The sequence below is a fragment of the Nicotiana sylvestris genome, chromosome 4 (assembly GCF_000393655.2).
Source record: "Nicotiana sylvestris chromosome 4, ASM39365v2, whole genome shotgun sequence".
NCBI classification, from domain to species: domain Eukaryota; kingdom Viridiplantae; phylum Streptophyta; class Magnoliopsida; order Solanales; family Solanaceae; genus Nicotiana; species Nicotiana sylvestris.
The window spans coordinates 138,842,970-138,915,058 of NC_091060.1; positions in this window are offsets into that span (position 1 = coordinate 138,842,970).

The window sequence follows — 72,089 nt, forward strand, 5'->3', positions numbered from 1 at the left end:
AGATGGAGGAAAAAGGAGAGGAGAGTCTCATAAGCACACTTACAAGGTCAGTATCATAAAAACTACATAATGGAAGGTAGTAACAGTTACGAGATTGGAAGGAATTTAATCACAAGTCATGGCGTGGGAAAGAGGCCTAAAGGGGGAAATGCCCTGGCCTTTGGACTTATTCACAGAACAGTTGCCTAGATGGTAGAAGGACTACTAAAGTATTCGCAAGAGCTATGTGATATGAGGACAATAAGCACATCAATCAACATTCGAGGATGAATATTCCCAAGGGGGGAATGATGATACACCCCATATTTTCGTACATGAAAATATACCATAAATAAATTAATGAGATCCCGGAAGTGAGATACCACGTCCCGCAGTACTACATTACGATAATATTGTACCCTGTAGTGTTGTACGTTGAATTTGTCATAAGGTAACTGACATCAGTCCATGGAAAAAGATTATTTGGAGATTTTAGGGATTATGCTATTTCAAATAAGTAATAAGTAAATTCGTAAAGGTGAAAGGGGAAGCAAGTCAAAGAAAATGAATTTTCGTCCAAGTTTGGCATGTTGGGATAAAATACGGCTCGAGCTAAAATACTCGGTATTTATGGACTAGTACTATACAAGGTACCACATGACCATAATAGTAAGGTGTATAAGGTATGTGAAAAGTGAGTAATATTTTAAGTAAGTGAGAATAATTCTTAATTTTGCAGGTAATTAATTAATTACCGGGTAACAGGACATTACCTAATTAATTAGGGATATATTTGGATAAGATTAATTTCCCCGCTCCCCCCACACAAAAATGTGGCAGCTTTTGCCACAACATATTGTGACTCACGCAATATTAATACATATGACAATCATATGGACTTTAAGAAATGAAGGGTTGGTGACAATATGATAAAGAATGAAACATCTTGGAAAATCTACTACTTATGCGAAGCAAAAACCAAAAAAAAAAAACAAGGTCCCATCATAACTCTTCTATGATTTAAGCTTTTCACAATCTTTCCCTATTCAATCTAGATAGCTAATAAGACTTGTAAAATATTTACCATATCTGGGGTCTTTTTGGCTTGCAGTTCATTGTTTAACGTTAGTATGATCCTTTTTTTGGAAACAAAAAGGGCTTTTGGCTTGCCCACTTGTTTTCTTGAAGGATACAGTGGTGCTAATGAAAACGGTTTACTTTCTATTCCATGTCGCAATTAACGTGTGTTAGAGGATTGTCAAGAAAATCGGCTCAGGTATGTTAAGGCTAAGCTCTTCCTTCATTTTGTATGATCTCGTCATTACAAAAGTTTGATAAAGCATAAAGAAAAAATTCATATCCCGGAATTTGCGTATATTTTGCTAGCTCGCAAGTTACATATATTTTTCTAGTTTTGTAAATTACCATATTCTCCTTATGGGGAATTCATATTCAGTTGAGTATTTCCTTCTCCCAGTCAAGAGAGCAGAGAGATTACATATATACAATATTAAAAGTATTTTCATTACCATAGAGCTATAATCGATGGGCAGGCCCCTATTGGGCAACCTTTGATCAGATGGTAAGATATATACCGAGCCTATTGTAGACGAGCGCCTATGAGCAAGCCCAGCTGGTCGAGATACAGAGCCTAGTATGGCTGAGCGCCTATGAGCAAGCCTACTACGGTAGAGCAGTTATATATATATATATATATATATACCGAGACTTATAGGGCCGAACAACTATTTTACTTACTATATTGAGAGAGTTGAGTCAGTATCAACAAGTAAGTATATCTTCAGATTATCTTTTACTTTCAGTTACTTGCAGTTATTACATTATCAGTTCAGTTTCAGCTTTCAGTATATTGACTTACATACTCGGTACATTATTTCGTAATGACGTCCCTTTTTTGGGGCCGCTGCATTTCATGTGTGCAGGTTCAGACAGAAAGACGGATAGGCCTCCTCGTTAAGTGTTGCTCGAGTTCAGCTTGATTGGTGAGCTCCATGCCTTTCGGAGTTGCCAGGTCTAGTACCTTATGTACATCTTGTATATATATATATATATATATATATGTATGTATGTATGTATGTATACATGTTATGAGTAGGTCGGAAAGCTGTTCCGATCATAGTATATCCATCAGTAGAGGCTTGTAGACATAACCTATCAGTTAGTGTAATATGTTGGGCTTATAGGCCTTGTATGTATATTTGGTAGGTTTGTCAGCTGCAATAATTATGACGGCTTTGTCGGCCCAGCTTTATATTGATATTTAGTTAGCATTCGCAGTTGTCTTGCAATGTGGCCCATGGCCAAAGTATGACATCACATGTTCAAAGTTCCTTAGTCGCAAGTTGGTACACAAGGATAGGTGAGGCACCGGGTGCCAGTCTCGCTCCCAGGTTCGGGGCGTGACATTGCGAGCCGCGATTCGAACCCTTTGGACTGATTTTTGCATTAAAAAGTTAAGGAATTATGTTTTTCAGAAAAGCGCATTTCTGCAGTCCATTATGCGGTCGCATAATAGCTATGCGGACCGCATAGTCGCCGCAGAGTGAGGCAGTTTGATGATTAATTTTGAGGTCAACTATGCGGCCAATTATGTGATCGCATAATCAATATGCGGGCCGCATAGTCATCGCATAATCTCCTTGGAATTTTGCGAGGGGCAGTTCTGCGGTGCATTATGCGACCGCAGAACAGGTATGCAGACCGCATTCTTGTCGCATACCCGGGCACGTTTTTCAGGTTTTGGGGGCCATTTTTGCGGTCCCTTTTTGCGGGCCGCATGTCCATTATGCGATCGCATATGCGATCACAGATTATGTCGGGGCTCCTATTTTTTAACTTATTAAACCCGGTCCCATCCAATTAAAAACACCCCATTAGACCCCTTTTATGCTATTCTACTGCAAATAGAGTGAGAGAGAGGGAGTTCTAGAGGAAGAAACTAACTATCACCAAGTCACTACAATCCTTGCCCAAATCTTTGAAGACTTTCAAGAAAAATTTGCTAGACCTTCATCCTAAGAGGTAAGAACTTGTGCCCTAATCTATCATTTCAAAATTTGTATTAAAATAAGTGATTAACAAATGGGTTCATGTGTATCAGGATTGATTATCTTGCATGCATAAATGATACTCCCTCCGTTTCAGTTTATGTGGACCTATTTTCTTTTTAGTCCGTGACAAAAAGAATGACCTCTTTTCCTATTTAGAAACAATTTACCTTTATGCAATAATTTATAGCCACACAAAATATATGTGCTTCATTTTACACCACAAGTTCAAAAGTCTTCTCTCTTTTCTTAAACTCTGTGCCCAGTCAAATGGGTTCACATAAATTGAAACGGGGGGAGTATTAGGGTATGGGTGAGATTGTGAGTAAAAGGATAGCAATTGGGTGTAAGATGATAAAACTCTCTCACAAAAGGGCCCTAAAATCACAATGCACACTTAGTGCTTGATAATATACTCAAATGAGCTAGAATCTTAATCATGTCTCTAATTCTTGGTTCATCTTGTAATTCTCATAAAATAGATCAAAGTCGCTAAGAGTTCCGGAATTTTGTAAGAATTTAAAGAACACTCTATCAAGGTATGTATCCGGAACCCAATTGTGGTTTTTTGGACTCAAATTACCTTAATAAGTGTAAAAAAATACCTTTCTATATATAATGTGAAAATATAAAATGCTATACCTTAACGGTAACTTTTGTCGTTAAGGTATAGCGTTTTGTATTTGCACGCTATATACACTGTCGATTTGACTGACAACTATAGCGTTTTGTTTTTTTACTCTATATGTATAGCATACAAAAACAAAACACTATACCCGGGATTAAATATTGCCCTTCGTCTTCTTCCCCGACCAGAACTCTATCCCCCATTTTTTTTAACTCCACTGCTTCTGGTCCCCCCTTTCTCATGTTTAAAAAAAATAAAAAATTTTGGGCCCCTCTCGTCACACAAAAGGTTAAGAACGTAGGTCCCACATCGTAGTAGAGCATTGTATTATTGTGGTTTAACTCATTCGTCTTCAAATTTTCACACAAAACACTACATTGAGGTATTTCGATTTATTTTATGTCGAAACTTGTATAATAATGCATATTAGTTGATTGAATGTGTTTCCATCTCGTTTTGTATTTTATTTGTGAAACTAGTATGTTATATTTATCCGGACTTAGATATTAGTGTTCTAGAAAAATGTAAAATTGAGATTTAATTTTTTATGTTAATACTCGGATTTAGATATTAGCGTAATTTAATTGTTTATATTTAGTTTATTTATTAGCGTAGTAAAATGTAGAACCTTTTAGCGTAGTAAACTGTATAGTATTTTAGCGTAGAATCCCTGTAGTTTAAGTATTTCTTATACTGGTAGATGAAAATATATACTTTGTACAATTAAATAATCAAAATACCAAATTTGACACACATAATTATTTATGATAGTTTGGTGCTACTGGGCCTCAAATATCGAGTTTGGAACCCAATAGGTATATGTGAGAACGTGATTTTTGCCTCATGAAAACTACTCCAAAATAAATCAAAAATAAAATAAATTTCTTTTAGTGTGCAATTTTTGAATTTGCGTGGTGTTAAATATTTGTGTTATGTCCGTAAATGTTTACTTTGTCATAATAAAATGAAATAAAAATAAAAATATATGTTTCATGCATATCTAGGATTTAATTATGCATTTAATAATTGATTCAAAATAAAATCACAAAAATATGCATTGGTTCTATTTCAAATGTTTCACTGTGTGATTAATGTTTTATCTATGTGTTAATGGTTATTAAAAGGTAATTAGTATTTTTGTAATGATAATTTTTGTTTTTATAATTTTAATTAAGATTTTTAAAAAAAATTAGGAATTCAAATTAGAAAATGAAAAATAAGTTATAATCGGACCTGGACCTAAATCCAGGCCCAAATAAAATGAATCCCACAGCCCAATCCAACATCCCCATGTCCGGTCCAATTCGAACAAACCTAAACGACGCCGTATGGATACTTCAAATCTGGGCCATTGATTCGTTTCAATCAAACTGTCCAGTTCAGCCATTGCTTAAAAGAAACGACGGCGTTTTAAAAGAAACGACAGCCATTGATAACCATTGAGTTTGAATCTCCCTGGAGTTTCTCGAATCTTCATTTGAAGATTCGAGGCAAACTCAGATCCAAATCAACCAAGCCACGGTTAACACCATAGCACCCCCTAGCCTGCCTCGTTATGGATCCGGTGTTTGTTTGGCTCGAATCACCTCAGAGCTTCTCGAATCTTCATTTGAAGATTCGAGCCAAACATGAACTCACCCAGATCTGTTCTAAACTAACACCAAATCACCCCTAGGCTTCCCTCAACCTTGTGTCGTCTTTGGTTCCCTTCGAATCTACCCGGAAATATTCGGATTTAAAATCCAAGATCTGAAACCCTAAATTTTCCAATCTTGGAATCTTTTTCAATTCAAACGAAGGATTGAGGTTTAATCGACCTTAGTCAAAGTATTTTCAGTGGAAAATACTTCGACTAAGGTCTGTTTGATTTCAAAAAGTCCGAATCCAAGTTGAGTTTGAGTCCGGTTGAATTTAAAGATTTAGAGATATTTTTTATTTCTTTTTGTTTCCTACATGAATAATTGTTTGTTGCAATAACCTGTTAATTTTTCATATTTTTGTTTGATTAATTCTGTCATTTTGTCTCATACCCGTATGTTTGATCAAATAAATGAATTGTTTCTGTTGGTTATGTTTGTTCACAATGTGTGTAATCGACTCGATTAAATTCGTCGATTAGTTACATTATGAATTCCCGTTTGTGATAATACTGATTGAAGTAATCTGTTTCTATAGACTGTTTGTTGACAATTGTTGTAGATAATCAGCTTAAGTTAATACTCGTCAGTTAAATCACCCTTGTTTGTAAATCAATAAGTCTGTCAGAATAATTGTTGTATGTATATTGTTTCCTGAACATTAAGTTTCAGGGCATTGTCAGTATATTGAAAATGCTCCTGTTTGTTTGATCTTAGTTCAAAAGCTGAAGTTCAGTTTGAATTATTATACTGAGTTCAGTGTAATGTTATTGTGATGCTAGGTTTAAACTCAATTTCACAAGTATTGATTAGATACGATTGTATTAGAAAGAGTATATTCTCAGTTAAGATTCAGTCCAGAACTTAAGAGAATTAGTTGTAGCCGTCTTAAATCAGATTAATAATCAGGTTTGAACAGATTTTAAAATCTGTATTGTTAGATTCTGAATTTAAGTTTAAAGGCAGTAATAACAGTAATTACAGTAGGATTTCTGGGGCATTTCTGGGACAGAATAGTAAGGGTAATGTGATAGTATAGTGGGCGGAAAGTGGAATGTTAATGGCTATAGTTTAATGTGATAATGAGAAACAAAGGGTAATGGGGCTGCTTAAAATCAGGATAAGATCACTTAAAGTATTTAAAAGCAGATTTTAATGGGACTTTCTGATTTTTTAAAGGAAGAAAGGGGTCCGGACAGTAGGCTAAAAAGAGGGGCAGACCTGTATAAGAGAGGGGGGATTGGGACTGATTTTGAGGAGATTTTGAGAGAGATTTTAAGGGAGATACACAGAGGGAAAAGATAAATTTGAGAGAGGAAAATCACAAGCAGAAACAGAAATCTGAAAGGGAAGATAGAAAGAAAGAAAACAGAAACAGTAAAACAGAATTCTACATCGGAAACTAGTATTGAAGCTGATTCTGTGTTTTGAAATTGAAAGCTTTTTCAGTCTGCCTTGTTCTAAGTCTCAAATCAGAAATATTATTCTTTCACTGAATCTGTCCGGATTTATTTGATCCCATTGTTCAGTTAAAATCTGAAGTTTCTTAAAAAATACTGTTACTGTGCATCTGGGTTCCTCGGGTCTTATTATTGCTCAAATCTGTGGAAATACTGCTATTCTGCTGATTTTGTTACTGCTACAACTGCTGAAATTTACTCCTTCTACTTTCATTTCCAGGTATATATCTTTAAAATTCTATGTTGGGAAGAGATTCAACGTGACAAATCAATGAAGTTTGAATTGCAATTCTATTTTTATTTGTCTAAGTTCATTATTTTAAATTTCAGTTTGTTTCATGTTGGTTAATATAGTAATATGCTTGACATGATAATTAGCAGTTGATCATTCTCTTCTGAAACTCATATAAGTGTTGTAATAGTATTATCTATTCCAGAATTTCTCATTAGTATAGTTTTATTTGAATTGTCAAAATATGGAATATGGCATAAAAATGGGCCATTGATTACATCCCGTAATATCTTTGCTAAATGTAAAGTAGAATGGAAGTATCAAGAAGTTACATTATTAGTATATCTTGTAAAAATATGATTTTGTTTAGATTGATATAAGTTATATGTTCATATATGGCATGATGACAGGTATATATATAATCATATGAGTAAGATGAGTTGGTATAGCTCGTTACGATGTTAGAATATTATGAATGTTTAGGCGCACAACTATGTTGCATATAATACAATTTTATTGAATCAATTCGAATAATAACCCCTTTCTCATCAATTTGATTATTTATCGTTATAAACAAATTAACTAAGCAATTATAATTTTGGATTAAAAACAAGCATATGAGAATGAGATGGGATGTATAAGCACAAATTGCAACAGTTTATATCAAGGGTATGTAGAAATAGAGTTTGCATTAAATAAAATAATGAAAATTCTTCAAAAACATCTCTTCCTTTCATAAATCAAATTTTTTTTAGTTTCACATGCAATTCACTTTTCGGGTATACATATATTGGATTTGCGAGATAAATGGTAGTATTAATCATACTTTGTTTATTTTTACTCCTAAAATTTGAATGGCTTGGAGGAATATAGTTAATACGCGAAAAATATAATCAACGGTCAACATTTAATAATTATGAATTCTTTTCAAAGAATTTAAAGGCATCCCTTAAATGTGAATTTCTCAGGATTTTCATATAAAATGTGTAGATATAATAAACAATTCGTGGAAAACCCATAATACCATTAAGAATATTTGGCGTAATTAGGGATGCGTTCGCGTAACCTGATTATATTTCTAAAAGCAATTCGAATTATGCGTTCGCGCAACTTCGAATGAACATTTTAATAAAAAGGATTTCTCCGAGGATGTTAAAATAATTTCATGTAACCCGAGATGTGCAGTTCATTGTATAAATTCAAAGGTGACGATGTTCTTAATTTTATTTTAAATTTTGAACATATGAGTTTTAACAAAAATATAATATGGTCAATTTTATTGTGTACACGTATGCGTGGCACGATCCCCTGTAATTATAAAAGGTATATAATACGAATATATGTACGCGTAATTCGTTTATATAATTGTAAACAATAAGTAAAAGCGGTAGTAAAATCATGCAATAAAAATGTATTTAGTAAAATCAAGATAATTAAGCCAAGAATAAAAACAGTTGAGCGACCGTGCTAGAACCACGGAATTCGGAAATGCCTAACACCTTCTTCCGGATTAACAGAATTCCTTACTCAGGATTTCTGGTTCGCAGAATAACAAACAGAGTCATATTCTCCTCGATTCAGGGATTAAAACCGGTGACTTGGGACGCCTTAAAATTCCCAGGTGGCGACTCTGAAACAAACAAACAAATCCCGTTTCGACTGTCCTTTAATTGGAGAAAACTCCCTACGCGCCCTGCGGGTGCGGAAAAAGGAGGTGCGACAGCTCTGGCGACTCTGCTGGGGAGATAAACCCAGAACCACTGGTTCAGGGTTTAAGAATTCAAGCTTAAAATAACTGTTATAATTGGCTTTATTTATTATCTGATTTTTACATGATATATGCTCAATATGCTAAATGAAATTTTTACTGCTTTAATATTATTTGAATTATGCATATACAATTGCTACGAAACCTCCTTCTTTCTAAGTCTTCTAAATTTATGGTGCACACGTGCGCGTGACCCACCTTTCTGTTAAAGTCATACCAAATAAGACGAAGTTGGGACAAGTAACTAGGCCGGGTAGACTTTCGTGCTCCCGGTACGTTGCCCCCGCTTCGGCTCAAACTGTCCGTTTGGGTAAGCCAGGTTTAGAACAATCAACCTCAGGTTTTTCACCTAGAATAACTCAGCCATGTACCGGATCCCTAGTAGGAACGTCTATTTGCATCATGTACATTTGGCCTTGGAGACTCAACACAGGGGTTGGGTCTGTCTAGGACAGGTGAACCCGAAATAAAAAGACCATCCTGATGCATCCTACTTGCTACCTGTGCATTCATTTGCCTCGAACATGCTTGTTGACCAGCTTAATTGAAATCATTGTGAGAACCGAGGAATAAAATGGGTTGTTTTAAAAATTCCCCAAAAATAGTTTTAAATCTTGAAATAAAGGTATTTAATAAATAAAAAGAAAATGATTTTTTTAGTGTATATTTTCAAAATGAGTCTTGACTTTATTAAAATTAAATTTCAGATACAAAATTAGCACCACACAAGACCACCCATCCACGAATACAGAAGAGTTTCTATTTCAGCTTCAAATGTGGTGGTATGAATTAGGCGAAGATGGTCAAAAATGGGTCGTCAAGCATTTGGGAAATCTCACGGATATCATGAAAGTTAAACTCCGTGATGATCTGATTGCGGCGTTAGTAACTTTTTGGGACCCTGTTCACAATGTCTTTCGTTTCTCTGACTTCGAGCTTACTCCTACATTAGAGGAGATAGCTGGATATGCTGGTTTTGACGGAAGTCTAAGAAATCAAAGCCTGATATTCACAAAGGCTCCCTCGGTACATCGATTCTTCGGTCTTCTGAACATCAGCAGTCAAATCAGGAAAAGCAATGTCATCAATGGATGTTGTTCTTTCAACTTCTTGTATTCAAGGTTCGGAAAGCCAGATGGATTTGAAATTCATGAGAAAGGCCTTACTAACAAGCAAAACAAAGACACCTGGCAGATTCACCGTCGCTTCGCCTTCATGGTGGCTTTTCTAGGAATCATGGTCTTCCCAAACAAAGAGCTAACAATTGATATTCGCACGGCAAAAGTTGTACAGGTCCTCACCACCAAGAAAAATCACACCCTTGTCCCCATCATTCTCTCAGACATTTATCGGGCGTTGACTTTATGTAAATCAGGAGCGAAAGTCTTCGAAGGATGCAAAATTTTGTTGCAAATGTGGGTGATTGAACATCTCCAACAACAGCCCAAGATCATACAGTATGGCCAAGCAATGATAATTTCATCGAGAGTTATGAGGAGAGAATGAAAGATTATAAGTCCCCAGAAGGGATAGAAGCCTGGGTATCTCATCTAAGGGCTTTAACGTCAAATCAAATTGAGTGGACTTTGGGATGGCTCCCGATGAGGGAAGTGATACACATGTCAACCTCAAATAGGTATTTGCTATTATTGGGATTGAGAAGCATCCAGCCATATGCGCCACTAAGAGTTCTAACACAACTAGGGAGATACCAAGTAGTTCCTGATGATGAAGATTTGAGTATGCAAGTAATCGAATTACACCCTGAAGCCACTATTCCCGAGGCTTTAATTCAGCAAATGTGGAATGGATGTCGATACTTGAAAAGTGATACTCAAGTCCCAGACACTACAAGGGGTGAAATAAATCCCGGGTATGCAAGGTGGTTCGAGAAACGGTCTCGCGTGGATGATGTACCAGAAACCGAGCTAAGTAGACCAACAAAAAGACCCCATGTTCAAAACTTTGATGATAAAATCCAAGAGCGGTTAATCTGGGGAGAAAAGGAAAAAGGGTACAAAGCAACTATCCATGCCCTAAAGGAAAATCTGAGGAGCCTCAGTCTGGAGAAAGATTTGCAAGCACAAGAAGCCGAAGGCGAGAAGAAGAGTCTAGCTTGTGAGAATGAAAATCTTCACGCTCGATTCCAAAAAATGAATAGAGTTTCTGAAACACCAAAGAGGAGCTGGAAGGATCAATGCAAGATTATGATTCCATTCTTGCGGAAAACGAAAGGGCGTTGAGCAAAGCTAAAGAAAAAATCCAACAATTAAACGAAGAGGCCAGATCTAATAAGGAACGCCAAGTAAGGCAATCCGAAGAAGATAGGGCACAATTCAAGAAGGAAAAAGACCATTGGATACGATCAGAAGACCAGCTTCGTGCACAACTAGAAGAGGCAAGAAGATGCAACAGAGAACATCAACAAGCAGACATCAACAAGGAAAGAGCGCAGGCAAGATTAGAGCAAGCCAGACTCCAAGCTCTATTAGAGTCAGCTCTAGATCGTGAAAACCGTGTCAGAGATATAGCCACCACTCGCCAGCAGCAATTGCAGAACCAAGACCAACGTCTCCAGGATTTCAGGGCACAAATTCACGACCTGGCGGTCTACACCTCTCAAAGTTATGTAAACTGCCAAGGAATGGATTATGAAAGGTTTACAGAGCATGCACCCATTTTTGCCCGCCATCTAGAAACGGAGTTGGAAAGGATGTATCGTACGCTGGGAGGTCATCCAGGTCAAGCACCACATTGAGCAGATAATCCAATAATTGACAACAAAAGTGGAAAGTGGGGCATGTTGTGAGATGTTAAGAATTGTATCTTTATTTTTATTTAAGTGTGTGTGTTTCAAACCATTTTCTTAAAGTTTTCAAATGTAATTCCATCTTTGTATAATGAATAAAAGTGTTTGCTTTATGTCCAAACTACGCAAGGTCTGATTCATGCGGGGGCATGATACGTAGGCAATCTTTATAAGACTCGACCACCACAATAAAAGATATATATAATAAATAAAATTAAAAGTGAATAACAATAAAAATTTCAAGAAAGCTGGGACGACACAAGCAGCCGAGCAAATGCATAATAGAAAGGGATTACTTGTCTAGGAGCATTGCATCTCAACGTGTAATTATATATGTGTTAAACTCTCAAAACTAACAAGTTTGTTCATTTCCAGAATTCAAGCAGTTAGTTTCTCTAAAGAGTATACTGGCATATTATCATTATCACACGAGATCAAAAGGACCAATACCCGAAAGTATGTCTATCCCAGATGTTGACACAGGTATTGAGCTAGAGGAGATGGATGTCGGGAAAATGAAAGAAGAGATGTTTAAACTCAAGCAGCAAATGGCTGAGATGTACCAAGCCTGGTCTACAGGACAGTTACCCCCATCTTACCCAACTAACCCTGCTCCATCAATGACCCAAACTCAGGATAATATTACCACTGAATTGTCCCCAAATTTCCCCATTTACCAGCACTACCGAGGCACCACCTCTCAGACACCATAGTCTCCACCTCCGAAACCAGTACCATACTTTCCTCCACCTGTGACTCCTGTTTTCGTAGCACCTCCCCCGACTACATTCTACAAATCTCCTAGTGAGCCTACATTCCAGGCCCAGGACAACCAATATTACCCCCGGAGCCCACCCTCAAAGCCTCCGAAATCCATTTAACTGCTCCTCGTTTTGACCTCCCAACCGAAATTGACAAGCCAGCCAAAAATGCTGAACAAGAAGAGATGTTCAGGAAGGTCAAAAGTCTAGAACAATCGTTCAGAGACATGCGAGGATTAGGCGGGCAAGTCAGTGTAGCATACAAGGATTTGTGCTTATTCCCAAATGTACAATTACCAGTTGGTTTCAAGATGCCTAAATTTGACCTATACAATGGGCACGACGACCCAGTAGCCCACTTAAGGGGTTTCTGCAGCAAGATGCGAGGAGCTGGGGGAAAGGACGAATTATTGATGGCTTACTTCAGTCAAAGTTTAAGCGGATCAGCTTTGGAGTGGTATACACGCCAGGACCATGGGAGATGGTACACCTGGGATGACCTGGCACAGGCATTCACATACCATTTCCAATACAATTTGGAAATCATCCCAAATCCATTATCTTTGACAAAGTTTGAGAAGAAACACAATGAAAGTTTCAGAGAGTATGGCTTTCGGTGGAGAGAACAGGCAGCAAGAGTGGATCCTCCTATGAAGGAGAGTGAAATGGTAGACTACTTCCTCCAAGCCTTGGAACCAACTTACTATGCCCATTTAGTTTCAGCGGTAGGGAAATCATTCAACGAGGTAGTGAAGATGGGAGGTATGGTGGAAGAAGGCCTCAAAACAAATAAAATTATGAGCTATTCAGCAATTAAGGCAACTACTCAAGCTATTCAAGGCGGAGTAGGAGGAATCGGAAGAAAGAAGAGGGAGGAAGCAGCGGTAGTTGATTCAGGAATTTGGTCGGGACCTAGAGGTTCACCGCCTTACTATAATCAACAACGACCTCGCCAATCAACTTACCACCACAATTCATCCCAACACTACTATCACCCTTTGGAGTCTCATTTTTCCATTAACCATGCACAAGCATACAATCAACCACCTGTTCACGCTAATTGGCGTGCTCCTGCCATACCAGGTACTTACCCACGAGCCTATCCCGGACCAGTTTTCAGGCCGAGGCCAGCATTCAGGGGAGAAAGGGAACAGAAAAAGAAAACTTACACTCCATTGGGAGAGTCTTACACTAGTTTGTTCCACAGGCTGAGACAGTTGGACATGCTAAGACCAATACAATCCAAGCTGCCCAATCCTCCTCCAAAGAATCTGGACTACACCATTAGCTGTGAGTATTGTTCCGGTACACCAGGCCATGATACGGAAAAATGCTGGCATTTGAAAAATGCAATACAAGAGCTGATTGATACTAATAAAATCGAGGTGCAAAACCCCGAAACTCCCAATATCAACAGAAATCCAATGCCAGCCCATCAGGAGGCCAATATGATAGAAATCATACAAGCTGATGGGGAGACAAAGAAGCCGTCACAAACTGTCATGATGATCAGGTCTCATGAAGCCAAGCCAGATAAGCAGTTAACAGAGGAGAAGCCAGTACCTAAGCAGAACAGAAATGGTGATGAACCATCTGTGATAATCGAAAAAGGGTCTTCGAGCAAGGTTGGCACAAAGCAAGAAAGGTTGAAAGTAATAGTACCAGGAGTTGCCAGTAAACCCATTGTAGTCGTGGAAGGAGCCCGTACAGATCGGGTTATTATCACACCTGTAACCCAACTACCAGTGATCAACAACAAGGCCATTCCATGGAACTATGAACGAGTGACTGTAATGTACAGGGGAAAAGAAGTCAAGGAAGAAGTGTGTGAGGTGCAAGGCTTGACTCGTTCGGGAAGATGTTTTACTCCCGAAGAGTTAAGAAAAACTAAAATTAATCCAACACCAATAAAGAGAGCTGTGACGGAAGAGGAAGCGGAAGAGTTTTTAAGAAAAATGAAACTCCATGACTATTCTGTTGTGGATCAACTAAAGAAGATGCCCGCTCAAATTTCATTATTGTCATTACTGATCCATTCAGAGGAGCACCGTCTGGCTTTGATGAAAATCCTGAATGAGGCTCATGTTCCTGAAAAAATCTCTGTGAATCATTTGGGAAGAATAGCCAACAGAATCTTTGAGGCAAACAGAATTACATTTTCTGATGATGAATTGCCTGTGGAAGGTACCGAGCACAATAGAGCTCTTTACCTCACCGTGAAATGTGAAAACTCCATAGTAACCCGGGTATTGGTTGATAACGGATCAAGTGCAAACATCTGCCCTCTCTCTACTCTAAGCAAATTGAAAATCAAAGAGGAGAGGATCCAGAAGAATAGTATTTGCGTATGGGGGTTTGACGGTGGAAGCAGAGATTCATTTGGCGATATAGTGTTGGAACTAACAATAGGACCAGTTGAATTCACAATGGAGTTTCAAGTACTGGACATAACTATTTCTTATAACTTGTTGTTGGGTCGACCATGGATCCATGCTGCTAAAGCAGTCCCGTCAACACTACACCAAGCGGTCAAGTTTGAATGGGATCATCAAGAAATAGTTGTGCATGGGGAAGAAAGTTTAAATGCTCACAACAGTACCATTGTACTGGTCGAGGGAATAGAAAATGACCAGGGACCATGGGTATACCAAGTGTCTGATACAGTGTCGGTAGAGAAAATTCCAGAAGGGAAGTACCTTCCGAATCCAAAGATAACCTCTGCTTCAGTCATGGTAGCTTATGAAATGTTAAAAAATGGTTTTATACCCGGCAAAGGTCTGGGCTCATCTTTGCAAGGAATTATACAACCAGTATCTCTCCCCGAGAACTGGGGAACATTCGGTTTGGGGTTCATACCCACTGTCAACGACGTGATAAAGGCCAGAAAGTTGAAACAAAAGGCATGGGTTCTTCCAAAACCAATCCCACATCTATCAAAGTCTTTTGTCAAGACCGGTGCTAAAAATCGCCCGACAACAACAATTCCTAAATCCCGGGTCAATCCTGAGGAGGAATTAATTGAAAGATTCGAGAAATTGTTTAATGATGTGAATATGTTGGAAAGCGGAGAAGGGTGTAGCAACGCAGAAGTTCAATTCGTTGGGCCAGAAACAAAGCTTAATAATTGGAAAGCCACTCCTCTCCCCATTCGAAAGGAGTCTTGGTAGTTTATTTTGATTTTCTTTCAGTTTGTTTGGGTTACCTCAGGGTTGTAATCCCAATGCTTATCTTACAGTTTGTTTGAAGTGTGCAAACCTTGTTATCTTTCAGCATCCAATAAAATACAGTTTCCTTTATCATTCCTGATAGTTTTCTTTTTCCCTTTCTTCTTTTTCTATACAGTTCTTTTTACACTGGCTCTAGTGATATGGCATGCATGAGGAATCCTCAGCCCAGTCTTAAAAATCAATCTGGTTCTGAAGTAATAATTCAAGAAATATATTGTGATTATGAATCAGAATATGATGAAGATGAGGTTTTTGAAGAGATTAGTAAAGAGTTAATTCACTTTGAGGAAAAAATCAAACTTAACTTGAGTGATACCGAGGACATCAATATAGGGGACACGAGTAATATCCGGGAAACTAAAATAAGTGTCCATCTCGAACCAAAGATCCGAGAAGAGTTAATTAAAGCACTCATAGAATTCAAAGATGTTTTTGCATGGTCATATGACGACATGCCGGGCCTGAGCACTGATTTAGTGGTTCACAAATTGCCCACCGATCCAACGGTGCCTCCTGTCAAGCAGAGGCTGAGAAAATTCAAGCCTGATATGAGTGTGAGAATTAAGGAAGAAATCACCAAACAGTTGGAAGCAAAGGTCATTCGAGTCACTCGATATCCTGTTTGGTTAGCTAATATCGTTCCTGTGCCAAAGAAAGACGGCAAAATTAGAGTATGCGTCGACTACCGCAATCTCAACAAAGCCAGTCCGAAGGATAATTTCCCATTACCCAATATCCATATTTTGATCGATAATTGTGCCAAGCATGATATAGGATCTTTCGTGGATTGTTATGCTGGGTATCATCAAATTCTAATGGATGAAGAAGATGCAGAAAAGACGGCATTCATCACACCATGGGGAACTTATTGCTACCGGGTAATGCCATTCGGTTTGAAGAACGCCGGAGCAACCTACATGAGAGCAATGACCACAGTGTTTCATGATATGATACACAAGGAGATTGAGGTATACGTGGACGATGTGATCATAAAATCAAAGCATCAGGCCGACCACATTGGGGATTTGAGGAAGTTCTTCTTAAGACTTCGCAGGTACAACCTCAAGCTTAACCCTGCCAAATGCGCATTTGGAGTTCCATCTGGAAAGTTACTGGGATTCATAGTCAGTCGACGAGGCATCGAGCTAGACCCGTCAAAAATCAAAGCCATCCAAGAATTGCCACCTCCAAGGAACAAAACTGAAGTAATGAGTTTGTTGGGAAGGTTAAATTACATCAGCAGGTTTATTGCTCAGCTCACAACAACCTGTGAGCCGATTTTCAAATTGTTGAAAAAGGATGCTGCGGTCAAATGGACCGATGAGTGTCAAGAAGCGTTCGATAAGATAAAAGGGTACTTGTCAAACCCACCCGTGTTGGTCCCGCCAGAGCCAGGAAGACCTCTGATTCTTTACTTGACGGTCTTGGAAAATTCATTTGGTTGTGTATTGGGGCAACATGACCTCACCGACAGAAAAGAACAGGCCATCTACTACCTTAGCAAGAAGTTCACAGCTTATGAGGTTAAGTATACTCATCTGGAAAAGACATGTTGCGCCCTAACATGGGTAGCTCAGAAGTTGAAACACTATTTGTCGTCCTACATTACTTACCTCATTTCGCGTTTGGATCCATTGAAATATATTTTTCAAAAGCCTATGCCAACGGGAAGACTTGCAAAGTGGCAAATATTGCTCACAGAATTTGACATCATCTATGTGACTCGAACTGCAATGAAAGCCCAAGCACTGGCTGATCATTTAGCTGAAAACCCGGTCGACGAGGAGTACGAGCCGTTGAAAACCTATTTTCCCGATGAAGAAATAATGTATATCGATGAGATGGAGCAAATTGAAAAACCTGGCTGGAAACTTTTCTTTGATGGGGCCGCTAACATGAAAGGAGTCGGAATAGGAGCTGTAATCATTTCTGAAACAGGGCATCACTATCCTGTTACGGCTCAACTGCGATTTTATTGCACCAATAATATGGCTGAATATGAAGCTTGTATTATGGGGTTAAGGCTAGCCGCAGACATGGGTATCCAAGAAATCTTAGTCATGGGAGATTCGGATCTTCTGGTACATCAAATTCAAGGAGAATGGGAAACCCGAGACTTAAAGCTCATACCATACCGACAATGTCTACATGATCTTTGTCAGCGGTTTCAATCAGTGGAATTCCGGCATATTCCAAGGATTCATAATGAGGTTGCCGATGCATTGGCTACTTTGGCATCAATGTTGCACCATCCAGACAAAGCTTATGTGGATCCACTACATATTCGAGTCCACGATCAGCACGCTTATTGCAATATGGTTGAAGAAGAATTTGATGGTGAACCATGGTTCCACGACATCAAGGAGTATATCAGGATGGGGATATATCCCGCACAAGCCACAGGAGATCAAAAGAGGACCATTAGGCGATTGGCAAATGGATTCTTCTTAAGCGGAGGAGTTTTGTATAAAAGAACACCAGATCTTGGATTATTAAGATGCATAGATGCCAGACAAGCTACAACTGTCATGTCTGAAGTACATTCAGGAGTTTGCGGACCCCACATGAGTGGATATGTGTTGGCAAAGAAAATCCTCCGAGCTGGTTACTATTGGCTTACCATGGAGCGAGATTGTATCAGTTTTGTGCGCAAGTGTCATCAATGCCAGATACACGGAGATTTGATTCATTCTCCACCATCCGAGTTGCACACAATGTCGGCACCATGGCCCTTCGTTGCCTGGGGCATGGATGTGATTGGACCAATTGAGCCGGCAGCATCCAATGGGCACAGGTTCATTCTGGTAGCCATTGATTATTTTACCAAATGGGTTGAGGCCAAGACATTCAAATCAGTGACCAAGAAAGCTGTGGTCGATTTTGTCCACTCAAATATCATATGTCGATTCGGAATCCCAAAGGTGATCATCACAGATAACGGTGCTAATCTTAACAGCAACTTAATGAAGGAAGTATGTCAACAGTTTAAGATTACACATCGCAACTCTACCCCATATCGGCCCAAGGCGAATGGAGCAGTCGAGGCAGCCAACAAAAACATAAAGAAGATACTTCGGAAAATGGTAGAAGGTTCAAGACAATGGCATGAAAAATTACCATTTGCATTATTGGGATACCGCACTACTGTTCGCACTTCAGTAGGAGCAACTCCTTATTTGTTGGTATATGGCACTGAAGCAGTAATTCCTGCAGAAGTTGAGATTCCTTCCCTTCGGATCATCGCCGAAGCAAAGATTGATGATGATGAGTGGGTCAAAACCCGTTTGGAATAGTTAAACTTGATTGATGAAAAACGGTTGGCCGCAGTATGTCATGGTCAATTATATCAAAGAAGAATAGAAAGAGCATACAACAAAAAGGTGCGTCCACGGAAGTTTGAAGTGGGTCAGCATGTGCTGAAACGTATTCTTCCACATCAGGTTGAGGCAAAAGGCAAATTTGCCCCGAATTGGCAAGGACCATTCATTGTGACCAGAGTATTATCGAATGGTGCACTATGCTTAACAGATATTGAAGGCAAATGCATAGACATGGCGATCAATTCTGACGCGGTAAAAAGATATTATGCATAACTTTTTGAATGTTTGTATTTAGCATTATTTCGAAGATTGGAATGACAAAGGCAATTTATTCTGCTATCCAAACACTATACCCTTTGCTTTCCCTTTTGAGCCATATTTGTTTCTTTCCTACCCTCTCTTGGAATCAATGAAAATCAAATATGAAATAATATTAATAAAATAAAAAAAAAAGAAAATCACTATTATTTAGTGAACTACGTTTGACCTGATTCCTCAAAGAAGGATACGTAGGCGCCTCACGGCTCGGTCATAGGGTGCACAATATGCATAATGTGCACAAAAAGAAACATCAAGAGACCCCAATCAAGAAACTGGGGCAAAGAATTGTATTGGAAATAAGAAAAAGATTCCAAGAGTTGTAATTTTAAACCCATACCAAAACTATTTAGCTTTTGATACCTTTTCCATTTCTAACCACATACCAAAAAGACCTTTCGACCAATCTTAGAAAAATGCTGAGTCAAGCAAATGAAGATGGTTCATAATACTCTGGTACAAACAAGAAAAGAAAGTAAAAATGAGAGAGTCTTATAGGTGAAAACCCACACGGGCACCATAAGGCGACGGAAGTTGAGAGAAAAGTAAAATGAGAGAGTCTTATTGGTGAAAACCTTCGTAGGCACCATAAGGCGAAAAGGAAGTGAGAAATAAACAAATGAGGAAGGTTTATCGGTGAAAACTCTTTGAGATATTGCAAGTCCAACAGGTCTGTAAAATGAAAAATGAAGTTGGATTACGGAAATTTTGGGGAAAACAAAAATGAGACAATTGAAAGGAGATTGATTAAAAGACTGGGTTGATTAATCCAAATTGCATACCATGATCATTGGCGCCAGTGACTCCAATCAGATAAGTCCTTTATTCCTTCGTCAACAATCATCCAAATTTGGATTTTTCTTTTCATTCTATAATTGTCGAAATCAGCGTGTTCGTCACTAATAATCTTACTTTTCTAAAGCTTTGAGATGAGTTTTGTTCCAAACAAATAAGAAAGAATGTCAAGGTATACTACCGAGATTCAAGGTTGCATAAGACAAAAATACGGCCATGATGGGCGGGAGGATAAAAAAATAAGATATGGGAGGAAGAAAAGTGAAATCAAAAGTGGATCAGTAATGTCAGGAGAGACATATGATTACGGTTAAAAGGGTTTGAAGGAAAACATACAGAGGGGAATCCTATAGTCAAGGATCAATTACAAGGACAAAACAATCTTTTTCCACCATTCCAAGGCAATAAAACAAGACGAAGAGAGGCCCCACCATCGGCAAAAATGCCCCAGTTAACCACCCTACTTTAAACTAACGAAGTTTTCTTTGATTTAAAATAGGGGCAAAAACAACATTTGTGTCAGGAAACACCTGATAAAGGAATTAAGAAGAAATCAGGCGTCCACCTGGAGAATGAGGATAAAGAATAGAAGGAATCAGGCGTCCACCTGGAGAATGAGGATGAGAATTAAAGAAATCAGGCGTCCACCTGGAGAATGAGGATGAGGAATTAAGAAGAAATCAGGCGTCCACCTGGAGAATGAGGATGAAGAATAGAAGAAATCAGGCGTCCACCTGGAGAATGAGGATGAGAGTTAAAGAAATCAGGCGTCCACCTGGAGAATGAGGATGAAGAATTGAAGAAATCAGGCGTCCACCTGGAGAATGAGGATAAAGGAATTAAGAAGAAATCAGGCGTCCACCTGGAGAATGAGGATGAAGAATTGAAGGAATCAGGCGTCCACCTGGAGAATGAGGATGAGGAATTAAGAAGAAATCAGGCGTCCACCTGGAGAATGAGGATAAGAATTAAAGAAATCAGGCGTCCACCTGGAGAATGAGGATGAGGAATTAAGAAGAAATCAGGCATCCACCTGGAGAATGAGGATGAAGAATAGAAGAAATCAGGCGTCCACCTGGAGAATGAGGATGAGAATTGAAGAAATCAGGCGTCCACCTGGAGAATGAGGATGAGAGTTAAAGAAATTAGGCGTCCACCTGGAGAATGAGGATGAAGAATTGAAGAAATCAGGCGTCCACCTGGAGAATGAGGATGAGAATTAAAGAAATCAGGCGTCCACCTGGAGAATGAGGATGAGGAATTAAGAAGAAATCAGGCGTCCACCTGGAGAATGAGGATGAAGAATAGAAGAAATCAGGCGTCCACCTGGAGAATGAGGATGAGAATTGAAGAAATCAGGCGTCCACCTGGAGAATGAGGATGAGAGTTAAAGAAATCAGGCGTCCACCTGGAGAATGAGGATGAGAGTTAAAGAAATCAGGCGTCCACCTGGAGAATGAGGATGAAGAATTGAAGAAATCAGGCGTCCACCTGGAGAATGAGGATAAAGGAATTAAGAAGAAATCAGGCGTCCACCTGGAGAATGAGGATGAAGAATTGAAGGAATCAGGCGTCCACCTGGAGAATGAGGATGAGGAATTAAGAAGAAATCAGGCGTCCACCTGAAGAATGAGGATGAGAATTAAAGAAATCAGGCGTCCACCTGGAGAATGAGGATGAGGAATTAAGAAGAAATCAGGCGTCCACCTGGAGAATGAGGATGAAGAATAGAAGAAATCAGGCGTCCACCTGGAGAATGAGGATGAGAATTGAAGAAATCAGGCGTCCACCTGGAGAATGAGGATGAGAGTTAAAGAAATTAGGCGTCCACCTGGAGAATGAGGATGAAGAATTGAAGAAATCAGGCGTCCACCTGGAGAATGAGGATGAGAATTAAAGAAATCAGGCGTCCACCTGGAGAATGAGGATGAGGAATTAAGAAGAAATCAGGCGTCCACCTGGAGAATGAGGATGAAGAATAGAAGAAATCAGGCGTCCACCTGGAGAATGAGGATGAGAATTGAAGAAATCAGGCGTCCACCTGGAGAATGAGGATGAGAGTTAAAGAAATCAGGCGTCCACCTGGAGAATGAGGATGAAGAATTGAAGAAATCAGGCGTCCACCTGGAGAATGAGGTTAAAGGAATTAAGAAGAAATCAGGCGTCCACCTGGAGAATGAGGATGAAGAATTGAAGGAATCAGGCATCCACCTGGAGAATGAGGATGAGGAATTAAGAAGAAATCAGGCATCCACCTGGAGAATGAGGATGAGAATTAAAGAAATCAGGCGTCCACCTGGAGAATGAGGATGAGAATTGAAGAAATCAGGCGTCCACCTGGAGAATGAGGATGAGAGTTAAAGAAATCAGGCGTCCACCTGGAGAATGAGGATGAAGAATTGAAGAAATCAGGCGTCCACCTGGAGAATGAGGATAAAGGAATTAAGAAGAAATCAGGCGTCCACCTGGAGAATGAGGATGAAGAATTGAAGGAATCAGGCGTCCACCTGGAGAATGAGGATGAAGAATTGAAGAAATCAGATGTCCACCTGGAGAATGAGGATGAAGAATTAAAGAAGTCAGGCGTCCACCTGGAGAATGAGGATGAAGAAGTTAAAAAGAAGTCAGGCGTCCACCTGGAGAATGAGGATGAGAATTAAAGAAATCAGGCGTCCACCTGGAGAATGAGGATGAGGAATTAAGAAGAAGTCAGGCGTCCACCTGGAGAATGAGGATGAGAATTAAAGAAGTCAGGCGTCCACCTGGAGAATGAGGACAAAGAGTTAAAGAAGTCAGGCGTCCACCTGGAGAATGAGGATGAGAATTAAAGAAATCAGGCGTCCACCTGGAGAATGAGGATAAAGAAGTTAAGAAGAAGTCAGGCGTCCTGAAGAATGAGGATGAAAAGAATTAAAGAAGAAGTCAGGCGTCCACCTGGAGAATGAGGATGAGAATTGAAGAAGTCAGGCGTCCACCTGGAGAATGAGGATGAAGATTTGAAGAAGTCAGGCACCCACCTGGAGAACAAGGGAATACAATTGAAGTGTTGAAGTCAAAAGCCCGCTCATATGAGAAAGGAGCACACTTAGAGTCAATAAAGCAGAGGAGTCCAACAAAGTCCCCAGCATGAAACGACAAGAGTCCCAAACAGATGAAGAAAATACAGGACACAATGAAAAGGAATACGGAAAAAGCTAAATGCCCAAGAGTCACCAAGATATCAAGACAACAAGAAACGCAAGGGCATGATCTAGATAAGATTTTATAATTCATGTACCATAGTCTAGTTTAGCTTTTTGTATTACCTTTGAAGTAAGGTGTAATAAGGAGGTCAGCAAGCAGTAAAAACAGCACGAAGCAGCAGTAACATCACAGTCCCACGGTAGTCCCAGCTACCCAAAACTTCCCGAACTACATTGACCTGATTCCTTTATAGCCAAGGATATGTAGGAAACCTTTGAAGCAGAGGTTCGGTCAAATCTTTCAAAAAATGCTTCCCACGGAGTATTTGAACGGGCAAAAATCGCTCGTATCCGCTCACTTTATCTTTGCACGAAAACTCTTCGAGTTTCCGCACAAAGAGGGGCAACTGTGAGCACGTGATTTTTGCCTCACGAAAACTACTCCAAAATAAATCAAAAATAAAATAAATTTCTTTTAGTGTGCAATTTTTGAATTTGCGTGGTGTTAAATATTTGTGTTATGTCCGTAAATGTTTACTTTGTCATAATAAAATGAAAATTAAAATAAAAATATATGTTTCATGCATATCTAGGATTTAATTATGCATTTAATAATTTATTCAAAATAAAATCACAAAAATATGCATTGGTTCTATTTCAAATGTTTCACTGTGTGATTAATGTTTTATCTATGTGTTAATGGTTATTAAAAGGTAATTAGTATTTTTGTAATGATAATTTTTGTTTTTATAATTTTAATTAAGATTTTTAAAAAAAATTAGGAATTCAAATTAGAAAATGAAAAATAAGTTATAATCGGACCTGGACCTAAATCCAGGCCCAAATAAAATGAATCCCACAGCCCAATCCAACATCCCCATGTACGGTCCAATTCGAACAAACCTAAATGACGCCGTATGGATTCTTCAAATCTGGGCCATTGATTCGTTTCAATCAAATGGTCCAGTTCAGCCATTGCTTAAATGAAACGACGGCGTTTTAAGTTATCAAATCTGAACCGTTCCTCTATCTTGATCCAACGGCCTCAGTAATTCACCCAAACCCGATCCATATCACCCCCGGGCTGACCCCTTTCCCCCAACTTAAACCAAACGATGTCGTTTGGTTAAGTGAATTGATCTCAACCGTGCACTTTAATTGATCCAACAGATGAGATCAATCCACCCCACCCCTATATAAGGCCCAAACCCCTACCCCGGCCCTTAACTAAACACCCCCCTCCTCTCTAATGTTCATCATCCCCTCCGAAATCACACCCTAACCCTAGCCGCCCTCATTCCCCACCGCCTGAAACCCGGCGGCAACAACGCCGCCGGTCACCACCTTAACACCCCTGAACCCCCTGACCACCCTCTATCCGAATATGATAACCATTGAGTTCGAATCTCCCTGGAGTTTCTCGAATCTTCATTTGAAGATTCGAGGCAAACTCAGATCTAAATCAATCAAGCCACGATTAACACCATAGCACCCCCTAGCATGCCTCGTTATGGATCCGATATTTGTTTGGCTCGAATCACCTCAGAGCTTCTCGAATCTTCATTTGAAGATTCGAGCCAAACATGAACTCACCCAGATCTGTTCTAACCTAACACCAAATCACCCCTAGGCTTCCCTCACCCTTGTGTCGTCTTTGGTTCCCTTCGAATCTACCCGGAAATGTTCGGATTTAAAATCCAAGATCTGAAACCCTAAATTTTCCAATCTTGGAATCTTTTTCAATTCAAACGAAGGATTGAGGTTTAATCGACCTTAGTCGAAGTATTTTCAGTGGAAAATACTTTGACTAAGGTCTGTTTGATTTCAAAAAGTCCGAATCCAAGTTGAGTTTGAGTCCGGTTGAATTTAAAGATTTAGAGGTATTTTTTATTTCTTTTTGTTTCCTACATGAATAATTGTTTGTTGCAATAACCTGTTAATTTTTCATATTTTTGTTTGATTAATTCTGTCATTTTGTCTCATACCCGTATGTTTGATCAAATAAATGAATTGTTTCTGTTGGTTATGTTTGTTCACAATGTGTGTAATCGACTCGATTAAATTCGTCGATTAGTTACATTATGAATTCCCGTTTGTGATAATACTGATTGAAATAATCTGTTTCTATAGACTGTTTGTTGACAATTGTTGTAGATAATCAGCTTAAGTTAATACTCGTTCAGTTAAATCACCCTTGTTTGTAAATCAATAAGTCTGTCAGAATAATTGTTGTATGTATATTGTTTCCTGAACATTAAGTTTCAGGGCATTGTCAGTATATTGACAATGCTCCTGTTTGTTTGATCTTAGGTCAAAAGCTGAAGTTCAGTTTGAATTATTATACTGAGTTCAGTGTAATGTTATTGTGATGCTAGGTTTAAACTCAATTTCACAAGTATTGATTAGATACGATTGTATTAGAAAGAGTATATTCTCAGTTAAGATTCAGTCCAGAACTTAAGAGAATTAGTTGTAGCTGTCTTAAATCAGATTAATAATCAGGTTTGAACAGATTTTAAAATCTGTATTGTTAGATTCTGAATTTAAGTTTAAAGGCAGTAATAACAGTAATTACAGTAGGATTTCTGGGGCATTTCTGGGACAGAACAGTAAGGGTAATGTGATAGTATAGTGGGCTGAAAGTGGAATGTTAATGGCTATAGTTTAATGTGATAATGGGAAACAAAGGGTAATGGGGCTGCTTAAAATCAGGATAAGATCACTTAAAGTATTTAAAAGCAGATTTTAATGGGACTTTCTGATTTTTAAAGGAAGAAAGGGGTCCGGACAGTAGGCTAAAAAGAGGGGCAGACCTGTATAAGAGAGGGGGGATTGGGACTGATTTAGAGGAGATTTTGAGAGAGATTTTAAGGGAGATACACAGAGGGAAAAGATAAATTTGAGAGAGGAAAATCACAAGCAGAAACAGAAATCTGAAAGGGAAGATAGAAAGAAAGAAAACAGAAACAGTAAAACAGAATTCTACATCGGAAACTAGTATTGAAGCTGATTCTGTGTTTTGAAATTGAAAGCTTTTTCAGTCTGCCTTGTTCTAAGTCTCAAATCAGAAATATTATTCTTTCACTGAATCTGTCCGGATTTATTTGATCCCATTGTTCAGTTAAAATCTGAAGTTTCTTAAAAAATACTGTTACTGTGCATCTGGGTTCCTCGGGTCTTATTATTGCTCAAATCTGTGGAAATACTGCTATTCTGCTGATTTTGTTACTGCTACAACTGCTGAAATTTACTCCTTCTACTTTCATTTCCAGGTATATATCTTTAAAATTCTATGTTGGGAAGAGATTCAACGTGACAAATCAATGAAGTTTGAATTGCAATTCTATTTTTATTTGTCTAAGTTCATTATTTTAAATTTCAGTTTGTTTCATGTTGGTTAATATAGTAATATGCTTGACATGATAATTAGCAGTTGATCATTCTCTTCTGAAACTCATATAAGTGTTGTAATAGTATTATCTATTCCAGAATTTCTCATTAGTATAGTTTTATTTGAATGTCAAAATAGGGAATATGGCATAAAAATGGGCCATTGATTACATCCCGTAATATCTTTAGCTAAATGTAAAGTAGAATGGAAGTATCAACAAGTTACATTATTAGTATATCTTGTAAAAATATGATTTTGTTTAGATTGATATAAGTTATATGTTCATATATGGCATGATGACAGGTATATATATAATCATATGAGTAAGGTGAGTTGGTATAGCTCGTTACGATGTTAGAATATTATGAATGTTTAGGCGCACAACTATGTTGCATATAATACAATTTTATTGAATCAATTCGAATAATAACCCCTTTCTCATCAATTTGATTATTTATCGTTATAAACAAATTAACTAAGCAATTATAATTTTGGATTAAAAACAAGCATATGAGAATGAGATGGGATGTATAAGCACAAATTGCAACAGTTTATATCAAGGGTATGTAGAAATAGAGTTTGCATTAAATAAAATAATGAAAATTCTTCAAAAACATCTCTTCCTTTCATAAATCAAATTTTTTTTAGTTTCACATGCAATTCACTTTCGGGTATACATATATTGGATTTGCGAGAGAAATAGTAGTATTAATCATACTTTGTTTATTTTTACTCCTAAAATTTGAATGGCTTGGAGGAATATAGTTAATACGCGAAAAATATAATCAACGGTCAACATTTAATAATTATGAATTCTTTTCAAAGAATTTAAAGGCATCCCTTAAATGTGAATTTCTCAGAATTTTCATATAAAATGTGTAGATATAATAAACAATTCGTGGAAAACCCATAATACCATTAAGAATATTTGGCGTAATTAGGGATGCGTTCGCGTAACCTGATTATATTTCTAAAAGCAATTCGAATTATGCGTTCGCGCAACTTCGAATGAACATTTTAATAAAAAGGATTTCTCCGAGGATGTCAAAATAATTTCATGTAACCCGAGATGTGCAGTTCATTGTATAAATACAAAGGTGACGATGTTCTTAATTTTATTTTAAATTTTGAACATATGAGTTTTAACAAAAATATAATATGGTCAATTTTATTGTGTACACGTATGCGTGGCACGATCCCCTGTAACTATAAAAGGTATATAATACGAATATACGTACGCGTAATTCGTTTATATAATTGTAAACAATAAGTAAAAGCGGTAGTAAAATCATGCAATAAAAATGTATTTAGTAAAATCAAGATAATTAAGCCAAGAATAAAAACAGTTGAGCGACCGTGCTAGAACCACGGAATTCGGAAATGCCTAACACCTTCTTCCGGATTAACAGAATTCCTTACTCAGGATTTCTGGTTCGCAGAATAACAAACAGAGTCATATTCTCCTCGATTCAGGGATTAAAACCGGTGACTTGGGACGCCTTAAAATTCCCAGGTGGCGACTCTGAAATAATGAAATAAATCCCGTTTTGACTGTCCTTCAATTGGAGGAAACTCCCTAAGCGCCCCGCGGGTGCGAAAAAAGGAGGTGCGACAGTATATATATTTTGTACAATTAAATAATTAAAACACAAGAACTTATATTATAAAACAAACACACACAAAATTATAAAAATATTGAATTTGACACACATAATTATTCATGATAGCTTGGTGCTACTGGGCCTCAAATTTCGAGCCTGGAACCCAATAGGTATATATATTTTATACAATTAAATAATTAAAACACAAGAATTTAAATTATAAAACAAACACACACAAAATTATCAAAATATTGAATTTGACACACATAATTATTCATGATAGTTTGGTGCTACTGTGCCTCAAATATCGAGCCTGGAACCCAATAGGTATATATATTTTGTACAATTAAATAATTAAAACACAAGAATTTAAATTATAAAATAAACACACACAAAATTATCAAAATATTAAATTTGACACACATAATTATTCATGATAGCTTGGTGCTACTGGGCCTCAAATATCGAATTTGACACACATATAGTGTTGCGCATATTCATGTTTTGTGTTCTTATTTGATAGTTCATCTGGACGCCATACACCGACGATTTGATAGCTGCCCTGCCAGCTTATTGCTCGGTCAACCGGTTGATTTGGAGCACTTCTGCCCCGCTCATATGCCTCGATATTGTGGAGCATCATGACTCGGAGTGGGTACTTCGGAAGTTTGGCCGCCCGCAGTATATACCGAGTGGCACTATATGGAAGCCTACACATTATCAGAGGGATGATCGTTGCAGGGCGGACGACGCATTTATGGCATGGTTAGTGGCGCAGATCCATATTTGGGACCATCGAGATCAGATAACTCCGCCCCCACCTACACAGATCCAGGAGGTGTCTATTCAGAGGTATATGTCCTAGTACCGCCACGTTACCCGAATTTTTATCGGTAACTCATCCCGCTGGCGGTCGGTACGTTCTATACACCAGGCAACACAAGGCCCTGGTATGTTTTCTGTTATTATTACTTATATAACTGTAACTTAGTGCAATATATGTAGTTTATATTTTATACGTTGTGCAGACTATTGGACTATATACAGTCTATTAGATGGGACTGCAGATGCAGGATTATGTCGGTGATCCTACGACTGCCTTGCACGATTACAGCCGTCGATTTGTAGAGTTGGCTGCCTGGACACTGCAGCGAGCCCGGGAGGATCATCGTTTGGCTAACATGCCTGATTATGTGGAGCCAGAGCAGTACGAGCGAGGCCCTGGTGTGGCACGAGGTGGTGGTGCCCGACGACGTAGTAGTGCCCGACGACGTAGTGGTGCCCGATGAGGCGGGGGTGCCGGACGATGTGGCAGTGGGCGGAGAGGAGGTGTTACCCATCAATGGGGCATTGAGGCCCCTGCTGATGATGTTGCGGTTGATCTGCCGGGTGGCCTACATGAGACAGACATGCCATCATATAGCCTTGGGATGGATCTTACTCTAGGGACTTCGCAGGTGACCCGTCAGGTCAATTATTGATCACGGGCACAGACCTTTCTAGAGTCGATTGGGGTACATACTTTCCAGGCCCGTCTACTATTGCTGAGGAATGGCTGACCTGAGATTTACATAGTGGGCGCCGGCTGAGTTATGGTTCATCATCACAGGCGCAAGTATGGTTTTCTTAGTATTGAATTATAATTTGTCTTTATTTTCCATAACTTTAATAATTTCCTTTTTAAGGTTGAATGCGATGCTGACATGGCTACGACATATGATTACATTCAGGAGCCCGACGATACGTGGTTAGACGATTTAAATTGTTGTGATTTATTATATACTTTGCTATACTGAGCATTCATGATGCGGTGCATCCGGCTATTAGGAGGCGACTTGATGATGATGATCCCGAAAGCGTACCTAGGCGGCATAGGATGCGCCTCAGGCCAGCGGCTACGTTGAAGCACACTGGATGCGCGACACATTGATTTTCTTTCCTTGTTTTTTGTATTTGATGTAAATAATATTTTTGTATATAAATTAACAACAAATTTTATATAATATGCGCATTACTTTTTTAATTCTCCGTTCATTAGTTAGTTTCGTACTACAACACAAACACTTAAATTCCATTACAATTAATAAAAATAAAGTTCATTACAACTAATTTAGTTTAATACTACAACACAAACCCAAACATAGCAACTTAACATAATTAAAATTCAATACAACTAATAAAAATACACGACAGAGGAAACATAAAGATAAAGTGATACACTAAACACATACATGTCAATGTTTAGTCACTGCCGCCTATTATTCTCTGCTCCAACCACTTAAAATGTTCTTCCAACTTATTTTCTTCTTCTTCTACCTCTTTAAGTTTCGCTTTCAACTCCGCAACCTCTCTTTTTTGTTCTCTTACACGTTCCCACTATTTTAAATACAAATTATTAAGATCGTTCAATAATTCTTTGTAGTATTCCTGATAACAGGGTTCATCAATTCATACCTCAAAATCGCAAATAGGTTCGTCGGGAACCTTATAAAACTTGTTCAAACATTCCCAGTAGCGGCGTCCAGCTTCACCATTATCCCAACAACTTTGCATCATGCATTTTTTTCCACACTTGCACCATGGTACATAAAGAGGTTGAGACATTTGTGCGTTAAAAAAACTTGCTTTTCTTGAAAGATTTGCTATTAGTTATTGTTGAGCGCAGAAAATAAGTAGAATAAGCTCGTTATTTATACGCAAGACAACACACATAACGTAGTATTTAATCGCGCTATATACAGACATAACGTAATATTTAACCACGCTATGCTTTGCGTGTTAAAGGTTCTGATGGGTACGAAACAACTTTATGTCAATTAGGCAGCTTTTTCAGTTCGACAAGACAACACATAGACATAACGTAGTATTTAACCACGCTATGCTTTGCGTGTTAAAGGTTCTGACGGGTACTAAATAACTTTATGTCAATTGGGCAGCTTTTTCAGTTCGACAAGACAACACAGAAATAACGTAGTATTTAACCACGCTATGCTTTGCGTGTTAAAGGTTCTGGCGGGTACGAAACAACTTTATGTCAATTGGGCAGCTTTTTCAGTTCGACAAGACAACACATAGATATAACGTAGTATTTAACCGCACTATGCTTTGCATGTTAAAGGTTCTGACGGGTACGAAACAACTTTATGTCAGTTGGGCAGCTTTTTCATTTCAACAAGACAACACACATATATAAATTAATCAGCTTTATGAAATTTCAATGTTGTTTCCAGTTCTTCCGAATATATAATTTTTTTAATTATCATTAAAAAACTGAAACGGAAAAGTTCAACTCATAATTAACAAACATAATTTTATTTTATAAATCTTGCAACATGAACAAAACAACTAAATATTACAACATAAACTCATTGATAGTTAGGCACAATAAAGGAACACCCACCACGAGCTTGATTACTATTGCCACCCAAAGGACATTTTTGACGGTCGTGTCCTATTTGGAGCATATACCACATTTGCGCGCATAAATGGTATCACTAACATCCATTTGGTTCCGTATACAAGTTCTCTTCTACACTTGTATTCGATGCAAATAGGACTTGTTACACACCATTTTAAATGATTTAGGCGGCCAATACTGCTCATCACCCACTGGCTACAACTACCCACTATATGTGTTTAGGTACTTAGCAACACTATATTGTTGATCAACATAGTTGGTTACACCTAAACCAACTTGTTAAAAGCACTTGATGGCATATGAGCAAGGCATGTGGCAGATGGACCATTTCCCACAAGAGCACAACCTTGTAGATTCATTTATAGTGTGTACATTATTCCCCCGATTTTGATGGATAGCAGTGCGAACTTAAAAAATATTTCTTTCGTTATCATACTGCAAAAATTAATGCCAATGGGCTCGCCGTCTGTATTTCTCCATTCTCTTCATCGGCACCGGCATAAATTCAACACCCCTTTCCATCAATGACGTTGCAGCTGTAGACCTTTCAACAAATCTCTCCGCCATCTGCTTGAACGACATCTGCACCATGGCTATGACAGGCAATCCTATTGCCGACTTCAATAACCCATTGAAAGATTCTGACATATTTGTAGTCAGAGTTCCCCATCGTCTTCCACCATCCACACGTAAAGTCCACTTTTCAAGGTCATGTCGCACTAACCAACGATAGGTTGCCTCGTCTTCTTCCCTGATATATTCCATGTGCCTCCAGAATTTATGTTGTTGGTGGTATGTTGCTGCCATCCACATCAAATCATATAGATCCTTGTTGGGATATGCCTTCTGGAAATTGGCTTTAAAGTGCCTCACACAGTAATGGTGGTAGGCATAAGGTTCTTGCCATGCAGGCAAGTTCTCCACAGAACTTAAGATACCACTGTGCCGATCATATATTAGACAAATATCGGAACGCTGTTTGACAACGTGCTCTTTCAAGTTGTTCAAAAATAGTGTCCACGTCTCCTGGCTTTCATTGGCACAAATAGCAAAAGCTAGAGGAAATATCGGTCCATTAGCATCTACTGCCACGGCTATCAGCAACTTGATATCGTACTTTCCATAGACATGAGTGTCATCTATGGATATTACGGGCCGACAATGCGAAAAACCATCAATTGCTGGTTTAAACGCCCAGAACACGTAATTGAATATATATTCTGGTTTACTCGGACTCCGCTCTAGCTTCCATTCAACAACCGTCCTGGGGTTAAACTACTACAGTACGGCCATGTACCTGGGCATAGCCGCAAATGACTTATCCCAGTTACCATAGACTATTTCAAATGCTCATTTGCACTCGAGATATGCCTTTTTTTTGGTAATGGTGTGGCCATATTCCTGGTGGACTTGGTAATGCACTCTTTAATTTTATACCTTATAGATGCTTCGATGTGTGGAATAAGGACAAGAGAAATCAAGTCAATATCCAATTTGAAGTGATTCCCGTTGAATGTGTCCATTTCGCATGTGTGGGTGGGAATGTATTTACCCACTTTCCACAGACCTGTCTTCTTGCTCGCATGCAACATCCAATGATATGGCCAAAACCACCTGCGACAAACAACCTTGTATACAACTAGACTTGACTCCCATACTGTCATCTCACGACACTCTTTTACGTTGTGCATTTTACAAGCCCTGCTTACGCGCGCTTTATCAAGAAAAAACATGCCCTTTGCCATCACCGTTGGTCTAGACTCATCCCACATTGCTGTCCGAATTTCATCAAAATCCCTTGTGAGAGCTTCCACATCCGGAATGCTTTGCAAGTTATCAAGGTAAGTAATCTCCCTTGAATAAAACGGCACTTGGGACTCGTACACTCTTCGTCTAGGGGGGGTGGAGCATACTCTCTCGTCAAATCAGGTCCTTCCTTCTCATCCTCCTTATCACCATCCTCACGAGCAAATGGTGTCTCGTCTCCAGATTCATCAGCATTGTTGTTGTAATCACTGTTCTCTTCCTCACTCTGTGCATCTGCCAGATCCCGATTTAATACGTCATCTTCGGGAAATTGAGTGAGTACATGTGGTTCAACTTGCTCGTTTTCATTGCACAATCAAAAAAATAATAAGCTACTGAATTTAATAAATACTTTCCATATAGCTGTATCACTTCACTTACAAGTCGTAATGTGATGAAATTCTATGATGGACATTTTCATTTAAGGATAACTACCAGATGGACCACCATAATCCAACACACCAAAGCTATACTTGGTTTCATAATTTGTAAAATTCATATCCGACTGGTACCCCCCGTTAAATAAATGAGCGTTAATACAAATTCAATACACCAAAAAAGTACATCGTAATACAAAGGAAAATTGAACTTTACAGCTCGTCTTGTGAATTATGTAAAGCAGGCGGTGATAAGTTTAAATCAAGAAAAACTCTTTCATCTGGAAACTGTCTGGCAAAAACTGCTCCAGAATAACCACCCGATGACTGGGGGTTATCCGGAACCTATCCGGCAACCTCATTGTTGGGAACGTCTTCGACCTTGACGTACATATCCAACATTTTGATTACAAAAAATTCCCGGTATTCATCCGGAGTCCTCATAAAATCCCTCAAAGTTTCATCATCGTAGATGTTTAACTCCGAGTAAAAAGCAGCCCCTTGCGGAGTGACGAATACGGATATCTTCTGGTCACTTTAAGTGTCACTGAACGTTTCCTCACACTCATTTTTTTACGTAACAACGATATCAATTTATCGTACTCCATTGTAAGTGGTAATTTAACATGACCCCGTGGAGATAAACTATACCTACAGAGTTATTCTCCATCACAACCTCACCCCCCAATATAATGAAACTCTTATTCTACGCTCTTCAGACATTACGAAAAAATGCTTGAGAATTTAACAAGAAGAAAAGATTGAACGGGAGTTAGAATTTTTTGTGAATGAATTTTCCTAAATTCCTAACCACTTTATATAGGAAATGGCTAGCCCGGGGGGGGGGTTGAAATTTTTGATGTATAACGTTCTTTAAATATACACTATACATATTTGAATTATTGTTATGTCAGTTAACTTATTGGTGGGTCCATAATCAGGGGTATAGCATTTTGTTTTTGTACGCTATACATATAGAGTAGAAAAACAAAATGCTATAGCTGTCAGTCAAATCAACAGTGTATATAGCGTGCAAATACAAAACGCTATGCCTTAAAGGCAAAAGTTACCGTTAAGGTATTGCGTTTTATATTTCCACGTTATATATAGAAAGGTATTTTTTGCACTTATTAAGGTAATTTTAGTCCAAAAAAACCACAATTGGGTTCTGGACTCTGTCTAAAACCCCATATTCTTAGAAATTGAGCTCCGTTGGTGTCTATGCAAATGTGGTAAGACTAAAATTTGCTGGATGTATTGATTGTTATTTCACATGAATTGGTTTTGCAATTATATATATATATACATGAAAGGTGTGCCTCAATGTGTGCAATGTACTATTCTTGATATTTATAGATGTGAGAAGAATATGAGCCATGTGTTGAAATGCCTAGTCTTCAAGTCAAGATTATAACTGATATTGTCATGCCAACTATGTGAATCTTACCTATGCTTATAACATGAATTGCTTTTGTATGGGCCTATGATCCTAAACTGCAAGGGTAATATTGAAAGTGGAAATGATGTGATAATTGTAGCCCTAAGTGCCTATGAATTGATATATGTGAAATAAAGATTGAAATGAGATGATTAATGAGAAAGGAACAACTTCTTGGTAAGGCGGCCTAGCTGATCGGGCCGTGATCGGACGCCATGCCGCACATATGATTGTATTGTGCTGATATTGAATTTCGGAAAGTAAGAATGAGATTGTGATTGAGGTACATGTTTCAAATGAGGCAACCTAGCTGATCGGGTTGTGATTGGACTCCGCTCAAGAAAGTGGTGGTATTATGAATGATGATGAACCGTATTAAATGCCCCAAACTAAAACTATGGAAATTATGTGAAAGTTATATGGTTCTTTCATTTGATGATGTGGTGTTTGATTAAACCTTTTGATTGTCCCTTGTGATTTTCTTGTTCTTGTATGATAGTTCTTTCTAATAAGATGGTGTTTAGTTATACATACTAGTACTATTCCATGGTACTAACGTCCCTTTTGCCGGGGGCGCTACATTTTTGAATGAATGTAGGTGGTTATATAGCGGACAGTGCTGATCGCATATAGCGGAGTGTCCTCCTCTCAGAAGTCTTGGTGAGCCCCTTTCCTTCAGGGGTTATACTGTACACATTTTGTTATAAGATTTCCACTTTTGAGGTATAGCCGGTGCCTTGTTGCCGGCATTATCATAACTGTCTTTTGTATCCTTAGAGGCTCCGTAGACGTTTGTGTAGGTTATGTATGGGTTTGGATGGGACGCTAGACTATGTTGCAATACTAAACTCTTGTTTTCTCTAAACTGTAATTGTATGAAATCTTGGAACTTAACCATGATTTAAGGTTGTGATATAAAACAAACTAACAATGTTGAATGTACGATCTTTCCAATTTTCTAAATAAATGAAAGCATGGTTTCCTTAATGATATTACGTTGGGTAGAAAGGCTTGCTCAGTTGGGTTCACTCGATTGAGTGTCGGTCGCGCCTCCCAAGGTCAGGGCGTGACATATTTGGTGTCGGATGGTCGGGTCGATAGTGGATTTGCTTGGTTTATAGATGTTTGTGAATGCTATTGCTATGTCAAATTTGCCTGCGTTCAAAGAGAAATTGTAAGTTTTGAGGGGGAGGTTGGTTCGTGCTTCTGTCAGCTGGCCTTACTTTGCTCCATTTTGGAGGACTTTTCGAGTTTCTCTAGGTAACATCTGACTGTTACGAAAAATAGAGTTTTCAAAAATATACAATTACTGATAAAAATAGAGTCATTTAGAATCATATTGATATATTAAGTAATTTTAGCCTTGTTGAACCTTTTTCGGAATTTTGAGAATCCTTCTCAAAATTCTGCCCAGTTTATTAACCGATTTCTGACCTTCTGACATATGTTGGGAGACCTTGCCAGTTGGGAGAGAATTTTCCTTTGGCTTCATCTTGATGTGGGAAGATATTCATCAGCACTAACTGTCCTGGTGCAAATTGCCTTGGTTTGACCCATTTGTTGAAAGCTCTGGACGTTCTGTTCTGATAAAGTTGACCGTGACACACTGCGTTCATCCTCTTTCCGTCGATAAGGGACAATTGTTCATAGCGACTCCTTATCCACTCGGCATTGCTGAGTTCAGCTTCTTGTATGATTCATAAATAAGGAATCTCAACCTCGACTGGGATGACAACCTCGGTACCATAAACTAGTATGTAGGGAGTTGCCCTGGTTGACGTGCGAACTGTAGTGCGGTACCCTAATAGAGCAAAAGGAAGTTTCTCGTGCCATTGTTTGTGGTTTTATACCATCTTCCTCAGTATCTTGTTGATGTTTTTATTGGCAGCTTTTACGACTCCATTCATTTGAGGTCTGTAGGCTGTGGAATTCGTATGCTTGATTTTGAAAGTTTCACATATAGCTTTCATCAAATCATTATTGAGATTGGCGGCATTATCAGTAACAATGGACTCGGGAACTCTGAATCGGCCAACAATGCGATCTTTGACAAAATCTACGATGACTTTCTTGGTCACAACTTTGTAAGATGCAACCTCTACCCATTTTGTGAAGTAATCAATGGATAACAGAATAAACCTGTGCCCATTTGAAGTAGTGGGCTCAATCGGACCGATGACATCCATTCCTCATGTGGCGAATGGCTAAGGTGAGCTTGTTGCATTGAGCTCATTTGGCAGCACTTTTATCATATCGGCATGCACCTAGAATTGGAAGCATTTGAGAACATACTGGATGCAATTTGTCTCCATGGTCATCCAAAAGTAACCAGCCCTAAGTATCTTCTTAGACAAGACAAAACCATTCATGTGCGGGCCACAAGTTCTGGCATGCACATCCTCAAGCAATTTAGAAGCTTCTTTTGCGTCGACACATCTTAACAATCCCAAATCGGGAGTTCTTCTATATAGATTTCCTCTACTATGGAAGAAGTGATTGGAGAAACTCTGGAGTGTGCGTTTCTGAGTGTGATTTGCATGCTCCGGATATTCTCCCTTTGACAAATACTCCTTGATGTCATGGAACCAAGGCTTTCCATCTATTTCTTCTTCAACATGAGCACAATATGCTGACTGATTATGGATCCTCACCGGAATAGGATCAATATAATTCTTATCTGGATGTTGTATCATAGATGACAAGGTGGCCAATACATCGGCGAACTCATTTAGAATTCTGGGCACACGCCGAAATTCTATCCTCGCGAACCTCTTTCTCAAGTTCTGCACATGGTGCAGATATGGCAATATCTTGGAATTCTTGGTAGCCTACTCTCCTTGTACCTGTTGCACAAGAAAATCTGAATCACCGATCACCGACAGCTCCTGCATGTTCATGTTGATTGCCATGTTGAGCCCTAGTATGCAGGCTTCATACTCCGCCATGTTGTTGGTGCAAGGAAATCTGAGCTTAGTTGATATCGGATAATGCTGACCCATTTTTGATACCAAAACCGCTCTGATGCCTACTCCTTTGAAATTTGCAGCTCCGTCAAAGAACATCCTCCAATCGTCGTATGATTTGGTGATGTATTCTCCGACGAATGACATTTCTTCATCAGGAAAATACGTTTTCAATGGTTCTTATTCTCCTCCCACCGGATTTTCAGCAAGATAATCTGCCAATGCTTGTCCTTTGACCGCCTTTTGAGTTACATAGACGATGTCGAACTCACTCAACAATATCTGCCACTTAGCTAACTTCCCAGTCGACATGGGTTTCTTGAATATGTACTTCAAAGGCTCCATCCTAGATATGAGGTACGTAGTGTAGGCACAAAAGTAATGCCTCAATTTCTGAGCTGTCCAGGTCAAAGCATAGCAAGTGCATTCTAGCAGAGAGTACCATGCTTCGTAAGGTGTGAATTTATTACTCAAGTAGTATATGGCTTGCTCCTTTCTCCCTATCTCGTCATGTTATCCCAGAACATATCCGAAGGCTTCGTCCAACACAGATAGGTAGAGTAGCAAAGGCCGTCCTAGTTCCGACGGGACCGAACTGGTAGTGTGGACATGTACTCCTTGATTTTGTCGAAAGCTTTCTTACAATCCTCTGTCCAGCTTGTTTCGGCATCTTTCCACAACATCTTGAAAATAGGTTCACATATGACAGTGGAATGCGCTATGAAGCGACTGATATAGTTGAGGCGTCCTAGGAAGCTCATCACGTCCTTTTTGCTCCTAGGTGGTGGAAATTCCTGAATAGCTTGACTTTAGATGGATCTAACTCGATCCCTCGGCGACTGACAATGAATCCCAATAATTTTCCTGCGGGAACCTCGAATGCACATTTTGCGGGGTTTAATTATACCTCCTTAGCCTGTCAAAGAACTTTCTCAAGCCCGTTATGTGGTCTGCGGCTCTCTTGGATTTGATAATTAAGTCGTCCACATAAACTTCTATTTCTTTGTGTATCATATCATGGAAGATGGTTGTCATGGCTCTCGTGTAAGTATCCCTAGCATTCTTTAGACCAAATGGCATTATCTTGTAGCAATATACTCCCCAAGGTGTGATAAAAGTTGTTTTCTCTGCATCTTCTTCATCCATCTAGATTTGGTGATAACCCGCGAAGCAATCTACAAAAGTTTGGAGTTCATGCTTGGCGCAATTATCGATCAGGATGTGTATGGTTGACAGTAGGAAGTCATCCTTGGGAGTTGCTCTATTTAAATCCCGATAGTCAACACATACTCTGACTTTCCCATCCTTCTTCGGAACTAGCACAATGTTAGCTAACCAGGTTGGGTACTCGACCACCCTGAGAACTTTGGCTTTGATCTGCTTGGTAACTTCCTCCTTGATTTTCAGGCTCATGTCGGATTTGAATTTTTTGAGTTTCTGCTTTACTGGCGGACACATGGGATTAGTAGGCAACTTGTGAGCTACTATGGACGTGTAAAACCGGTCATGTCATCATATGACCATGCAAAAATGTCCTCATACTCTTTTAGGAAATGAATGTACTCTTCCTTCTCTGTTGGTGACAAGTGAATGTTGATGCGAGTCTCCTTGATGGTCTCGGCATTCCCCAAATTTACTGCTTCAGTTTCGTCTAGATTGGACTTAGGCTTACTCTCAAAGTTTTCAACCTCCACGACAACTTTCTCGGTTATCTCATCTTCTTCATCTGAATCACTATTGTCATGGTGCGTTGCCTCATTACAGGTCACAGTCACTGGTTCATCAGGGAAAGTGATAATAATGTTGTAGAAAGAAAAAGTGTAAAAAATAGTAATGAATAATAAGGAGCAAATGCATTTGATTAAAACCGAAAAATCATCCAGACAAGTACGGCTCAATGAATCGAGCATTTATTTTAAAACAAGTAAATCTTAAAAAAAATTTCCTGGAAATCTTAAATGCCTAGAATGACTATAGAAATAAAATCTGCCAAGCTACCCAGGGACTCGGCGGGCTCGGGATGGTGTAGCGGTCCAATTCCTGAGAATATCTCCCTTCTTTACGGTCTGAATGTAGAGGCCTTCTTCCCCATCCTCCTTAATTATGGCACTGTAGTACATGTCTTCATCCTCCAAATATAGATCCTTCAACCCGGCTAATGCTTCCTCTTTTGCAGTCCCCTATATCGTATCAACTTGGTGAAAAGTCTGATCCAGATGCGGTACTGGTTGCTCGAGAGGGTAATAAGGTCCGCGCCATGGAGGTGACCACTCATTATACTCTTTCCATGTGTAGTGATATCTGATCCTAAAGGTAGTACCATGACCTTTCAGCCGTATCGGTTTAGCGATACCCTATAGATTCTTTCCAAGCCCTTTGCCGGGTTTATACCCAGACCATGCCAGTATGCTCTCTATTTTGCTGCTCCACCATTTGTCTTTCTCGATGGCATTGACATGTTTAATGTGATGATAGGTTTCCCCTCCTAGCCTTCTTCTATGTCCAATAGCCGGGATGGTTTGACTAGTGTAAATGGGGTTACTCCCATCTCTGTGGATGATCACCTCCTGACGATTCCATTTGAACTTCATGACTTGGTGTAGTGTGGAGGGCACGGCCCCAGTGGCATGCATCCACGATCGGCCTAATAGAAGATTATATGAGGCCGATATGTCGAGCCCCTGAAACTCGACATCGAACCAAGTTGGCCCCATCTGCAAGCACAAGTTAATTTCCCCAATCGTGGATCTTTAAGACCCATAGAAAGCTTTCACGTTCATGCTTCCTACCCGTATTTCATGGAAACCTTTGTCCAACCTTTTCAGAGTGTCCAACGAACAAATATTGAGGCTTGAACCTCCATCAACCAAGACCCTAGCAATGAATTTGTCTTCAAATTACACTATAATATGTAATGCTCGATTGTGATTCAACCCCTCAGGTGGCAGCTCATCTTCGTGAAAGATGATCTTATGACTTTCCAGTACTTGTCCCACCATATTGGCCATTTCTCTGCCGGTGATGTTATTGGGTACATAAGCCTCGCTCAACACCTTCATTAAAGCATTCTTATGTGCCTCTGAATTTTGCAACAGTGACATGATAGATATCTGAGCAAAGGTTTTGTTCAAATGGTTAACGACGGAATACTCCTTTTCTTGTACTTTTCTCCATAGGTCATCTGGCCCTATCTCAATGACAGGCTGCCTGGTAGTGGCATCCTTACTTGATCCTCCCAAATGTTTAGGTGTGTAGACTCTTTCATTCCTAGTCATTCCTTGTGCAACATCAGATTCCTCCAATTTTGCCTTTCCCTTTCGCCGAGCTTCGGCAATGTAATCTCAAGGTATTGCTTTTGAGTCGAAAGTAAGTAAGGTTGACACTGTCACTGTGAAAGGTGTGACCACTTCTACCTCAAATGGAGCGGGGGTGTCCGTTGGCGGAGCCACCTCTACCTCAAATGGAACTAACGCAACTACCTCAACCTCGATTGGTGATTGAGTCTGTACCACGATAGGAGTAAGTGTGACTGCAACTTTAAAGTCATTGCCTTAAGCCCAATCGACCCCTCAGGGTCCCATTCTTCGTTATTTACTGTCATATATACTCTGCCACCTCTATGATTAGGGAGGGGATTATTACGGACATTAGGTGTGGCTTCCTTGGCCTGTATGACCTCGTTGTCGATTAGCGTCTGGATATTATCCTTCAATGTTCAGCATTCATCAACGGTGTGCCCCTTAATATCAGAATGGTACACACAAGTTTTGTTTGGATTGACCCATCGGGATGGATTTTCTAATGCTACAGCAGGAATGAGGGTGACATACCCAACGACTTTCAACCTTTCATACAGTTGGTCGATGGGTTCAGCAATGGCGGTGTATTGTCTAGGTGGCTTGTGGTCAAAATTATGTCTCGGTCTTGGAAAGCTTTGGCGAGTTGGAGGTGATGGGAAATGGGATGGTTGGGAATTATAGGTGTGATAGACAGTGGCTAGTTGGGAATACCTAGGAGATGAAGGTTGATATGTGGGCGGTGGTGCTTGGTATGTGGGTGGAGGTGTTTGATATGTGGGTGGAGGTGTTTGATATATGGGTAGAGGTGTTTGATAGGCAAGTGGAGATTTTGGGCCCTGGGCCACCATTACTGCCCCAACGTCTCTTTTCTTCGATATGTCGCCCGATTGTAATGCCTTATTTGTGGCTTGTAATGCCTCGAAATTCGTTACCATCCCACTTTTGATATCTTCCTCAATTTTTTCCCCAAGCTTGATGATATTAGAGAACTTATGGTTTTCAAAGGCCATCAACCTTTCATAGTACTGCGGATCATGTGCTCTGACAAAGAACTTGTTCATCTGTTCCTCGTCCAATGATGGCCTGACCTTGGCCGCTTCCGATCTCCAATGAGTAGCATACTCGCTGAAGGTTTTGGTGGGTTTCTTCTTAAGATTCTGGATGTAGAAAATATCTGGTGCATTCTCTGTAATGAACCTGAACCGGTCCATGAAATCCGATGCTATACCCACCCAATTGGACCATTTCTTTGGATTCTAGCTGATGTACCAGGACAAAACATCCCCAGTAAGACTCCTCATAAAGAGTTTCATTCAGATATTTTTGCCTTTCTCGACCCCGACAAGCTTGTCGCAATAGGTCCTTAGATGAACCCTGGGATCACCTGTACCATCGAACATCTCGAACTTGGGAGGTTTGTACCCCTCTATCAGTTCCACATCTGGCTGTATACATAGGTATTCATAGTTCAAACCTTCTATTCCTTTGTCGCTTTCAACACCCTGAACTCGGCTAGTCAACTTCTTGAGTTCTTTAGCCATATTTTTAATGAGCAAGTCTTTCTCGGAGGATTCCGGTGTATAGGAGATTGGTTGGATAGAGTGAGGTACGATTTCTACGTATATAGGGTTGCTTTGATGGGTTCCAGGGACTAGGGTGTAATGATGGTCATTGGTGGAGTTTTGAGGATCGGGAATGGGTTGTGGTGTATTTTGGGGAGTGTGGTAAGTTGTGGTTGGTGGGTACTGAATTGGCTGATGGTGATGTTGTGGCGGAGTTGGTACTGGTAAGGGATTGAGATTTTGGGGGAGGGGCGGGGGTTGTGTATTGATTCAGAGCAGGAGGATTTGGTGGGTGTTGGTTTTCTGTGTTTTGGGGAGGTGCTAGGTTCTTTGTGTTTTGGTGGATGTCGGGGACATTTAGGGTGAGTGACAAGTTTGCCAAGTTGCGGACCTGCTCAAGTTCTCTTTGCAATTCTAATATCTTTTGTTCCAGTCTCAAGACTAGATCATTTAGGGACAAAGTACTCCGTTTGTTTAAAGTTTCTGCATTTTCAATATTCTCCTTTCGGATACCACTTAAGTCGTCCATTATTGCTTTTCCTCGGCCTTTTGTATTGCTTGGAGGAGGAGGAGATGGAGGGCCTCTAGATCTGGTGTGATATGCTGATGAGGCCAGTATGAGCGAACCAACCTAATCTATTTGGTCTCAGAAGGACCTTCCTCAGGCTGAATGCTCTCGTAGATCAAATCTTCCAGTTTGCGTAGGTCGAACGTTCTGTGTGAGTTCTACCAGTAAAGGGGTCATAAGACCGAAGATTGCATAGGTCTTGTAGCGCCCCCTTTTTCCCTCTACGAAGAGAGAGAGAGAGAGAGAGGTCCGGGTTTCAATATTTATGGGGGTAATAACTCATTTCTTTTTGAGAATTTGGGTTTTCGAAGAGTCGCCATGTAATGGATTATGGTGCGTTAGGGAACCTAGAGTGATTAACTCTTAGACTAGTTTGCATTACCAGAGATTTAGGGTAAGGGATTGAAATAACCTTGAGGGAAAGGTATTAGGCACCCCTCGCGGTCCACAATGGTGGGTCCTGGCCGAACTTGTACTTATGAATTAGTCATTTTAACAAATAAATAGTTTAAACACGTACTTGCAAATAAAGGCATGTTTTAGACATTGTAAGGACATGTAAGGTTCAAGTAATGAAAACAAGGGAAAGGTTTGAACACATATAAAGAGATGTAAGTTTGTTTAAAAACATACAAGAGTTGGGAAAAAGGGGTCCTGGGTTGGTTAGCCTATAGGATCACCCCACACAATGTCCGGTAAACACTCCTCAATGAGGGGCTACACGTGACATTAGCGCGTAGTCATCATATACTTACTACCCAAATCCCTCCCCTTGGTCATAGCCTAAAGCATTCTAATAGCATTGATAAATGTCTTATGCGTGCACTACCCGTCCCTTCCTCGTGGCCCTGGAGGTATTTTAGGACCTCTACTTTTGGACAGTTCAAGACCATCCTAGGGTTTTAAAAGGATAAAAGTCTAGGCGTCAATCAATAACAATTATGACTGCATTTAAAAGAGAACAAATTATAGGCTCACAGTCACCTCCACAAATATAACAAATAAATGCACGTCTTCAAACAACATTCAGGTATTTAAGAGAAAATCCTAGAACATGATATCTAGGTGAGCTGGGATTATACAATATTGACTTAGGACAAAGTGTAAAAATCCTATTTAGCTTGCCTACTGATTTAGACCTGTTAAATCTGAACAGTTTTAAATAACAAAGCACAGTTTCAGAGTTGCAGAATTTAAATCGCCCTATAGGCTTGCCTAAATGCAAAACAGTGATGTCCTAAGAGCATGATATCTACATTGATGCAGTAAAACAGTGAACAGTTTTAAACGGACACTTATCCTATAGACATGCTTTCTAGCGGTAGTAAATTAAGGTAGTGTTTGAAAACTCATTTAAAGAAGCGAACAGTTAATTAAGCCAATTCAGAATGAACTAACGTGAATTAAGCTGATTTGTCTAGCTAAATTGATTTTAAGTTCTACAGGCAGGATTTTTGATTTTAATTCCTATAGGCATGGTATCTAATTGTTAAGAGCTGATTTTTGAACTTATAGGCATGATTTCTAGTGAGACGAATGTAAACACATGCTGTAGCAGAAATTAAACTCAATCACTTTACACTATATAGGCATGATATCTAATTATAAAGTTGATTTTAACCCTACAGGAATGGTGTCTATTATTGAAGCCATTTAGATCCTATAAGTATGATTTCTAATATTGTGAAAATATAGCAAACACAGCAAATGCATTAACATAGGTCCTATAGGCATGGTTTTTACCCGATTTACCCAACATATATAACTACCCACCCCTTTCACTAAACACCCTAATTTGTTTATAAATAATTATTACAGACCAACTGAATAAATTACATAAAAAAATAAAGAAAAGAGAAGAAGTTAACTATAGGGAGCCTGAAGCAGGCCCAAATGACTTCTCAAACCTCCAATAGCCTCGAATGCCAAAGTTCCATAGACAGTATCATGTCTAGGTGTGCCAGAGTTCCCTAAGGACCTCAAAGATCCCGGGTAGTGCTCACACCTAGACCTTTTCTCAACAATAACTGATTTAAGTGCAGTGTAGAAAGGCCAGCTCTGACATGCCAGAGTTCAGAGAGACCTCAAGGGTCTCAAGGCAGTACACATATCAGAGGGGCTGAACCTAATGTTGTAGGAGTAAACTGAGAGTACTTGACAAAGCTTTATTTTGAAAATAATACAGAGAGATGACTTCAGAAGTAGAATTTTTTTTTTTTAGAAAAACAGGAAATAACTTAGTAGTAAAAGACAGTTTGAGAAGAATACCAAGTAGCAGACAATCAATTGGTCATAGGAGACACCCAGATTCAGAAAAGGACACTTAACAAAAGATCTTCACATGGAGATAAAGGGATTGTGGCACATAAGAATCACATTAAGGCACAGGGATAGGGATAGAGGAAACATATACAAACTGCATATAACACTTAGGATTTTAGAGACTCAGTAAGTCATGCTAGGCAAAGAAATAAACAGGAAAGAGTGCATACATTAGACAGGACATAACATAAAAAATACATTGAACAGGTAGATTTTAGACATGACGAACAAAGAAGTAGGCAGGAATTCAAGTTGAAAATCATAACTGATGAACTAGTGCAAGAATGAAAAACATAGGGTTTGAATCTCAAACTTAATTAGAGACATACTAGTTGAAGAAAGGATGCAAAATATAAAGCAAACAAAGTTCCAATATCTAGCCTTGGCTTTCAACCAGCTAGATCAGTGAGTAACACAAGTAGCAGCAGAGAAAGAGAACTTTAGAGTGTAAGAAGGAGTGATTTTTGAACTAATGTTTGTTTTGTCGAACATAGAATGGGGGGAGTTATATAGTAATCAAAAGGTTGACACATAAGGTAAGAGATCAATTAAGTAGTAAATCAAGAAGGTCACACGTAAATCAACAAGAGGGACAATTAAATCAATGGTAAAATCATGATAAGTATTTAAGGAAAAGAATCAAATAAGGCTTAGTATAGAGTAGGTAATTAGGGGTAAATGAATAGCAGTTTAATTAAGAAAACAAATCAGTAATAATCAGCGGAATACAAACAGGGCAGGGAAAAACAATTAAGGCAAGCAAATTCAATCAGATTGAGTAAAAGGTAAGAATCAAACGTTTAAAGGAAAGTGTTCAAATTAAACCAGGAAATAAGGGATTCAGAGTGATCAAGGGTTCAGAAAGTCATGAAAGGACCAGCATGCTTAGCATAAGGTAAAACATGAATACTCAAGAATCGACATATAACTTTAACAAAATAAAAATTAAACAATGCTGATTCAAGGAGGAATATACTAGTCTTAGCATGAATGGTCAGAACGAGCACAAGAACATAAAATCAGTGAAAGGTCGTACTAAGAAATTTAGTAGAAGCATATTAGGACAAGAAAATCACGAGAAATCAGAAGAACCCAAAGAAAGAAAACAGTCAGATGTACCGGTACTCAGAAACCAAACGAAAAACCCTAGAAAATTAGGGCTTTCAGTACAAACGGGCTAATTAGCCAAAATATATGAGAAGTAGAAGTTTAAACACAAAAAAAATCATCAAATAAAATTTTAAAAGAAATTCCAGAAACCCTAGTTTTAGTAAAAGATGAAAATCGCTTGAAAATTACTCGATTCTTGTAAAGAATCCCAAGGCTGTTGTAAAACTCACATGAAACAAACCCAAATCATCTTAGATCTGTACAGATCTAAGAGGTTTAGAAAAGAAATTAGGGTTTGAAGAGAACCATAGAGAGGTGAAGGAACCTATTTAGAAAATCATAGATCGTACTCAATATAGGACGATCTCACTTAGAATCACACCGGAATAGCCTAAAACAGGCGAGGGAGGATCCATAGGTGCAAGTCGCCAACCCTAGTCCCTTGAGGGCCCTGAAGATGGTAAGAATGATGTGAGGGAGGCCATTGGAGGCCTGAGAGGTGGTGAGAGGTCACTGAAGATGGCCATAGATGAGTGGCGACATTTGGAGATTAGGCTTTAGGTTGAGAGAGTTTGAGAGCAGAGAGGATTAGGTGACGGCGGTATAAGGTGGGAAATGAATTAGGATTTTGGTGTATAGGTTGGTTTAATTAAGGAAAGGGGAAACCTGGACAGTTGATCACAATGATCAATGGCTAGGATTTGGCCGGGTATTTTGGTTGGGCAGATGTGCATTGGGCCTGGGTAGATTTAGGTTTAAAAATTGGGCTAGTATTGGGGTTGGATTTGGGCTAAAATTAAAATAAAATGAGGCTATATTTTAAATAGACATTTTAATACTATATAATTTATAAGAAATCATAAATGATTACTGGCAAAAATAATTTCGTGTACTAAAATGATTAAAAATAGTTGTTTAACATTTTAAAAATATAAAAGATCATTTTATGTATTAATAATGTTATTATGCATTTATATGGCTAGTATTGCAAATATATGCAAATTAGCTTAAAAATATAAATGTAATTATAAAAATGCACTAAAAATATTTAAACAATATTTTGGCATATATATAGAATTTAGATGACTAAATCACCACAAAAATAATTTGAAGGATAATTATTGGAAATTTTATAAGTAAAAAGGGAAGAAATATATATATGCATATATGTTATTTGAAGTTATATAAATGTATTAAAAATATATAAGGAAAAATTGGCTATCAACAGCTGCTCCTCTTTACTCGGGAAAGATGAAAGAGTTTTCGGGTAAAGAAATAATGGCCAATTTTGATCGGATGGGATGTTTTGAAAGACAGAGATCAGACTCCAATCTTTGAGTTCCCTACATATCCCTAGTCTTACAGAAATCAGGCTATGTGTAGTTTGGATTCATCGGTGGAATATACCGATGAAGTCATTGCAAAAACAAACACGAGATGCAAAAGCAGTTATGGTGAGCGGTTACGGTTTGAGACAGTTGAAGGAACTGGAGCGAGGCCGCTCCTGCTAGGATAGTTGTTGCTTGCTATTCACCTGATGAAAATAGAGTAAGAATACTCTTTGAAAGGTAGCTTATTATAGTAAGAAAGTTTTCTGAGTTATAAACAGCTCACGTTGGTTATAGTACAAAAGTTTTCTGAGTTATGTAGCTCGGCAAACCGTCCCTTATGGGTTGTTGAAGCCAGCCCCTTTGAAAAGATGATACCGGCATGTATTTGTGCGGAAATTTAAACATGATGCAGATTCCCTTTGGACCATGAAAGTTGTCTTTGGACAGTTAAGGATGACGTCCTCGAACCATGATGTCCTGGGCCATGAATTGTTTAGTGAGAGATTCGCAGGCCATGAAATGGTGTTCTCGGGCCATGAAGATGGTCCCTCCGAACCATGACGCCTTTGAATAATGATATGCAAATTTGAGGGATCCTCAAGCCATGGCATGGTGTCTTCCGGCTATGAGGATGATGCCTTTTAGACTATGACGCCTTCGGATAGATTGGCGATATTTCAGCCCATGGTATGCAATAATATGATGTTAACAAGACAAGGCTTACTCTTGTGAAATGGAGGGCAGAGCTTAGCCCGATTGACAGGAAAGCTCTATCGAGGTATGTCTGGCTAAAATCCCCTCTTCTTAGAAATTGAGCTCTATTGGTGTCTATGCAAATGTGGTAAGACTAAAATTTGGTGGATGTATTGATTGTTATTTCACATGAATTGGTTTTGCAATTATATATATATATATACATGAAATATATATATATATATGAAAGGGGTGCCTCAATGTGTGCAATGTACTATTCTTGATATTTAAAGATGTGAGAAGAATATGAGCCATGTGTTGAAACGCCTAGTCTTCAAGTCAAGATTATAATTGAGATTGACATGCCAACTATGTGAAATCTTACCTATGCTTATAACTTGAATTGCTTTTGTATGTGCCTATGATCCTAAACTACAAGGCTAAAATTGAAAGTGGAAATGATGTGATAATCGTGGCCCTAAGTGCCTATGAATTGATATATGTGAAATAAAGATTGAAATGAGATGATTAATGAGAAAGGAACAGTGTCTTGGTAAGGAGGCCTAGCCGATCGGGCCGTGATTGGACGCCATGCAGCACACATGGTGGTATTATGCTGATATTGAATTCTGGAAAGTGAGAATGAGATTGTGATTGAGCTACATGTCTCAAATGAGGCAACCTAGCCGATCGGGTCGTGATCGGACTCCACTCAAGAAAGCGGTGGTATTATGAATGATGATGTGGTGTTTGGTTAAAGCTTTTGATTGTCCCTTGTGATTTCCTTGTTCTTGTATGATAGTTCTTTCTAATAAGATGGTGTTTAGTTATACATACTAGTACTATTCCATGGTACTAATATCCCTTTTACCGGGGGCGCTACATTTTTGAATGAATGTAGGTGGTTCTATAGCAGACAGTGGTGATCGAAGGTAGCGGAGTATCCTCCTCTCAGAAGTCTTGGTGAGCCCCTTTCCTTCAGGGTTTATACTGTACACCTTTTGTTATAAAATTTCCACTTTTGAGGTATAGCCGGGCCTTGTTGTCGGCGTTATCATAACTGTCTTTTGTATCCTTAGAGGCTCCGTAGACGTTTTTGTGGGTTATGTATGGGTGTTGGATGGGTCCCTAGACTATGTTGTAATACTAAACTATTATTTTCTCTAAACTGTAATTGTATGAAATCTTGGTACTTAACCATGGTTTAAGGTTGTGATATAAAACGAACTAACAATGTCAAATGTACGATCTTTCCTATTGTCTAAATAAATGAAAGCATGATTTCCTTAATCATATTGTGTTGGGTAGAAAGGCTTGCTCAGTTGGATTCACTTGATTGAGCGTCGGTCGCGCCTCCCGAAGTCGGGGCATGACATATTCGGTGTCAGATGGTCAGGTTGATAGTGGATTTGCTTGGTGTATACATGTTTGTGAATGCTATTGCTACGTCAAATGTGCCTGCATTCAAAGAGAAATTGTAAGTTTTGTGGGGGGAGGTTGGTTCGTGCTTCTGTCCTCTGGCCTTGCTTTGCTCCGTTTTGGAGGTCTTTTCGAGTTTCCCTGGGTAACACCTGACTGTTACGAAAAATAGAGTTTTCGAAAATATGCAATTACTGATAAAAATAGAGTCATTTAGAATCATATATTATTAAGTAATTTTAGATGAACTAGTGATTGTGACACATTTCAAAGACATTGCAGCTTTCTCCTGTTAGAATTCTGAGGGTCCCCCTCAAAATTCTGCCCCAGTTTGGTAGATGATCTTTCGACTGTTTGCGGGTGATGAGCCTTGTTGAACTTTTTTCGGAATTTTGAGAACCCTTCTCAAAATTCTGCCCTAGTTTATTAACGGATTTCTGACCTTCTGACATATGTTGGCTTGGCTGGTTTTGCTCCGGAATTTTGAGGGTCCTTCTCAAAATTATGCCTCATTTTCTGATCTTGGGGAAAATGGAAATTTTATTATGATGTGACTTAACCCATAGGGTTGCCTACGTATCCCCTTTTAAACGGGAATCAGGTCGAGCGTAGGTCAATTACATCAGATGAGGAAATATAAACAATCTAAGCATAGTATCTCTTGACTGCATCTGAATTGATTGGTTTTGGCCAGATTTCTCTATCCATTTCTTTAAGTATGAGTGCTCCTTCTGTCAGCATCCTGTGAACCATGTACGGACCATGCCAGTTGGGAGAGAATTTCCCTTTGGCTTCATCTTGATGTGGGAAGATCTTCTTTAGCACTAACTGTCCTGGTGCAAATTGTCTTGGTTTGACCCTTTTGTTGAAAGCTCTGGACATTCTGTTCTGATAAAGTTGACCGTGACACACTACGTTGATCCTCTTTCCATTGATAAGGGCCTATTTTTCATAGCGACTCCTTATTCACTCGGCATTGTTGAGTTCAGCTTCTTATATGATTCTTAAAGAAGGAATCTCAACCTCGGCTAGGATGACAACCTCAGTACCATAAACTAGCATGTAGGGAGTTGCCTCGGTTGTCATGCAAACTGTAGTGCGGTACCCCAATAGAGCAAAAGGCAGCTTTTCGTGCCATTGTTTGTGGTTTTCTACCATCTTCCTCAGTATCGTCTTGATATTTTTGTTGGCGGCTTCTATGGCTCCATTCATCTGAGGTTTGTAGGCTGTGGAATTCTTATGCTTGATTTTGAAAGTTTCACACATAGCTTTCATCAAATCACTATTGAGATTGGCGGCATTATCAGTAACAATGGACTCGGGAACTCCGAATTGGCAAACAATGCGATCTTTGACAAAATCTGTGATGACTTTGAAGTAGTGGGCTCAATCTGTACCCTACCCATTTTCTGAAGTAATCAATGGCTACCAGAATAAACCTATGCCCATTTGAAGTAGGCTCAATCAGACCGATGACATACATTCCCCAGGCGGCAAATGGCCATGGTAAGCTTGTTGCATTGAGCTTATTTGGCGGCACTTTTATTATATCGCATGCACCTGGCATTGGAAGAATTTGCGAACATACTAGATGCAATTTGTCTCCATGGTCATCCAAAAGTAACCGGCCTTGAGTATCTTCTTAGCCAAGACAAAACCAATCATGTGCGGGCCACAAGTTCCGGTATACACATCCTCAAGCAATTTAGAAGCTTCTTTTGCGTCGACATATCTTAGCAATCCCAAATACAGAGTTCTTCTATATAGATTTCCTCCACTATGGAAGAAGTGATTGGACAATCTCTGGAGTGTGCATTTCTGAGTGTGATTTGCATGCTCTGGATATTCTCCCTTTGACAAATACTCCTTGATGTCATGGAACCAAGGTTTTCCATCTGTTTCTTCTTCAATATGAGCACAATATGTCTGCTGATTGTGGATTATCACCGGAATAGGATCAATATAATTCTTATCTGGATGTTGTATCATAGATGACAAGGTGGCCAATACATTGGCAAACTCATTCTGAATTCTGGGCACATGCCGGAATTCTATCTTCGCGAACCTCTTTCTCAATTCCTGCACATGGTGTAGATATGGAAATATCTTGGAATTCTTGGTGGCCCACTCTCCTTGTACCTGGTGCACAAGCAAATCTGAATCACCGATCACTGGCAGCTCCTGAATGTTCATGTCAATTGCTATGTTGAGCCCTAGTATGCAGGCTTCATACTCTGCCATGTTGTTGGTGCAAGAAAATCTAAGTTTAGTAGATACCGGATAATGTTGACCCATTTCTGATACCAAAACCGCTCTGATGCCCACTCCTTTCAAATTTGCAGCTCCGTCAAAGAACATCCTCCAACCGTCGTATGATTTGGTGATGTCTTCTCCGACGAATGACACTTCTTCATCAGGAAAATACATTTTCAAGGGTTCGTATTCTCCTCCCACCAGACTTTTAGGAAGATGATGTTACAACCCATATCCACACGCGTTAGTTCATGCCATATATTAGTTAACATAAATTCAAGAAGGAATTACCTTTGAGATGATAAGAAGTTAATCCTATTGGTCTTAAGTGATACAAGGGTGTATAAGGGTGATTAACAAGTATTAGAAGTTAAACGAATCAAGGATGTTGTAACTCGTATTTTTAGGTAAACCTAGAGGTTCTTAATACACTCAAGGTCATGTATTAAGGTGTTTGAATCATATATTATCCGTATCATAAGTCTTGGAGTCAAACGAGTTATGAAACAAAAGTCGACAAATGTTGTCGCAACTTAGGTTCATAATTTTACTTAAACATTAGGTTAAATGTTTCTAAGCTTTTCTCCTAATTTACAAGGAATTACGGGGTGATCTACCCACAAAATTAAATATCTACGAGTCTAGTTTCCAACTCATTAAACCATTTGTCAATACGATCTCGGAGTATAGAGATATTCATATTTTTGAAAGCCTGCGCAGATTGATAGATGACAAGTAGGTGCATCACCTACTTGCCAAAATGATAGGACAAAATTAAAAGACCTAAGTCGGCCAAGAGAGGACTTTTAAGGGGTTATGAACTCAGTTATTTCATCCATATTTCAGACCCTCAAAACCAAAGTTAACCCCTGCAACTCCCCCCCAAAAATCCCACACAAACCCTAATCGATTTTCCCTCTCTTTCAAGTTCTATTTGAAGGTAAAACCTAGCGTTTGAAGAACCAAGGGAAGGGATGAGTTATCCAACAAGTAAGGTAAGTTACTGCCATATTTCATACATTTTTCTCTGCTGTGAATTCATGGTAATTCGTTTTATACATGTAAGACCTCACGGGACGGTGATCGGAAGCCGTGAGTTCGAGTTATTCACTTGTAGCGGACTGTTTTGTGGACTGTTTTGTGTTGCTATTGGACTGCGTTTTTTACTACAATTTTGTGGAGTTTTGGAGGTTGAAGGGTGTGGAGAAACACCATATATATTTAGGGTTGTGGGCTGATAGTTATTCGTAACATTTTCGGGTCGTTTGACACGACTAGGGTGGTCGTCGTATGCATGATGTAATTAGGTTGTGTGTGGACTATTTTGAGAGGCTCAATATGTTTATTATTGATGTTGTTTGGGCTGTTTGGTGATTGTTTTGAATGGTGTAAAGTCATATATATAGGGGATGTGTTGTCCGTTTCAACGTAAAATAGGTTGTGGTCGATACATAATAGTTATGACGCTTAAATGATAACGATAGTATCGTTTCTCTCATTGTAGACTGAGTTGTGACAATTGCATAGCTTGTGATTGGGGCATTATATACAAGGTATGTGAGGCTATCTCTTTTCTTCTTTTGCACGACTCCGATTGTACATAATGTAATGAACGAGCTTCCAAAGATACTCTACTCTTAGAAGCCAGCAGTACTTACATTGCTTTCCCTTTTATGGAACGATTGATGTTAATGTTGCTTCTCTTATTCTTATGTTATCAATGTTGTTGGTACTTCCTGATTCTTACAAGGTTCGTAATGAAGAGTTGGTCCTAATAACGTGTACAGAGGATACCGACCTTACGTCACTCTGAAAGGTTTAGAATGTGATTCCATGAGTCGAGCATGCATTATATATATGTATCTATTTTACTCTACCGAGCCGCGCTATAGTCGTCCGAGTACGGCACATATTGTGCAACCACTGATCAGTTGGGTTTTACCGAGCTCCACGTGGCCGGGTACGATTCTACCGAGCCTTATGACGGTCGGGTACGTTTTTACCAAGCCTATTATGGCTGGGTACGATATGATGATGATGATGCCCATAGAGGCGTATGTTTTAAAAGATTATGTATACATACATATGTATCATGCATTTCATATCAGTAGCCCTCAAAGGTACTCAGATGTTCCAGGTTTTATATTCTCTATCCCTGCTTACATTACTGTTCGTATTTATGGTTCCCTGCCTTACATACTCAGTACTTTATTCGTACTGACGTCCTTTTGTTTGTGGACACTGCATGTCGTGCTGCATGCCCTAATAGACAGGGAGGTGCAGCTCCCCCACCACAGTAGGTTGTCCAGTTCAGCAAGGATTGGCGAGATCCCTTCTCCGGACTTGCCGTGGTCTTGGTATGCATTTTTGTTATAGACATTATTGGTATGTCAGGGCCCTGTTCCGACTATGTTGTAGCACTTATGTTCATTTAGAGGCTCATAGACAAGTGTCGACTCATGTATAGCTTGGTATGCCTTGTCGGCTGGTTTTTGTTGTATAGTCTTTCATGGTAGCGTGGTAGCTTATGCCTTATATATAGTTTCTTGATTGTCTGATCATCCCCTGCTATGTATGTTCATGCCATTATATTTTATTGCTGGTTTTCCATGATCCAGGTCTACCATTTATATTGATCTCGTCAACCCTAAAAGATAATAAAAAAAGGTTAGATAAAATGTACGTTGGTGCTCGGCAAGTATGGTCGGGTGCTAGTCATGGCCCTCCAGTTTGGGTCGTGAAAAACTTGGTATCAGAGCAAGTCTGTCTTAGGGATTGTCTATGATCCATGTCTAGTAGATTCTTGATTATGGATGTGTAGCGCGCCACATTTATAATCAGGAGTCTACATGACATCTAGGGTTGTTACCTTCTTCCTGAATCTAGATCGTGCATAGAGTTGAGTCGTAAGTGTTTGTCTCTAATATTCACCTTGTTTTCTTTCAGTGATGCCTTTGACTAGGAAGCAAACAATTAGTAGACAGCTTGATACAGCTGCGGGAGAGGGTACCAGTCAGGTGCCCCAAGCCAGAGCAGGCCAAAGTGAGGCTCAGAGTGAGATGTCGTCTCATACCTCATCTACCCCGTCTCCTCCAGAGGATATTAGGAGGCACCCAGCACCTCCAGTTCCTCCGTCTGGCACAACAGACCAGGATATGCGGAGTGCTTTGCAGTTATTGACTAGCTTGGTAACTGCTCAGGCTCAGAGGCAGAATACATGTCCTACTGATAAACCAGTTAGTACGAGAGTTTGTGATTTTATTAATTTAGACCCTCCAGTGTTTACCGGATCAGACCCCAAGGAGGACCCGCAGACTTTTATTGACCAGGTTCATCGTACACTGCGGGTTATGCATGTTAGTGATACAGAGGCAGTAGAGTTGGCTTCTTATCGGCTACGGGATTTAGCAGTTCTTTGGTATGATAGTTTGGAGAGATCCAGGGGTCCGAACGCTCCTCCAGCTGTGTGGAAGGAATTTTCTGAGGCCTTTCTTCGTCACTACTTGCCAGTTGAGATACGACGAGCTAGAGCTGATAAGTTCTTGAACCTTAGACAAGGTAATATGAGTGTGCGAGAGTACAGTATGCAGTTCGATTCTTTAGCAAGGTATGCTCCCCATATGGTGGCCGAGATGAGTGATAGGGTGCATTTGTTCGTGAACGGATTGGGACCACATCTGATAAATGAGTGCACGACAGCCTCCTTGGTGGAGGGCATGGATATTTCCCGTATTCAGGCTTATGCCCAGACCCTATAGGATCGTAAGTGCCAGCAGAGGGCAGATAGGGAGCAGGATAGGGGCCAGCATAAGAGGGCGAGATTTGCAAGGTATTCTAATGACTTCAGAGGCAGCGTCAAGCCCCAGTCTTTGAGGAGTTCGACGCCTCCTGTAGATAGTGCTCCTCCACAGTTTCAGAGGCCTCGATATGATCGATTTACCCATTCTGGTCCAGGTCAGAGTTCGCAGGCATCAGGCTCGCAACATCACAAGGATACTAGTCAGATGAGACCCACAACACCACGTCATGATTAGTGTGGCAAGGCCCACTTTGGACTGTGCCGTCGAGGTTCTGATGCATGTTATTCTTGCGGACAACCTGGCCATATGTTGCGGGATTTTCCTAACAGGGGAGGTGATGGTATGGCTCAGCCGACTAGATCTGTGTCTGCTTCTTCCTCATCAGTTCGACCTCCAGCACGGGGTTTTCAGCAGTCGATAGGTCGTGGTAGAGGTAGAGGTGCAGTGCCGAGTTTGAGGGGTGGTCAAAATTGAACCTATGCTCTAGTAGGTCGACAGGATCTCGAGTCGTCTCCAGATGTTGTTACAGGTATATTATTTGTGTTTTCTTATGATGTATATGCGTTGATTGATCCGGGATCTACATTATCATATGTTACACCCTTTGTGGCTAATAAGTTTAGCATTGAACCTAAATTGATAAGTAAACCCCTTGTGGTATCTACTCCAATAAGAGATTTTGTGATTGCTAGAAGGGTATATAGAGGTTGCACTGTGATGATTTGTAGTCGTCAAACCTCGGCAAATTTATTTGAGTTAGAAATGGTTGATTTTGATGTGATAATGGGGATGGATTGGTTGGCCTCATGCTATGCAAATATTAACTGTCGTACGAAGATGGTTAGGTTTCAATTTCCTGGTAAACCCATCATTGAATGGAAAGGGAATATTGCTACACCAAAAGGTAGGTTTATTTCCTATCTTAAGGCAAGGAAAATGATCTCAAAAGGTTACATTTATCATTTCATTCACGTTAGGGATGTGGAGGCAAAACCGCCTACTTTACAATCAATCCCCGTGGTCAACGAATTCCCAGATGAACTCCCAGGCCTTCCTCCTAAAAGGGAGATTGAGTTTAGCATTGATGTGTTGCCTGACACTCAACCAATATCTATCCCTTCATACATAATGGCCCCGACAGAGTTGCGAGAGTTGAAGGTGCAGTTGAAGGACTTGTTGGATAAAGGCTTCATTAGACCTAGCACTTCACCTTGGGGTGCACCAGTCCTATTCGTGCAGAAGAAAAACGGGTCGTTACGGATGTATATCGACTATCGACAGTTGAATAAGTTTACTATAAAGAACAAGATCCACTTCCAAGAATTGATGACCTATTTGACCAACTCCAGGGTGCCAAGTATTTCTCCAAGATTTATTTATGTTCAGGGTATCATCAGGTGAGGGTTAAGGAGAAGGATATTCCAAAGACAGCCTTCCGGACAAGATACAGGCACTTTGAGTTCTTGGTGATGTCGTTCGGGCTAATAAATGCCCCAACAGCTTTTATGGATCTCATGAATACTATATTTAGGCCCTATCTTGATGTGTTCGTGATTGTATTCATTGATGATATTCTAGTATATTCTCGTTCGAAAGCGGAACATGTGGGCCACTTGTGGATAGTATTACAGACGCTTCAGGATCGTAAGTTATATGCTAAGCTCTCCAAATGTGAATTTTTGCTGAAATCAGTAGCGTTCCTTGGCCATTTGATATCTGACGAGGGTATTAGTGTCGACACTCAGAAGATCGATGCAGTAAAGAATTGGCCGAGACCTACAACACCATCAGAAGTCCGCAGCTTCCTAGGGCTAGCAGGATATTATAGGCGGTTTGTGGAAGGGTTTTCCTCTATATCATCACCATTGACTAAGTTAACACAGAAAGCTACCAAGTTCCAGTGGTCTGACACTTGTGAACGTAGTTTTCAGGAGCTGAAGAATCGATTGACATCCGCACCAGTGCTCACTCTTCCTGAAGGAACAGAAGGTTATGTGGTATATTGTGATGCCTCAGGTATAGGTTTGGGGTGCGTATTGATGCAGCGTGGGAAGGTGATTGCTTATGCATCAAGACAATTGAAGAAGCATGAAAAGAATTATCCAACCCATGATTTGGAATTGGCTGCAGTAATATATGCTTTGAAGATATGGCGGCACTACTTATACGGCATCCATGTTGACATCTACACAGATCACAAGAGTTTACAATACATCTTCAAGCAGAAAGAGTTGAATTTGAGGCAGCGTAGGTGGCTTGAATTATTGAAAGACTACGACGTCGAGATATTGTATCATCCCGGTAAAGCCAATGTTGTGGCAGACGCTCTCAGCCGTAAATCAATGGGAAGCTTAGTACATATTGAGGCAGGTAGATGGGGGTTGACTAAAGAGCTTCATCAGCTAGCCAATATGAGAATCAGATTGTTAGACTCTGATGACGGAGGTGTTACTGTACAGAATACATCAGAATCATCTTTGGTAGCCGAGGTAAAAGCACGGCAATATGAAGATCCTATCTTAGTACGATTAAGAGAGAGCATTCAGCAGTGTAAAAGTATGGCTTTTGAGATCGGAAGAGATGGGGCACTGAGATACCAGGGCCGATTATGTGTGCCTAATGTGGCAGGGTTGCGAGAGAAGATTATGAATGAGATTCATCAATCCCGATATTCCATCCATCCCGGCTCGACAAAGATGTATCATGATGTCAAGGAGCAGTATTGGTGGGATAACATGAAGAAGTCTATTGCAGAATTTGTAGCCCAGTGTCCCAATTGTCAACAAGTAAAGATAGAACATCAGAAACCCGGTGGATTGCTTCAGAATATAGAGATTCCGACCTGGAAATGGGAGGTGATTAATATGGACTTCATTATTGGATTACCTCGCTCTTATCATAAGTTTGACTCCATCTGGGTGATAATTGATCGACTTACAAAATGTGCCCATTTTCTGCCAGTTAAGACAACTTACATGGCTGAAGATTATGCGAAGTTGTATATCAAGAAGATTGTTAGGCTTCATGGTGTACCGGTATCTATTATATCAGACCGAGGAGCTCAATTTACAGCTAACTTTTGGAGGTCTTTTCAGAAGGGTTTAGGCACACAAGTGAATCTCAATACTGCATTTCATCCGCAGACTGACGGACAGGCTAAACGTACCATTCAGACATTGGAAGATATGCTACGAGCATGTGTTCTAGATTTTAAGGGAAATTGGGATGACCATCTTCCACTCATAGAATTCGCCTACAATAATAGCTACCATTCCAGTATTAAAATGGCCCCATACGAGGCACTATACGGGAGAAGATGTAGATCACCAGTTGGATGGTTCGAAGTCGGTGAAACAGAATTATATGGGCCAGATTTGATTCACCAAGCTATTGAGAAGGTGAAAGTGATACAGGAGCGATTGAGGACGGCACAAAGCAGGCAAAAATCTTATTCCGATGTCCGACGTCGTGATCTGGAATTTGAGGTTGGTGATTGGGTTTTCCTGAGGATCTCACTAATGAAGGGTATTATGCGTTTTGGGAAGAAAGGTAAGCTGAGTCCAAGGTATATCGGGCCGTATAAAATTCTTCGACGGATTGGACAGGTTGCTTATGAGTTAGAATTGCCATCCGAATTGGAATTTGTCCACCCGGTATTCCATGTATCTATGTTGAGAAAATGTATTGGAGACCCTTCTCGAGTCGTCCCTATCAAAGATGTACAAGTTACAGAGGACCTATCATATGAAGAAGTGCCAGTGGCGATATTAGATCGGCAAGTCCGCAAGCTGAGAACAAAAGATGTAGCTTCCGTCAAAGTATTGTGGAGGAACAAAAATATGGAAGAAATGACATGGGAAGCAGAAGAGGAGATGAAGTCTAAATACCCGTACCTATTCCAGAATGAAGATAACAAGGATGCTGGTGGAACACATGATACATTGGAAGGTGAAATGGCTCTATGAGGTAAGCAATAACTTGAGAATACTCTTCCTTAATACAAAATGGCGATATGCAGATAATGTACATGTCCATAATGCTTTGCATACTCTTGTAAGGCCATACGTTGAGTTAACCGCTTGCAAGTTTGTCCTCTATTTATGGGAGAAACTTGACCGGAATCCACGATGATTTAAACTCCCCATGAACCCTTACATTCGAGGACGGATGTTCCTAAGGGGGGAAGGATGTTACAACCCATATCCACACGTGTTAGTTCATGCCATATATTAGTTAACATAAATTCAAGAAGGAATTACCTTTGAGATGATAAGAAGTTAATAATTGGTCTTAAGTGATACAAGGGTGTATAAGGGTGATTAACAAGTATTAGAAGTTAAACGAATCAAGGATGTTGTAACTCGTATTTTCAGGCAAACCTAGAGGTTCTTAATATACTCAAGGTCATGTATTAAGGTGTTTGAATCATATAATATCCGTATCATAAGTCTTGAAGTCAAAAGAGTTATGAAACAAAAGTCGACAAACGTTGTCGCAACTTAGGTTCATAATTTTACTTAAACATTAGGTTAAATATTTCTAAGCTTTTCTCCTAATTTACAAGGAATTACGGGGTGATATACCCACAAAATTAAAGATCTACGAGTCTAGTTTCCAACTCATTAAACCATTTGTCAATACGATCTCGGAGTACAGAGATATTTATATTTTTGAAAGCCTGCGCAGATTGGTAGACGACAAGTAGGTGCATCACCTACTTGCCAAAATGATAGGACACAATTAAAAGACCTAAGTCGGCCAAGAGAGTAATTTTAAGGGGTTATTAACTCAGTTACTTCATCCATATTTCAGACCCTCAAAACCAAAGTTAACCCCTGCAACTCCTCCCCAAAAATCCCACACAAACCCTAATCGATTTTCCCTCTTTTTCAAGTTCTATTTGAAGGTAAAACCTAGCGTTTGAAGAACCAAGGGAAGGGATGAGTTATCCAACAAGTAAGGTAAGTTACTTCCATATTTCATACATTTTTCTCTGCTGTGAATTCATGGTAATTCGTTTTATACGTGTAAGAACTCACGAGACGGTGATCGGAAGCCGTGAGTTCGAGTTATTCACTTGTAGCGGACTGTTTTGTGGACTGTTTTGTGTTGCTATTGGGCTGCGTATTTTACTACTATTTTGTGGAGTTTTGGAGGTGGAAGGGTGTGGAGAAACACCATATATATGTAGGGTTGTTGGCTGATAGTTATTCGTAACATTTTCGGGTCGTTTGACACGACTAGGGTAGTCGTCGTATGCATGATGTAATTAGGTTGTGTGTGGACTGTTTTGGGAGGCTCAATATATTTATTATTGATGTTGTTTGGGCTGTTTGGTGATTGTTTTGAATGGTGTGAAGTCATATATATAGGGGAGGTGTTGTCCGTTTCAACGTAAAATAGGTTGTGGTCGATACATAATAGTTATGACGCTTACATGATAACGATCGAATCGTTTCTCTCATTGTAGAATAAGGAGTTGTGACAATTGCATAGCTTGTGATTGGGGAATTATATACAATGTATGTGAGGCTATCCTTTTTCTTCTTTTGCACGACTCCGATTGTATATAATGTAATGAACGAGCTTCCAAAGATACTCTACTCTTAGAAGCTAGCAGTACTTACATTGCTTTCCCTCTTATGGAACGATTTATGTTAATGTTGCTTCTCTTATTCTTATGTTATCAATGTTGTTGGTACTTCCTGATTCTTACAAGGTTCGTAATGAAGAGTTGGTCCTAATAATGTGTACAGAGGATATCGACCATACGTCACTCCGGAAGGTTTAGAATGTGATTCCATGAGTCGAGCATGCATTATATATATGTATCTATTTTACTCTACCGAGCCGTGCTATAGTCGGACGGGTACGACACATATTGTGCAAACACTGATCAGTTTGGTTTTACCGAGCTCCACGTGGTCGGGTATGATTCTACCGAGCTTTATGACGGCTGGGTACGTTTTTACCAAGCCTATTATGGCTGGGTACGATATGATGATGATGATGCCCACAGAGGCGTTTGTTTTAAAAGATTATGTATACATACATATGTATCATGCATTTCATGTCAGTAGCCCTCAGAGATACTCAGATGTTCCAGGTTTTATATTCTCTATCCCTGCTTACATTACTGTTCGTATTTATGGTTCCCTGCCTTACATACTCAATACTTTATTCGTACTGATGTCCTTTTGTTTGTGGACACTGCATGTCATGCTGCATGCCCTAATAGATAGGCAGGTGCAGCTCCCCCACCACAGTAGGTTGTCCAGTTCAGCAGGGATTGGCGAGATCCCTTCTCCGGACTTGCCGTGGTCTTGGTATGCATTTTTGTTATAGACATTATGGGTATGTCGGGGCCCTGTTCCGACTATATTGCAGCACTTATGTTCATTTAGAGGCTCGTAAACAAGTGTCGACTCATGTAAAGTTTGGTATGCCTTGTCAGCTGGTTTTTGTTGTATAGTCTTTCATGGTAGCATGGTAGCTCATGCCTTATATATAGTTTCTTGATTGTCTGGTCATACCCTGCTATGTATGTTCATGCCATCATATTTTATTAGTGGTTGTCCATGATCCAGGTCTATCATTTATATTGATCTCGTCAACCCTAAAAGATAAAAAAAAAGGTTAGATAAAATGTACGTTGGTGCTCGGCAAGTATGGTCGGGTGCTAGTCATGGCCCTCCAGTTTGGGTCGTGACAGATGATCTGCCAATGCTTGTCCTTTGACCGCCTTTTGAGTTACATAGACGATGTCGAACTCACTCAACAGTATCTGCCACTTAGCTAACTTCCCAGTTGGCATGGGTTTCTGGAATATGTACTTCAAAGGATCCATCATGGATATTAGGTACGTAGTATAGGCACAGAAGTAGTGCCTCAATTTCTGAGTTGTCCAGGTCAAAGCACAGCAAGTGCGTTCTAGCAGAGAGTATTGTGCTTCGTAAGGTGTGAATTTCTTACTCGAGTAGTATATGGCTTTCTCCTTTCTCCCTGTCTCGTTATGTTGTCCCAGAACACATCCGAAGGCTCCGTCCAACACAGATAGGTAGAGTAGCAAAGGTCGTCCTGGTTTCGACGGGACCAGAACTGGTGGTGTGGACAGGTACTCCTTGATTTTGTTGAAAGCTTTCTGACAATCCTCTGTCCAGCTTGTTTCGGCATCTTTCCTCAGCATCTTGAAGATAGGTTCACATATGACTTTGGACTGCGCTATGAAGTGACTGATATAGTTGAGGCATCCTAGGAAGCTCATCACGTCCTTTTTGCTCCGAGGTAGTGGAAATTCCTGAATAGCTTTGACTTTAGACGGATCTAACTTTATCCCTCGGTAACTGATAATGAATCGCAATAACTTTCCTGCAGGAACCCCGAATGCACATTTTGCGGGGTTCAGCTTTAAATTGTACCTCCTTAGCTTGTCAAAGAACTTTCTCGAGTCCGCTATGTGGTTTGCGGCTCTCTTGGATTTGATAATTACGTCGTCCACATACACTTCTATTTCCTTGTGTATCATATCATGGAAGATGGTTATCATGGCTCTCATATAAGTAGCCCCAGCATTCTTTAGACCAAATGGCATCATCTTGTAGCAGTATACTCCCCAAGGTGTGATAAAAGCTGTTTTCTCTGCGTCTTCTTCATCCATCCAGATCTGGTGATAACCCGTGGAGCAATCAACAAAAGTTTGGAGTTCATGCTTGGCGCAATTATCAATCAGGATGTGTATGTTTGGCAGTGGGAAGTCGTCCTTGGGACTTGCTTTGTTTAAATCCCGATAGTCAACACATACTCTGACTTTTCCATCCTTCTTCGGAACTGGAACAATGTGAGCTAACCAGGTTGGGTACTCGACCACCCTGAGAACTTTGACTTTGATCCGCTTGGTAACTTCCTCCTTGATTTTCAGGCTTATGTCCGGTTTGAATTTTTTGAGTTTCTACTTTACTGGCAGACATATAGGATTAGTAGGCAGCTTGTGAGCTACTATAGACGTGCTCAAACCAGTCATGCCATCACATGACCATGCGAAAATATCCTCATACTCTTTTAGGAAACGGATGTACTCTTCCTTCTCTGTTGGCGATAAGTGAATGCTGATGTGAGTCTCCTTGACGGTCTCGGCATTCCCCAAATTTATTTCTTCGGTTTCGTCTATATTGGACTCAGGCTTATTCTCAAAGTTTTCAACCTCCCTGACAACTTCCTCGGGTATCTCATCTTCTTCATCTGAATCATTATTCTCATGTTGCGTTGCCTCATTACAGGTCACAGTCACCGGTTTATCAGGGAAAGTAATAATAATGTTGTAGAAAGAAAAAGTGTAAAAAATAGTAATGAATAATAAGGAGCAAATGCATTTGATTAAAACTAAAAAATCATCCACACAAGTACGGCTTGATGAATCGAGCATTTATTTTGAAACAAGTAAATCTTAGAACAAAATTACCGAAAATCTTAAATGCCTAGAATGGCTATAGAAGTAAAATCTACCAAGCTACCCAGCGACTCGGCGGGCTCGAGATGGTGTGGCGGTCCAATTCCTGAAAACATCTCCCTTTTTTACGGTATGAATGGTGAGGCCTTCTTCCCTCTCCTCCTCAATTATGGCACTGCAGTCCATGTTTTCATCCTCCAAAAATAGATCCTTCAACCCAGCTAATGCTTCATCTTATGCAGTCCCCCCATATCGTATCAGTTTGGTGAAAAGTCTGATCCAGACGCGGCACCGGTTGCTCGAGAGGGTAATAAGGTCTGCGCCTTGGAGGCGACCACTCATTATACTCTTGCCATATGTAGTGATATTCGAGCCCAAAGGTGTGCCATGACCTTTCAGCCGTATCGGTTTAGCGATACCTTGTAGATTCTTTCCAAGCCCTTTGCCGTGTTCATACCCAGCCCATGCGAGTATGCTCTCTATTTTGCTGCTCCACCATTTGTCTTTCTCGATGGTATTGACACGTTCAATGTGATAATAGGTTTCCCCTCCTAGCCTTCTTCTATGTCCAATAGCCGAGATGGTTTGACTAGTGTAAATGGGGTTACTCCAATCTCTGTGGATGATCACCTCCTGACAATTCGATTTGAACTTCACGACTTGGTGTAGTGTGGAGGGCATGGCCCCATCGGCATGAATCCATGGCCGGCCTAACAAAAGATTATATGAGGCTGGTTTGTCGAACACCTGAAACTCGACGTCGAACCAAGTTGGCCCCATCTGCAAACACAGGTTAATTTCCCCAATCGTGGATCTTTGAGACCCATCGAAAGCTTTCACGTTCATGCTTCCTACCCGTATTTCATGGAAACCTTTGTCCAACCTTTTCAGAGTGTCCAACGGACAAATATTTAGGCTTTAACCTCCGTCAACCAAAACCCTGGCAATGAATTTGTCTTCAAATTGCACTGTAATATGCAATGCTCGATTGTGATTCAACCCCTCAGGTGGCAGCTCATCTTCATGGAAGATGATCTTATGACTTTCTAGTACTTGTCCCACCATATTGGTCATTTCTCCGCCGGTGATGTTATTGGGTATATAAGCCTCGCTCAACACCTTTTATTAAAGCATTCTTATGCGCCTCTAAATTTTGCAACAGTGACAGGATAGATATCTGAGCAGGGGTTTTGTTCAAATGGACAATGACGGAATACTCCTTTGCTTGTACTTTCCTCCACAGGTCATCTGGACCTATCTCAATGACAGGTTGCCTGGTAGTGTCATCCTTATTTGATCCTCCCAAATGTTCAGGTGTGTAAACTCTTCCAGTCCTAGTCATTCCTTGTGCAACATCGGATTCCACCATTTTTGTCTTTCCCTTTTGCCAAGCTTCGGCAACGTAATCCCAGGGTATTGCTTTTGAGTCGAAAGGAGGTGTGGTTGACACTATCACTGTGAAAGGTGTGACCACTTCTACCTCAAATGGAGCGGGGGTGTCTGTAGGAGGAGCCACCTCTACCTCAAATGGAACTGATGCAGCTACCTCAACCTCGATTGGTGACTGAGTCTGTACCACGATAGGAGTAAGTGTGACTACAACTTTAAAGTCATCGCCTTCTCGAATAAGCCCAATCGACCCCTCAGGGTCCCATTTTTGTTTGTCTCTATCACATGTACTCCACCACCTCTATGATCAGGGAGGGGGTTATTGCGGACATTAGGTGTGGCTTCCTTGTCCTGTATGACCTCGTTGTCGATTAGCGTCTGGATCTTGTCCTTCAATGTTGGGCACTCATCAGTGGTGTGCCCCTTCATATTAGAATGGTACGCACAAGCTTTGTTTGTATTGACCCATTGGGATGGATTCTCTAATGCCACAGCAGGAATGGGGGTGACATACCCAGTGGCTTTCAACCTTTCATACAGTTGGTCGATGGGTTCATCAATGGCGGTGTATTGTCTGGGTGGCTTGCGGTTGAAATTTGGTCTCAGTCTTGGAAAGTTTTGGCGAGTTGGAGGTGATAGGAAATGGGATGGTTGGGAATTATAGATGTGATGGATAGTGGCTGGTTGGGAATATCTAGGAGATGAAGGTTGATATGTGGGTGGTGGTGCTTGGTATGTGGGTAGAGGTGTTTGATATATGGGTGGAGGTGTTTGATAGGTAAGAGGAGATTTCGGGCCCTGGGCCACAATTACTGCCCCAACGTCACTTTTCTTCGATATGCCGCCCGATTGTAATGCCTTATTTGTGGCCTATAATGCCTCGATGCAACGGCGGGTCATGAACTGTTAAGCTTCTTAGACGCCTATTCTGGCTACAACCAAATACTAATGGTAGAAGAAGACCAAGAAAAGACCACTTTCATCACTCACCAAGGAACGTACTGCTACAGAGTCATGCCATTCGGTCTTCAGAATGCGGGGGCAACGTACCAAAGGTTAGTCACCAAAATGTTCAAAGAAAAACTTGGCAAGACTGTGGAAGTCTACATCGATGATACGCTAGTGAAGTCAAAAAGGAAAAAGGACCACATTGGTCATCTGAAGGAAGCCTTCAAAATATTGAGGTGATACGGGATGAAACTGAATCCCGATAAGTGTGCCTTTAGTGTAAACTCAGGCAAGTTCCTCAGTTTTTTGGCATCGCAAAGGGGTATCGAATTCAACCCAGATCAGATCAAGGCCATCGAAGGAATACCGAAGACATTAACCAGCAAAAAGCAAGTACAAAAATTAACAGGACGAATAACCGCCCTGTTGAGGTTCATCTCACGATCATCAGACAGATGCCATAAATTTTTCAATGTACTAAAGAAGGATCACGGGCTACAGTGGAATTCAGAATGCGTTGACACCTTAAGAAAACTGAAAGCGTACCTGTCCTCGCCACCACTACTCGTCACGGCAGACCCGAGCGAATGCCTCCTAGTGTACCTAGCAGTCTCTGAAGTTGCAGTAAATGCAGTTTTGGTCCGCGAAAACAAAGGTATGCAATATCCAATTTATTATATCTGCAAAACCTTAATTGATGCCGAAACAAGGTACCCCCACCTTGAGAAACTAGCTCTAGCATTAGTCGTAGCTTCACGAAAGTTTAGACCATATTTTCAATGTCATCCCATAAAGGTGGTGACGACTTTCCCCCTTAGGGGCATCCTACACAAACCCAAACTATTGGGTAGGTTGGCCAAATGGGCCATAGAATTAAGCGAGCACGACATAACATACCAACCGCGAACTGCTATAAAGTCGCAGGTGCTCGCTGATTTCGTCGCCGATTTCAGTGGAAGTATTGCCTGAAGTAGAGCAGGAGGCGCTCTGTGCTTCCGCACATTCCGACCTCTGGGTCCTCTACACCGACGGTGCATCTAATGCATTGGGATCGGGACTGGGACTCATCCTCGAGATCCCTATGGGCGAAGTAATTTGTCAGTCCATACGATGCCCCGAGATGACTAACAATGAGGCCGAGTATGAAGCTGTGATTGCAGGATTGAAATTAGCCCTCAAATATGGCGCTCGACGACTCGTCCTCCATTGTGACTCTCAACTCGTGGTGAACCAAGTGTCACACCTCCTTTTTCCTCACCCGAGGGCGCAGGGGGAGTTTTTTCAATTAAAGGACAATCGAAACGGGATTGGTTTAATTATTTCAGAGTCGCCACTTGGGAGATTTAGGGTGTCCCAAGTCACCAATTTTAATCCCGAATTGAGGAAATGAATGACTCTATATTACAGTATGCGTACCAGAAATCTAGATAAGGAATTCTGTTAACCCGGGAGAAGGTGTTAGGCATTCCCGAGCTCCGTGGTTCTAGCACGGTCGCTCAACTGTTATATTTGGCTTATTTATCTGATTTTAAAATACAATTATGAACCAATATGCCAATTTTAACTTTTAACCGCTTTATTATTATTGTATTTACAAGAATGTGAACATCGCTTAAAACACGTCTTTGGACTGCGTCACATGAAATGCACCCACAATCCGGAACGCATTTTATTTGATGTTTTGAGATTTGGATTTGGGTCGCATGAAATGCACACCCGAGTTTAAGAAAGTAAATTATTAAACGCGCGCCTAAAGAGACTATCGCGTTATTATTTTTGGGAAGGCCACGAAATTCACTAAGCGGCCCTCCTGAATTCTAAGTAATTTAAAACAAGTATTTACTGAGGGCCCCGCATCTGCGTTTTGTTTATTTTTATCGAGGCTCATCTCGTTGTTATTTTTAAAGGATATCCTATAGCACCTACGTTTCTTGTCGTGTTTGTCTCTATCAATTGAAAGCAGTAAATAGCCTTAGTCGATTATAAAACCGGATTTAAATTGCTTTTACAGGATAATAAAATGTGACTACACTTATGGACAACTAGTCGCAGATTATGGGCCCAAACTAGCTCATGCGAGATGGCCAGACTTGGGCCCTGTTTTTCCGATACAGGCCTAGCTGATCTTTCGATTTGGGCTCGGCCTTCCTGAGGCTGAGGCCTAGAACTGATTCTTTGTTCTTTATCAATTTATATGTGACAAACTAGCAAAAGGGGAAAGAACTTTAACTCATGTGGATAGTTTTCCAATTTTGGCCTACATTACAGCATATATGGCAAAGTAAACTAAATCTGAGATGCAAACTAATTCATTGAGACCACCTTTATCTGACAGCAATACATATACAATTATCATTCGATACCCTACATTGACATCTACTATGCTTGCAAGCTAACTTCAGTATCCCAAAATGTGGTCTATTAGACATTACATGACATTCAACACACCAGTACATATATATAAACAACATTTGCAGATCTTCTCTTTTATACTCATTGCTCAAACTTTCGAGTTACATTGGTAGTGTAATTGTGTACCTGGTATGGATGACAAAGAAGAAAGGAATGATCAGCTGGGCAGTATGCAGTAAACACAGCAACAACAGGTACACAGCAACAGCACGGCAACAAACCAACAACCAAATGTTTTCTACAATCCACGAACAACCAACAATAATTCCCAGAACAAAAGAAACCAGCAAATAGTCGAGTGCCAAACCAGTAATTCCAGACGAAGAGTAATGAAATATCAAAAGTAAAAGAGTGTTCAATGCAGCAAATACCAACAGTTCAGCAACCAACACACAGCTCAGTCAATGCAGACGACAGAACTTGGCCAAGGCAGCTTGACCAATATGAGTTCTTATTCAACTCTCAGATGGTGTTTGGTTACAATCTATTTGGAAACTAACTTATGTTTTCAGCTTTCTTTGAACTCAGTAAACCTTTCTTTAGACTAAAAGTTTCAGCTTTAAGACTAAAATTCCAACCCTTTTTCTCTTTTTCTGAAGACTAAAAGTTCAGCCCTTTTCTAAGTTCTCAAATGGCCTATTTATAAGCCAAATGACTCAGTGCAGCTAGGCTGCCCTCATGCTGCAACTTTGCAGCCTGCCCATACTCTGTTAAAGCCATGCCTAAGCATCTTTTGTGCCAGCCCCTTTGGTTCCCCACGCCTGGTTTTGTTTTTTCAGGAGTTATGGGCATCATTTTATTATTCAATTTAAGCCTCATACCCTTGTGTCTTGTTCCCCATTGGTATTAGTTTAATCCTAAATTAGTACCCTAGTTGTCAGCTCATTTAAACTAATCATTTTTGTTCTTTTCAAACCCCAGACTACCCCTGTCAAACCCTGTTTATTACTGCCCTGCCCCCTTGCAATAATGGGTTATTTTGGACTTCTGAAAAATTTAAAATCGAAACTGCCCTAGACTGAATCTTTTAGCTGTTTTGTAATGCAGTTTATAGGCTAATCTCAGGCAATGTCGAGCATTCAGTTAGTGACATGGTTCATTTAGTCATGTGAAATTATTAGCTTATTTGATCCATTAGTTATATAGAATTAATCGACGACATTTATCGAGTCGACTATACTAATTATAGCAGGTAATAATCAATCGTTCAAATAAACAAACACATACAGGGACCTAAAGGGCTTCGGACAACTTTGGTCGATCACTGGGAACCTATATAAGTTATTTATGCGACGACTATCCTAATCGGACATGCTTATCACAGGATACATTCAAATCATACACAGAAAACAATCGACCAAATAAAAAGGTCTTTGACAGAGATGGAAGAAATTAAGAAAACTATCAGAAAATAACAAACAAATACAACAAAGCATGCTAATGACTTAATCAGCAGTTGATATAAACGAAAAGGGAAAGAAAAACTTACCGACAAAGTTTGAAATCAAAATGGACCCCAAGTCAGACTCAACTTCGAACTCTTGAGGCCGAACAAACTTTAATCAAGGTGTTCTCACATGAGAACAACTTGATTAAGGTCTATTAGACCTCGAACCCCTGTTAAGGTCGGCTGGATTCCAAGGCTATCCGTGTTCTAGGTTTTGGATTCTCAGATCTGGTTTTTGGGAGTTGTGGGTAGATTCGGACCAAACCAAGTTTGGTTTGGTCACGAGGAAGGTCAGGGGAGTGTCTTGTATGAAGATGGGGTGGTTCGGCATAGGTCCGGGTTCGACTCAAATCTTCAAATGAAGATTCGAGATGAAGGAAAGTGATTCGAGTCTAGGGAGTAACAGATCCATGTTCAGGAGAGTGAGGGGGTCTTAGGGTGTTCAGGAGGTGGCCACCGGCGTCCATGCCGCTGGCTTTAATGGCGAGGGAGACGGGGGCGGCTAGGGTTTCTAATGGGGGGTCCGGGTTTGAGCTTGGGGACGAAGGGGTGGGGTGTTGGTATAGGGGGCGTGGGTGTAAGGGAAGGTTTATATATGGTCTATGGGATTGGATCTGAGCCGTTAGATCATATGATCTCAACGGCTTGGATCCGAGGGTGAGAAATGAGACGGGGTCGTTTGGTAGTGAAACGAGGTCGTTTGGTTTAAATGAGGGGTTGGGTCAGGCTGGTTATTTGGGTCGGGTTTTTAAACGGGTTACTGCTAGTGTCCTGAGCCGTTGGATTGGCCTGGACGGATGGATCAGATCGAACGCCCTCATACGACGTCGTTTGAATTGCTGCTTAGGCAGCCGGTTTTGGACTGGATCAGTGCTGGTTGGGCCTGTTTTCGTTTCATTTCTTTTGGGCCCA